The following is a 71,910-nucleotide window of genomic DNA, read 5'->3' as shown; positions in this document are numbered from 1 at the left end:
GCTGGTAGCTGAAGAGCTATGGTTCCCTGCCCCTAAAGGTTTTGTGGCATCTGTGTAGCTCGGTTAACCCTATGGTGACTGAATTTATAGCTTTTGCTTTTCATATAGGCCAGACAGAATACAAGTTCAAGTACAGGAAACTAGGGTGACACTAGCTCAGAGAGGCACGCATCCTGGTGAGTGCATCTCAGACACCCTCAGTGCAGCACTGCAAAGCTTCTACCACACCCATGTGCTCCTTCCCCCATCACACGAGCCAGTATGCCTTGGCCTCCTGTGACCAGACAGGCTCATAGTTGTATATCTGTCACCTGATCTGAGGCATGATCTTCCCACAGGGCCACCTCATTACATGACTTTGTACACAGATGCCTTGTGTTGGGAATTTAAAGGGTTGGAGGCAGGGCTGAAAGAAAGACCAGATCCAAGCCGTGTGAGCTGGTGGCCCACCAGTATGGTCCACTGACAACAACAATGGATGCAACTCTGCCCTCTCCATTGCTGTGGGACAAGAAGCTAAGCTTATAGAAAGGTGGGGGTATACAAATGATAAAGGGAAGAGACAAGAGAGGGGCTGGACAACATTCTCTCGTGTCCTCATTTTACCCAGAGATAAAGCTTTTGAGACCTTCTGACACAACAGTAGGCCATTTTCAAAGGAGTAGGAGGATTCTGGACTGTAGTTTCTGGAAGACCACGTAGCAGTGTTTCTGCAACTGATTTTCTGAGGAGTTGTTTGTGGGAAATTAAAAAAGAAACAAACCCACGGTAATTGTTCAAATTGGACCAAAATTGCACACAAATCAGAAATCTTGCTTTTGAGCCTTCGTGGCTGTCTTCTGGCTCTTCTACTGAGATGAAAATGCCAGCTGGCAGCAGATGGATGGTGGTGTCTGAGATGTTGTTTACTGGAGATAGAAATATTTTAGGGAGAGGTGACAGGCAAGGCAGAACTTTGCTTCATCATACTGAGCTGCTGGTGTAATGTCGTTGGAGGGCATCATTTCGTTTTGCAAAGTGGCATCTCTAAACAGAGCTGTCTTCTTCTGTTTAGCAGAGCCCCCCGAAAGGGATGAATTCTGTCTATAAATCCCTGTTTCTTTCACTATTGAGGAAGATGTAATGGTATACACTCCAATTTGTCCATATTTGGGACTTTAATCATTTCACAGTGTTTTTAAATCATGAGGCAAATCAGAGAAGGCAGTAAAGCAGTATGGTAAAATGTATTTCATCAAAATAACAAAAATGTCGAAATAACCAAAAATAAAATGGAATTTGACAAGTGGGAGGAGAAAACAGCTGTGTCAGCTGACACTTTGCTGCATAAACAATTTAACGCAATTATAAATTCGCATCTGGTCACACTGTAGCATAGATAAAAAGGTTTTTCACATGCACTCTTCCTCTGCTTTCATCGGAAGTCCTCTTGAATCACAGGCTGCTTCGGTAATTTGGTAACATATGGTAAGCTGTGTTTATGGAGCGACGTGCAGATGTTTCAGCCCAAGCCTCCGCAGATGCTCTTCTCATCTGGACCGCTGGGGCCAGGCAGGTGCCGTCAAACCACATGGCCAGAGGCGCAGGGTCCAGGCTGTGCCTTATGCTTTATGCTTGCTGCAATGAGGAAAACAACAGCTTGTCTTCTTAGTACCCCCCTTGTGTCTCTTCCAAAACGCACACCATTGCTGCTCAGGTTTAACCCATACCTGTGATCTTTGCCAGATTTAACCAGTTTTGCACCCCATCGCTCACATGCTTCATGAAGTTTGAGGACAAAGAAAAAAGACCTTTCCCAGCTGTATTAGGCAGCAGGTGATGCGTGAATGTGGCCTGTCCGTATGCTATGAGGATAACTAAGTACTGTTTTTGTGGAGCTGCTGTCCTGGGTCTTCTGCCCCCCGGTTCCCGTGCGCGCGGGGTGGGCCAGCACACACCCTGGGGCTGCAGAGGCGGCTTCCGACGTGCTGGGGGCTGCTCGCTGCTTCTTCAAGTCCCCAGACCCTTCATAAGCTGAAAACCTTTGGCTCAGGGGCCACTTCTTACTATAGGCTACTCAGTAGTGGGTTTTTTTGTGTGGTTTAAATGTTGACTTGCTTTGCCACACACACACGCTGTAACCTGCATGAGACACAGCGGAGTTTGTATAGGTGCACTGTGTAGGGAAATTCATAAGGAAGGGCTTTAGACAGAGTTTGCCTTTAACGTGTGGAAATAGTACAATGTAATTACTTAAAACACATTGCTTAAGTAATTAGAGAGCGTGTATGCATTGAAATGTAGTTTGCATTAAACCTTCAAGCTTTTCAAAGCATGTATAGTTTACATAGCTATATGTTAATCCACAGACAATCTATAGTTCTGAATATTCTCATAGCAACCACAGATCAACAAATGATTTCCCTGGGCTATTTAGGCATACCACTGCTATTAGGTCCTCTGATTTTTAATTACAAGGAAATAGCTCTAAACATCTTGAGGTAATTAAAATGATAATATCTTCTGTAGGATGCATTTGTTAAAGTAACAGCAATTCCCCTACATGACTTTATTACTCAAAAATATAACTGCAACTTCATTAGACAAATAAGATTATCCAAGTTTTTTTTCATAAACATAAAATGTAAAATATGCTTGCAGTTCTGCTGCAATTCTTGAATGTAATAAGAGAATTCCCTCTCCCACATTTTACAGTGTAACTCTTGGGATAATGATCTTATTAACCTTCATTATAATTCTAATTAATATACCATATCACAAATAGTTTCTTATTATCTCTTTCCCATTCATAATACTTTCATAAGCAGTTGATTACTCTGGTGATGTTATGACTTCGTGTTAAAAAAATATACACACACACCTAGCTTTACACATTCATTTCTGGCTGAATTCTGACAAAAAGAAGTAACAACCAGAGGGAAAACTGCTTGACTAAGCCTGCTTAAAAATTGTTTATTTTTGCATCTGAGCTCACATGCATGGATTGAGTTTTGTAAATAAGTGTGTGTGTGTGTGTGTGTGTATGAAATCTGTACCTTTAAAATGAAAATGTTGCAACATGTTGCAATGAACCACTGGATTTTAGACGTTTTTAGAGAATAATATTATTCCAGGTGTTGCCTAGATACATATGGAAGCAAAAAGTAACTGAACAAAAATTGCAACAGATGTAATTACTTAAAGTAGTGGTTTAAGGAGAGACTTCCACTGTGGATGAAAACTTAGGGTCAGTCAGTCTGGCCCTTATGTCCAAGCTATCTCTAAATTTTAAAACTCCTTTGAGTTTTCTGCAAAAACGATTGACTTCCCTCTCTCCTATACAGTAAAACTTGCTCATAAAAATATGTGCCCATTATTTCCTTTTCTCTGTCCTTGGCAAGTGTACCTCTGTCCTTATCATTTCCGTGCCAAATACAAGAGATTATTTGCACTTTCTCTTAGCACAGGACCTTGGCACTGCCCCTTGCTTTCTGTGTCTTTCTACTGTCGTCTATATTAGATTAAGTGTAAGTTCTTGCTCTTTACTCTCAAGATTCATCATAGCCTAATCCTAGTTTTGAAATCTTTCATTCACTGATAAGATGTTTACTCCAGCCTCCATGATGCCATCCTTGATGCCAAGTGCTGATTTTCTCATAAACTTCCTTTCCAAATTAGGAAGCTCTCAGAAAATTTCCAGATAAGTTTCCCATTAGCGTCTTTTACATCTCACCATTAAACTCCCTGACACCATGTTTATAAAAAATTTGGCTAAAAATGGCAGTGAGAACATTGAGATTGCTGCACATAGTACAATCCAGTACTGACATATTAATTTTTTCATAGTGCATTATTTCTTGTCTTCTATTTAAATTGCAAGATTTTGGAGATATATTTGTGAGAGCTTTGTACAGCACTCTGGATGGTGGGACCCTGGTCTGTGATTTCAACTCTCATGAATTACCGTAAGCTCTCTTCCTCTCTCCACCAAGAAGATACAAAAACCTGTGATAAAAAAATACTAGATGTCCAGAATAGCAGCCATGTTTGCCTGTTCCAGTATTTTAATTACAATTTAACATTGAATCTGTATTCAAGAAAATGTCAGATTTAAGGACTAACACAGATATAATTAATCTTGTCTTGAAGAACAGCATTTGACCAGATGACATCTTGAGTCACCTCAGCTCTTATGATGTAGGACTATCTGTGACTAAGTACCTATGGGACCTTTTAATTGTTTCTCTTGAACTACTGTTGCATCCCCAAATGGGAATTTGAATACATATGAGAGAATCATTCTGGTAATTCAGAGGTAACATGATGGTTCTGAGAAGTGGTAAGACACACCTCACTACTAATGATGATGCTACCATGTTCCTCCCAAATAGAACAAACCATAATCGATCGTGTTGCAAATTGAACATCTAAGGAATGTACCATTCTGTAGAAGTTTTTGCTCTCTAACCTCATTTGAAGCAAAACACAGCATGACTCTTTCAACTCTGAACTTTCTTAGGTCAAAATGAAAAAAAAAAAAAAGAAAAGTTTTTTGGTTTTTTTTTTAAATATATCAAATCCTGTCTTGTGAGATTAGCTGGTGAATCAAGTTTTGGATAACATTATTATGGGAGAAGTCAAGCAAACAGAAAGATGACTCAAACAGTTTAGTGTCAGGACTATTTCTTAACACAGAGGAAAATCATCCACTGGTTGCATATGGAATCCTCCCACAATGAACAGGAAGCCTGGCAACAGAAATAAAACTGAAAATGCTCCAACTTTGGCTGTGGAACTGGCCTCACAGCTGAAGTATCATGGGGAGACACCAGAAAAACGGACACTGGGGAGGAGAAACCATAACATAGCTAAGTAATGCTGTGCCTATTCCCTTGTTTGTCAAAACAGACAACCTGGTAGATAGAAAGGTAAAATTTTCCTTAATTCTCCTTCCCTGTCAAAAAAGCCCAAATGAAACCCAAAACAAAAAGTGAGCAACAAACATAGAAGGAAATTCCCTGAACACATGCTCTCACTATAACCACGATGGACTATGCAGGCTAAGAGTGCATTTCTCCTGCTCAAGTAGAATACAGCAGGACAGCACGGCACCACCTCCAACATATCATCTGGTGACTGTCGTGGGGCCACCCTGGAACAGAGCCCACCAGTGAGACCAAAGAGTGGCTCTGACTGGATCCGTGCTGATGGGTTGTGCCTTGGATGAACAACGCTCAGTGCAACTGACTGCTGTGAAAAAATATACAGTTTTCATCTGCCGTAGAGCATAACTCAGCCATGCGAGTATTTGTGTGTTGAGCGAAGAACTGGGCTGTTGCTTGCTCAATGTCTTAGGCACGTGTGTGTTTCTTCCTTTTTATGATCTTGCAACGATTGGATGGTGGTACCCTTCCTCAGGAGGGAAAGGTAGCTTTTCTACAGAAATACTTTGTGAAAATTGTGCTCCCACTGCCCTGCGCTTCTGGCTGTGGGGTTTATCCACAGCTTTGGACTAGAACAGGATATGCAGTTTCTATGGAGCTGGAAGACATTCTTTTAATAAAAATTTGTAAAGAGATCAAAACAAGCACAGAAACCAAATTCCACCCTATATGTGTCAAAAATAAATTTACAACTGGGAATACTCCCCGGGAGATATGTTTTTCCTGGCTCCTCCATCACACTAGTGAAATACAGGCAGTGCTCAGTTCTGGACTTCGCAAACACTCATCATTGATAAACTAGATGGAAAAAAACGAGTGTTTGTGTGGGCTTAAAAAAAATCATTATTTAATGACACTCAGAAGAGAAGCACTTTTTTGGAGGGCAGTTCAAATGGCAGCAGCTGTTCTGAAAAGGAGATTTAAAGGATCTTGGTACAGCATATAACAAAACCGTAGAGCGTTGTTTCGTCGCCCCAAATAACATGTGTATATGCACACACTTTCCTTCAAAGTAAACCATCTCCTTAAATCCCTCCCTAGTGATTGGACACAAATTAGATTTGTTTTGACATTCAACATTTTGTTCCACTTTTGGACACGCTGATAATACTGTAATCGCATCGTATTTTAAGCTCCTCTTTGACATGCTAAACATAGCGTTCGTCCAGTTTCCTGTTGTACCACACTTTTCTCCAGCTTTGAAGTCCATATTGCTGCTCTTTTTTGTACCCTTGGCTGGTTTGTGCCCCGAGGAAGCAGTAGTCTGGCACCTGGTTTCTGCGAGCAGAGACAGAATTACTCGTAGAAATTTCACTTTCCACAACACAGTTTCTATTTTCCAGGCAGGCTGGCATTTTTATGGCTCTAACTTTGGATGTGGCTTTTTTAAAACTAGGGCTGGACAAGAAACAATTCTCTGATCACGTCAAGGTTGTAAGGATCTCACGTTTTCTTACTCTTCCTGTGACACTCCTGTAACCTTTGAAAAAATTGTGAAGCACATCCTTCTCTCCAAATACATCAATGCAGGTCAGTTGTTGAGGAGAGCAATCAGTCAGGGCAGAGAGGAAAGCATTCACCTCGTCTCAGCTCTGCCTGACCTAGAATGACAAAAATCTTCATCGCTATACTTCTGAAGGAGCTCTTGCATACTCAGATCAACAAAATCAGGCTGGTTTAAACTTATTAAGCATTTCAGACTATGCTGTATGTCAAGTCTGTTTTCACCTTTATTTACCAGTCCACCAATTCTGCACATTTCAGTAAAAGAGATTTTACAATTACTTCCAGCTCGCTGAGGAAAAAAATAAGCAGTGGCAGGTCTAGGATTATCCTTAATAATATCCCTAAAGCACACACAATGATTTCTCCACTGATGGCTTTCTGAGACCTTGTCAGTCAGGAAGCTCCTAGTCCAATTAAAGTGTGTTTTACTGACAGAATGCTGATTTTTTTACTCATAGTGTCACGTAGCGCTAACTATGGTGTCTTAGAAGTGTATGTGTACATTGCATGTGACATATATTCAAAAAACAGAATCTGAGAATACCTGGGAAGTCCTCCAAGGATGAAATCAGGTTTGTCTGACAAAGTCTATTTTCTATAAAATTTCTGATCGATATTTATTGTATTACTATACGCTAATTATTTTATTAGTTGAATCCTCCTTCAGATTTTCCATTATTTTACTTGTGATAGAATTATGTTCACCACTTTTTTGTCCTTTTAAGCTATTGGTATAATATTCAGCAAACACTAATCTGGTGGAATTTCTTTGATACTCTTAAGTATAGCAGAAATGAGTATGAGTAGGCCACTCAAGTCTTCCTAGTCAAGCCTTCACAATCTTTTGTTGCCAGTTATATGGGTCTGCTGATTTTAAAGTGTTTACCATAGTACGTGTTGCTTAACATCCTCCTGGGTTACTAAGGGACTGGAAAATATTTCATCACATCCCCGTGATAAGAGCATGTATATACAGTGCAGAACTACTTCTTGAGTACTTTATTTGCCTCATTATAAACCATTTTATCATCACAGCTCGTGTTTTTGCTATAGGGAATGATGTCTGTCTATAGATTCCTGGTTTGATTCTTACATTTTACAAAAATAATGTATTACACTGTTAAAAGCGGTTTTGTTCCGAGGCAGTGGTTTTCCATTGCTAATGTGCATGCTGCCCCAAAAGACCTCGTGGAGGTGGTAGGGCCAGTGTGCAGTATGTGCTATATGGCGTATTGGCAGTAGAGTTGCTTTTCTCTGGATGCTTTAGAAGGTGTCCTGGCCCATGGGTCACCTGTTGAAAGCACGAGGCATGTCTCTATCACAGTCACAGGTCCGACCAAACTAGAGCTCCATGTTGGTCCTCCCACGGGCTATTTTCCACCTCCTGGTTATCTCTCTGTGGCAAGAAATTGCCCTTCTAAACAAAATTGTCATTATGAATTGAGGTGTTATCTCTATCAAAGAACTTACAAATTTAAAAAATTTCTTTGCATAAAAGGAAGAATAACAACGGACATTTTATGATTTGGAAAGAATGAGTTTTAGCAAAGCTACGAGTACAGAGAAGATGACAAGCAGGTGAAATGAGTTGGGGAGGGCACTCCGCAGGAGGAGGGAAGAACATGGGCAGGTGAGGGGGGCTACTGCCCACTGACACTGGGTCTTTGGAGTCTTCTGCAAATCTCAGCAGATGCTGGATACTAAAGTTGACCATAGTTCCCAAACAAAAATGTAAAAAAATGTGTAAATTTTCTTCAGAAAATCCACTGGGAATTGTTCTAGCCACACACTTGCTATTCTTTGACAAACACAGTGACGAAAATCCTGATGGCAATTGCATCTATTCAAGACAGATTCATGCTGTGGGAATGCTGAACAAATGCAACCAAACCACAGAAATTTGGGAAAGAAAAAGTCAAGGTAGCCAGCAGAACTGTTGCTCTCAGCAAAAACTACATTCATCTCTGTTTCTGCCTCTGAAAGCAAACCATGTGAAATGCTCGGCTTGTATTTGATAAACCTGTGACTTGACTTGCTTGGAGAAGAGTGAAGCTTTATGCTTCTGTTCCCACTGACAGTTTTGTGGGCAGCCCGCTGCGATCACAGCTGACCTTCCCGTGGCTGGATCTGGCTGTCTCAGCTTATACTATCACATGGATGTCTCATGCAGCAAGCTCCCCTTTGCTTATGGTGCTCTTTAGGCCAGTGAACCGAGCTAAAATATTTGGAGTCTTACTCTGATCTCAGGCTAATGAGAACTGGGAATAACAAAACATTGCCAAGGCCCGTGGAGGTACAGTGCTACAGGAGGAAGCCCAGGCCTCCGTGATGTCCATATGGTTGCATCTGAGAGGGAGACTGGTCATGCTGCTAGCATGTGCTACTATTAAATCACCACTCAGGTTTGAAAACACATTAAGTCAGTAAAGAAAATACATGCATAAAGGCAAACAGAAGAGAAACTTGCTACTCTGCAGAATGCATGATAAATCATTCATTACAGTGGGAAAGAGGCTTTCAGACAGAAATGGCAGCATATCAGTCTACTTATCTTTGCAGAAAAGAAGCACCTCTGGGAAACTTGTATCCACAGAACTACCGCTGTAAAGATGGTAGGGCTTCCATCTGGCTCCCTAAGCCTTTCTCCTGACACCATCGCTCCTACAAAAGATGATGTTAAATATTCAGGTATTTATCTTGCCACGTCAGCAAGGGAGATGCGTGCATTCAGTGTCCTAACGCACATGAACAATTTGGGTTTTTTTCTGATAGAAAAGAGCTTTTTTGCTTTAACTGAGTCACATCAGCAGAAATATCACATCACAGAGGAAACCAGTTTGAAATACCCTTGGCAGGTAGGCAGTTTGACAAAGTCACAAAGAAGAAAAATGCCAGTATCCAGGAGACAAGCCATCATGGGCACGGGGGAAGCAGTTGGCTAGGGCTCTTTCAGGCCTACTTGGATTCAACTTTCTGGTGACAGATTTAGCTGCCTTCATGTGGCAGCTTGAAAGGACAAATTCCCATGGCCAAATTGTTTTGGACTGAAGCTGTTTGACAGCTTTTGACCCAGCTCCCCAACCAAGTTAAAATGACATATCCAAGTTTATTTGGCGTTTGAACTGGGGGGGAATGACTTTTCTGTTCTGCCAGAGGCCTCTTTTATTTAATGTCCTGTAACGAGGAACAAACTGCATATAATAATGACATCTTGTGGTAGTTGTTGAATTATTGCCCTATGATTTAGTAGAGAATTGGATGCCAAATTTCATGACATCTTTCTCTCTCCATGCTGCAACTCTGCAAGTTCACATTTACAATTTCTGCTGCTCTGAGAAGCTGGATGTAGAAGACCTCTAGAACCTTTGGCTTATTGTTGACTTCAGAGGAAAAGGATATTTTGCTCCTCTCATTATGCAGGTGTGGCTTAACATACAGGTCAGAACTTCATAGTGGTAACTGATTAAAGAATGGTTATCCAGGTATTTATACAGAAAATATTAGAGTTTTGATAATTATTGAGTGCAGAGTGGCTCTGGCCCATAGAATGAGCCTGCCTTTTTTGTGCCATGGCTTTGTACTAGTTGTGAGAGTAAATGGAGGTGGCTTTTGCTGGCAGCATATAAAGCCCAACAGCTGCTGAGCACCTGGCACTGAGCTTGCAAACAGTCTTGGTGAGCAGCCACCATCGCCCCAAGGCTGGGGTATGGAGATGTGGGGTGTTATAAAGAGTAAATCCCCAAGGCCTCACAGTACCCCTGCTTTGATTTTACTTATTTCAGCTTTGGTGCTTGGGTGACAACTCCTGCCATGAACTGTGTGGGTATCCAAGGATGCCATGAAGCTCTAAGCTTGGTGCAAGCTGTGTGATAGTTCGTATCAGTGTCCATAATTGTGACATTTTACTGACTATCCCATTTTGCCTGCCCGTAATCAGGTTCTGGCTGATGCACTCTCTGCAGTGCTTGCTCTAGTCAAAGTCAGAAGCTTTTCAGAACAAACAGCGCACTTTCCTGCCAGTTTGTACAGTCCTTATCAGCACAGAGTGACTCAGCTTTTATCAGGGAGTTTGGATGTTGACTAAATAGCCATAATAAATAAGATTAGCAGGAACAACTTAGGGATATATTTCTACAGAGGTGTCTGTTTTTATTGTCATGTGTTTGGTGGGTATCTATCTTTGGGACTCACCAGGTCTTCAGTTCTGTTCTACTGTGACACAGCTGACTTCTCAGGGTTTTTTTGGATGAAGGTGGCTTAAGCTACATGCCAAACACCTTTGTTTTTTCTTCTAGCTACAAAGGCCTCATAAATAGACTTACAGTCTATATGCAAGATTTATGAACAGCTCTGCTTCCCGGCTGCGAGGAAGGAGGCAGGGAAAGACCACATCACTTAGGAAGAGCTCAGGTGATGGTGAAATTACATGTGTGTAGGACAGTGAAATAATGCTGCCGATCAACTGACAGTACAGAACGTGGAGTGGCAGATCAACGCTACTGGTGTCTCCATTTTATGTAGCAGGGCATCTCTTCCCCATGTGCCCCTTTTACTGTCAGAGATCCTGGTGTTCACACTGGATATCGGGAATAACATGCTCTGCCTCCTTCCTTCATGTCTGCACAAATGCAAGCAGTACAGACTTGCTGGATTCCCTAGAGATACAGAAAACAGATCAAGATAATCATGAGACTCCATGATTCCATACTATCTAATGATAGGTATTTAGCTGTATTGATCTATTTTTTTTCCATGGGATGATGCCACCTATTGGACATCATTAAAAGAGGCAAAACAGTTCAAAGAAAACAAATACTTTTTACTGGTTGTTTTTTTTCAGCAAAGAAGGCTCAACTTTTGACTGTTTTGTACAGTTCAATAGCTAGCCAAAGAGCTTCTATTGGGACATCCTGAATTATGGTACCTCATTAGAAAAGAAGAAAGAATAGAGGCAGAAAAAACACAGGCACCACTCACTATCTCTGGCAAGGAAAATGAAGTTCAGAAAATAAAATACAGGTAAGGTTTAACAAGATAGTTTTTATCCATTTTTCCAATGGGACTATAAACAACATTTTTGTTCGTTTGCTTGTTGGTTTTTTTTTTTTTTTTTACTGAAGTGTCTTGAGGGTGAGCATCTTTAATTGACCTTGAACTTGTGGTGGTAGAATTACTAATATTTAAGATGTAGAGGTTTGGCTACCAAGTTATCTTTACTGAAAGCACATTCCTTTTGACTAAAAGCTAACAGCCTGTGATTGTTTCCAGCTTCCCACTTCTGAGCTAAGGTAACACAGGTTGTGCCACTACTACAGGCTCCACGAAGAGCCATCTCTTCATATAGTCATATTATTTACTGTTTGATTCCGTAGAACTGTGGCAGTTAGCAACCTGCCTAAGGAGTCCATGCCTCCAGGGATGGATACCTGGCTTTGTTAACACTGAAATGATTGCTTTTCCTCACCTCTTTCTTTCTTTTTTCTGAAATGGTATATAGGTTGGTTCTTTGCCATCAGTTGGCTGAGAATAGGGGAGCAGAGGGGGAGATGCTCTCCGAATGTTCTCTCACTATGATCATAGTTAATAAAGCTTCTGTCTGGCCCGTACTAAGTTGTACTTGCGTTATTACACACTTGGGAGTCCCCAGATTCCCTGACAAACTGCCCTGAAAAATACGAACAAAAACTTGAAAAAAAAATCTTGTTAGTAAATAAATGTACCTTGAGGTACTCTGAGAAATTTTTTTAATGTTGGGCTTTCAATACATTCTCCAGCCACGAAATGTTTCCTGATCTGTGTCAGATTTAGGTGGAATCAAAGAAGCCTCTACAGAACTCCTTGGTCACATTGTGGCAGTCTGTAAAGACTTACAAACTTTCATATATTGACACTGCAACAATAGATGAAATTATAAAACCCCACAAGGACAAGGGTCTGATTCTGCTCAAGTAGAATTCAACATTCCAGTACTGAAATTGCATTTATTTAATAGCCCAAGCCATACGTCATCCCTGATTAGCCATCAATAATACTCAATTTTTTAACTTACAAAATCATCTCTTTGGCTTGACAGGATTGCTCAAAACAGTAAGGGCAACAGGAATTAGGTTTTAACAGTACTTCAGTACATAGATACAATAAAGGAAAAAAATAATCTTCTTCACAGCATATCTAAAACATAAAATATTCTGAATTTTCAGCTTTGTTACGTGTCTCTTTCATTTGTGAATAAAAATATTTGATAGTACAGCTGAAAGAGAAATATCCTAATATGTTCAATAATGCCTACCACTGTCGTATGTACTTATAAGACCACATTTACAATAATTCGAGTATATTCTGACTTAAAACACAGATGCAGTTTCTATGTCTGTCAATGTATCCCAGGCTTGATACTGGTTTTGCAGTACTGAAAACGTTATAACCAACTAAGAACATATATAAGACTTACAAGTTTACATTACCATAATTTTTTTTCAAAAAGATGTATAAATGAGTTGTTTTCAATTAATTTTATCTACAGAGTTATACACAATTCAAACACAGATTATCTAAAATCCCAATCCTCTCCTGCATTGAAAGAGTGATCAAGTAGTTTAACACAGAGGCATACGAAGTATATCAGAACAGCTTCACAGACTTCAAAGGGGCTGTTGGAAACGATTCCCATCCCTTAATACAGGTTTATCACTGTTGGTGTTCTTGATGTCTTTTTTCTTTTTTCTTCAAAATCTCCTTTATTTTGCTTTTGTTCAGCTTATTCATAATCCCTGGTGGGAAACGTTTTTTAATTATTTAACTTCTGTAATATGACAGTAAAGTCAAGAGACTGATTGGAACATTTCTTGCATAGAAACTTTGCAAAGCAGTGATCATAATGAATCTTCATTTTTTTGTACTTAATTGAGTAAATATGAATAGTGTCCAGATGTGTTGCTCTTGCTCCTGTCATTATTTTGTTAACAGTCCCTGAGACCAAGCTGGACTTGATTTCAAAGTTATTTCAAAACTTGGCACTTCTCTATGAAAATCTCTTTCATTTTCAGTGTTTGACATATGGTCTCATTTCCTCCTGATGTTTGAAATATGGTATCCATCTCAGGCCCATCCAGCCTCTTAGAAGTTGTTTGGTTTACAATCTTGACCTCAGCCTGCCTATAACAGGTTTATTAATACAAAATTCTGCCCACCATGAAGGTCTGTTCAGAGCTTTCCTGCCTTGAAGGATCTCTGCCCACATATTTTTATATAACTGCAAAATAATAATAAAAAAGGATTAATTCATACAGAAAATAAACCAAAGAAAACTTCTGCAAGATAAATTATCTAACTTATTAGTTGAAATGAGATTGTGATTGAATTTCTAGAGAACAAATGTGAATAATTAAGTACAGACAAGAACAAACACAAAGATAAAGCACAAAATTTCAAAGTACTGTAAACATCAGGTATCTGTGTAAATCATTTAGATCATCCTTGGCGTAAGAGCAGGAAACCAGTAACCTGTATAATTTCTTGTCTTCAACTTGACCTGAGTTGTGTTATCAAAGGTAGAAATTTGGAAACAAGGTTATATTAAGCTAATCTTTGCTCTGTCCAAACCTGAAAACTGTGTCTGAAAGCACTCGTGCATGTCTGTTTTTACCTTTATTTCAACACATTTCTGGAAAGTATCATAACTTCTCTCCCAGATGTGAACTGTTCGATCTGAGCATAAGAAATTCCTCTCTCATAAGCAGAATGTTAATTCATTATCTTCATTAATTTGCAATTTTATGTGGAACGGTTAGAAAAAGTACAGGGGAAGTAAATTCGGCAAAAGTATAATTTTAGCAATATTTGGCAGTTCATAATTAACTGAAGCTTAAAACTTTAATTAATGTTCTAGAAAGATGAGGAAAGGAAGGCCGTATTTTCAGCAGTAAGTTGGAGTACAGTATAATACAATATTAAGGTAGTATAAAAGCAGTCAGTTATGTAAAGTGAAAAGCCTTTCGTCTACATCAAAAGATGGCTTGGCCCTGTATATTTGTGATGATTTAAATAAATATTGAAATACAATATATTTAATATTGAATATATTTTTACCTTGATCACATGGGCTAGTGTTAACTTTTTATTCCATTCCAAGTTTGATTTAATATTGTCTAACAATTTTTAATTAATCTTGAAATAAATGTGGCGATAATTTCACATACTTAAGCTGAGACTGTGAAAGCTTCTACGGGGAAATGATGTCAACACCATCAAAGTTTCTTTTAAAGACAATCTGAATTCTTATTTAGTGCTTAAAGCTGCCCATAACAAATTTGGAAACTTTTCTTCCACTCCGATTAAGATCTATGGCTTGTGGTGCAAGGCACTCCACTGCAGTACAACACAGGTTATCCTGAATTAAATTCATTTTCCTGTTATGCTTGGATAATCTATTCTTTACCATACTGTAATTTTTACCAAAATGTTTGCATTGGTTTTTAGAAGTTGCAAAGATAGCAATGAATAGAGAATTAAATACAGACAGCCAGGAGACAAGGAGCTTTATTAAGTATTTTCTTTGAGTGAGGGATTGGCAGCCTTTTTCAAATTTCAGTTGAAAATATTTACACAAGTTGAAAACCACAGACTTAGAGGCAGTTCAGAAAACCTTTCTGAATCCTGCAGAACATGGGTTGGATATCACTCCTTGAAATTATTTTCTCAATATGACTCAATGAATGTACAGAAACCTTACCAAATATTTAGTACATGAGGAAGTCAGTAGTGTTGAGAGTCCTATCTGCATGTCTCACATATTATATTCCTAACATTAATCTCTAATATTAATCTCTAATATTAATAAGCCTCTGTGGCTTCTGTAGTTGTGTGAGCTAAGAGCTAGCCAAAGAGGAGCTAGCCAAATCCATTACATGACAGCTTTATCAACTGCTGATAAGAAATCTCCAGCTACCTGCTAGAAAGGGGTAGTATTCTAGGAACAGATCACTGGGTACTTGCACCATATCTTATATTCCTGTCTATAGCATCTGCTCACAGCTTCTGTTAGAGACAGAATAATGGGTGAAAATGGGCTTTTGGCCAATACAGATATTCTTAACATTCTTACAGATGATGTTCCTTCTCTTACAGTTCCCTTTGGAGCTTCCCTCCCACGACCTCTTTCATTAAATTAATCCTCAAAAATCTACAGAAACGGAAACAAAGTTTCCAGTGATGATTATAGTCCTCTTGTTGAGATGGCTGGATATGTAGAGCTAGCCCTTCCTCCTTTATGTGTAGAGACTGTGTTACCAAAGTAATCATTCTGTTAGGTCAGCGTCTTGTTAGAAACATCTGGACTGCCTTCTGTATTGCTTGATCACCATGGGAACGATGGACAACTTTAGACACGAAGACACAGACAGAGAATATTGAAAAGCATTGAGGACACTTGACTCAGCAATCCTGTCAAACTTCCTGGCAGTCTCCCCAGGCTCTAGTGATTCTCTACAGGGTCTATCCACACTAGACCAAACCAGTGTACTGTGACACTAGTCTCTACATAATAGTTATCCCACAGCTTGGCCCTGCTGAGTAGGGTTGGCTAGTAAGCAAGAATTTTGGTTTGCTGAGACTTTGGAATGAAATACAGCTCTTTAAATATGTCGGGGAAAAAAAAAGCAGAGAGGGACCATGACCTAGTATAGCCAAATCCATGGTGCACCCACATCCTGAATCCTGCTTGTAGGTCTGGTTACGACACCTCAGAAAGGACGTGGCAGAACCAGGAAAGATATAGAGAAGAAAAACAAGGCCTGTCAGAGGAATGAAAAGGCCCCCACAGATAGTAAATGTATAAGGACTGGGACTAGGAAGTATTTTTTCACAATACTCATAATTAAATTATGGAAATTATGGTGTCATGGAAGCGAAAAGACAGCTGAATTTGAAAACGGATGGGAAAAATGACTGGAGGATAGATACATCTGTGGCTATTAAACAGAATGATATAAATACAACCTATGGCATGAGGTATCTCTTAAACCACCAACTGCCAACAATTGAGACACCAGGGAAAGAACACCTTCATATTTCATCTGTTTCATTCAGTGTTCTCCTTGGCCACTGTCAGTTACAGAGTATTCTGTGAACTGGATCCAGTATGGCCATTTTTATGCTCTTGATTCAACTCTTGCTTTGTGTAATTTAGACCATACAAAAATATATCTCTCAGCCTTAACAAGGATGGCTTACATATTCATTAAAGCAAGGAGAAGTGCTAACAAAACAGCATGCTTCAAGTCTGTATTAAGATTACTCAGATCCCTTGAGTAATGCTGTACCTTGCACTGGTTAGTACAAAATACTCTGTCATATCCTAGAATTCCCAGTGAATAAACAGAATTCTTAAAGAATTGTGCCGTTTTTGATATAATTTTTAACTGGAACAAGTTTTAAATTTTCCTTTCTCTTATTAAAAGAAAAATTTTATGAAGAATTAAAAGAAAGAAGTAATTTCTACACCATTTATATGCACATCACACAAACTGGGTGAATATCAATAAAGGCAGCAGAAGTCCTAGGCAGAGAAGAAAACCACCTTACTATCTCTTCAAGGTATTAAGCTATATAGTAAAGACATGTTACTCCTTAAGGAATCTTAGGAGATGGTATAATTTATTTTTTTTTATTCAGCAGCACAGATGCCCACAAGAGCAAACTAGGGCAATTCTGTATGAGTTTCGCATTGAAGTGTATCTCCAGCAAATGCAAAATGTCATTTTCTGCTGACATCAATTTGTCTGGTACTTTCCACTGATCAAGTGTCTTCCTTTGCTTTTGTAGCTGTGAAGTGTCTTGAATATGTTGTGGCAATTTACAGGCAATACCCTTCTTAATGATTAAACTTAAAAATTTTAAAATGGATTTCCTTACCTCTCCATTAGCTTTACCAATGGGAGAGTTGAGAATGAAGTCAGGAGGAGCAAAGACATCAACCAGGGCAACTGCATCATCTTTCAACTGTTTAAAAACAAAAGACATACATTTGGCAACTTCTGCAGTTTTCTATGGCTACCTGTGAACTACAGAGCAGCATAAAGATTATTTTCATAAAGTACCAGCTATTGGTAACTTAAAAGATATCCACAATAAGGAGTCTAGATTTATTCTGCCTTTTTCCTCCCAGGGTAACTGCCAAAACAGACTGTATTTTAAATGTTTTCCTCCTTTGCTTATGGGTTTTAAAACACATTTTAACCAAGATGGTACTGTTTACACACATAAAAACACATATTGTTTAACTTTAAAAACATAATATCCAGATTCTTCTTTGAAATTTTGCTTACCTGCAAAAAATATAATCCAGTTTGAAAAGCTTTTGTGTTGAGAAAAAAAATTAATGAGCTAACACAATAATGAAATAAATAGAACTGGACTGCAGTATTACACTGGCTTTCCAATTAAGATTGCAAGGCCACAAATGATAGAGTGTTATTTTGTAACATATATTGTTTTTCATTTTTTTGGTAAATAAACTAGGACTAGATTCACAGTCAATGAGTTACTAAACTTTACAGAAAGTTATTCAGAAACTATTAATGCAATATCCTGCTAATTTACCCCTTGAAGTACAGAATAACTGATATATCTCTTTTTTTAGTATTTCTGTGCTATATTATTATTTAATCACAACAAACAATATTGAAGGCTTACCCGGTAGCAGAGCTCCAGAATAGCATCCTGAATAAGTCTACCAGCTTGTTCACCTGAAGCATAGCCACCTGCAAATACATTCACAAAGAAGCTTATACCAGTTAAGATTATACTGATACAATCCTTTTATGAAGAAATTTAGCAGTTCAGTATTCAAGAGACTAAATAGATGCTCCTGTGTAATTGGATTGACTGTCTTTCATGAATGAATTGACTGCAAAACCGTTAATCTAAGACATTTGGAGCCTTCTGCATTAACAAGCCACACTGCAGCATCTTGCTGCCTATCCCCCATCCTTTCCCCCAAGCACTGGTCCACAGCAAAACTTGTGAGCCCTCCATCATCTCTGAGCTAAGAGAGTCTTTTGGGTTAATTTGTCGCTCCACATTCCTGCTCCTGAAAATTTTGTCCAGAATGATTGTTATATATTACACAGGCAATAAGAAAATGCTCTAATCTAAATCCTAATTAGGATTCCCTCCCCCTGCCAAGTTATGACTTTTATAAAGTGACATGCACAGTATATTCAGGGAGCTGATCTCACCTTGGTAGAGCACAGCCAGGTGTTTACTCAAAGACCAGAGTCCATACAGAGCACTGAGATTCTTAAGCACTGGCTGCAGAGTAGATGGTATGCTGGGATCGTGAGTGTAGTCATGATACCTTTGTAAGACTGTTTGTTCAATAAAAGCAATGGCTAACGATCGACAGTAGTACACCTTAGGAAAAAGAAAAGAAGGACACTGAGTAACAAAATACTCAGGAGGAACCGATCCTCAGCTGGCGCAAAATGGCATTGCTCTGTGAAGTTAGTGGAGATTTGTTGATTTAGATCTGCTGATCTAGCTTGAGATTAAAGAAAGTCTAAGAAGAAAATCTAGGAGAAAACTCTTTCTACAATGTCTTTGCAAAGGTTAGTCATGAAATGCCTCTTAGAAATAAGATCCTAATTGTCCACTGTGTTCCAGTTTGGGTACTCTCTTATACCAATCCAAAGGGAGCGCAGATTGCATGCCTGTTACCAGTGTAATTTGGCAATTGCACCCAGACTGTACGGGATCAAGTAGCTACATCAGAGATAAGACCACGCAAAACCAGGTCTGCTGACTTTAGGATCATTAATAAACCCATATAACTCTAATAAGATAAAGGCAGGTTTACATTTATTTAATATTATTCAGTTTTATAAAGAGGATAAAATCTTCAAAGTGGTTCAGTAACCTACTGAAAACAAAAAATCTGATCATGTTAGCATGAGTGGATTCTGTTTGTGGATTGCAATAGATTGCAATAGATTGCAATATGTTTTGAAAGAATTATCCAACTAATCCTTGCCAACTATCTGATCAGAAAGGCAAGTCACCAGTTACTGTTAATACAGAGTATAAAACCTTAAGTGATTGTACTCAAACAGGAACACTTGTCTACTTTTATATACGTCACCTTTGCTGTATCATGGCATATGTCCTACCATGAAATAGACTGCTGACTGAAAACATTCTAGTTGGTGAACAGAAGGAGAATATGAAACCATTGCTGCTGTGGCTGATTTGCTGCAATGTTGTAAACTGGTGTCTGTTTTTAGCCCAATTGTTCAAGGTGTTTTTTTTTCATTTAGAATTAGTTGATTAGTTTTCCTTTTTTTCTTTTAAATACCTGGATCATGCTTGCATTTAAATCCACTGTGGCATTTTAAAAAGGCATATTCCAAAGATCACTGTCTCTCTCTTGATAGCTGTTCAGTGGCATACTTACGTCCAAGCTCAGATACAAGTATGAACTGCAAAATACACATCTATTCTCTGCAGGTTTAGGGAGTCCTTACTAGATGGTTTAGTCCCCTTACTAGATGGACTTTTTCAGATATGAATGTCAATTCCCTAGTCAGAATGAAATAAATCTTAACATCGCAAATGAAGCATTAATTCCCTGTTCTTCTCCCCTGTAATTCTATGTCCTTCTTTACCTTTGCTTGCACTTCTGTATTGTTTCTATCAAGCTATCCCCAAACCAAAATAACCTAGGGATAGGCTAGGAATCTCTTCCAGATCTCCCATAGCAAGAACAAATATTATATATTAGTCAGCCACTGGGCTGACAGAAAAGTGCTTCTTCACGCCCAGAAAGTTTTAAATCAAATATGTTCACATCTTTAAAGCACAGCTTGTAAATCATTTTCAGATGTTTTTGAGGCGTGCCATTTAAAATAAAAAAAATCCCGCTGTCCTAAAGATGAATTGTAGGGAGAAAAGAAAACTTAATGACCTAATGTATATCAATGCCTATCTCAAAAGCAGTTGTGTGCCTAAGTATCTTTAAATTTTAGCACATTTGACCACAAAAGAGAAGAGAGCCTTCATACTTCTGAGCAAACCATTTTCTCTAACACACTGGCCCCGGCACCAGCCTCCCAAGAGCTGGCCAACTGACAGGCAATCAGACTTGAATTTCTGGCAATTCCCATTCTGAATTTGACCCTGAAGAGTTTCTCTAATAAGCTGCTTCCAGGGTAAAAACAGGAAAGATTTCCTCCACTCTACCAGTGGTTTCACACAGACCATCCCCTGTTGAAGCTAGGCTGGCTCTTTCTAGGTGCAGAGCTGAATACTCCCTCCTGATGTTCTTTAATGAGCTTTGCAGATAAGGTGAATGACACTGGCCATCTTCAGGGAACAGACCCCTCTCCTCAGTGACAAATGACAAGTATTCTTTCCTTGGATGCAAGCCAGTTTTTCTCATGGAGGTAACGGAAGAATTTGGGAAGCTTGGGGATATACACTGAAATTTGGAGTTAAGCCATTCCTAGCTGTTGAAACTCTCTGGTGAGAGAGTGGATCTGCTATATGTAGATTGTCAATGTTTCCTTTTCAGGTTCCAATGCTGTCAGTCTGGTATCTTTCATGAGTACTTTGCACTATAGAAATTAGAGATGGAAAAGACCTATTAGGTCATCTAGTTTACCTACCCGCCAGAGCAAGATTCTTTCCTACAGTATGTATTTGGCTACAAGAGCAGATGGAGATGTAATAATCAGATGCTGCAGTAGATTTAATAGTAGTAGATTTAGTCTTCAGAAGTTGTGCTATCAAAATTACAGACGTCACCCAGCACGTGCCTGCAACTTTTCTGAAGGGAAATGTATCCTGGAAGACTTCTGCTGATGGTAACTGTCCTCCTGCTATCATGTTCAATACAATGCACGTGGACAGGTATTACATTTTATTAGTTATTTGACTTGCTGCTTTATGCTTGAGGTAATTGTACTTCATGACACAAGAGGATAAAACTAGCAGGATCTGACAAACTTGGATGAAAATAAGTAAATAAAATAAGAAAGCTGAATAAGTATTACCTGACAGTTGTTTTTCGCCTCAAAATCACTTCGCCCAGACTGCTTCTCCTTGCTCAGCTTTAGGTCACTTTCTCGGAGCAGGTAGCAAACCAGCCATTTATATGCTGCTAAAGGAACTTTGAAAAAGAGAAAACCCAAATTCTTAACATTCACATTTATAACGCAAGAAGTCAAATGCAGATTCTACTGCAGTCTCAGTTTTTGTTACCCGAGATGAAAAGTGAAAGTGTTAATTAATCAATCCATTAACAAGACACTTTGCCCATTACTGTAGATGCAATAAATAACACCTGGGTAAGACAGTCAGATTGTAACTGTACAGTGAAGACATACCATGCCTGACCACACACTGGTTCAAACAGACCCCAAGATAAAAGACAAGGTATAACCACAGCTCAATTTAGACTTCTGACTCAATCAAATTTTTTTAGCTTGATATTTTCTTCCCATATGAAGACTTAGGTCTGCAAGGTACTCAGTCTCTTCTGAGAATACAAGAACAGAAGACAGTCCACTTTTTGTGGAAGCACATAACTTCTAACATCGCAAAGGTGGCTGAAAGTAATCGCATTTGAATGACCTGCTTTGTACATAAGCGTGTTATATTTTTAGGGCAACCTGGAACTATTAAGGAAAAAAGTACTTCAGCATAAAGTCCTTGTATGAACCCTGCTTGCTTGTATTTTAACTTAAGATTTAATGTAGAATATTATTTAGGCAATTGTGAGTGTTCACATGCTGCCTAAAGTTAGGCACCTAAATTAACAGTCCAGTTTCTAACAGAATGGAACAATAAACAGATTCAGACATTTTTAAAACTATGGCCTGGTTCAGTAGGTGTTACAAGAGAGCAGAGAACATGTGCTTAGGTATCAGTTTGTGCTCTGCTGGATTTCACAAGTTGGAGACATACAACAAAGAAGAAAGCAAGCAGTTGTTTTGAACCAGTCTTTTTCTCATAAGCCTTTGTATTTTGCAGTTATTCAGAATTACCCCATAGCTATTATGATACTATCTCACTTGGTACCATGCATCACTATCCGAAGTTCAGCTTTTTTGCAATTATTTGAGCACTGAAGTGGTTAGTGAATTTCAGGAATCAACTCGATTGCCCCTTATATATTAAGACTGGAGTTTCTTCCCCCAGTATGTTCTCAGTTTCACAGATTCACTTTTGCTCAATGCCCTGTCACCATCTCATTATATGCTCATTTCTTTGTTAATTTTTGCCTCCAAGGGCCAATCTGGGCTCACAGTGATAGAAAAGTGGGAATGGCATCTCATGTCATACTTGATTTGGTTATAGCAGAGTAAGCCAGGAAAACTGCATGGAATTTTCTTTCTCCAGTACTCATTTTTCTCTATGCAACCAAAAGCAACTGTCTAAAGCAGACACACTTAAAGCCTTTTTAATGTATTTCTAAATCCCTTGTATGGTTTTCTAAAATAAGATATTTAGTGATATAAGGTAGTGGCAATCAATGCCCGTTACAACAGTTTCACTTGAAAACAATAATACAATGACAAAAAAACTAGATCACAAGTGATATTTTAGAGGAAGAAAAATGAAAAGAAAAAAAAAAATCTGATGCTATCCTCTGTTCCAGAATTGAGGCTGGGGACAATAGGACATATTTTGAAATGCAAACTATGTTCTTAGTAAATTGAAATGCATATGATACAAAGAAAGCCAGCAAATAGTAACATGACAAATATCTAATACGTAGCAGAAGTTGAATCTCAAATCTCTGGATCCTTTCCTCTGGAAAGGAATTTAAGATTCCAGAATCAGTTTAACAACAGCAGAAGGCTACCTGAGGAGTCCATGCAATCTTCAACACTAATGGCTGTGAATTTCCAGCCAAGGATATGATGGTAGTCTTGCAAAACATTTATTGTTCCAAAAGGGGATTCAAAAGGAGCTTTATCTGAAATACCAAAGAAAATAAAAATTATTTATGAGAGAAGAAATCAGGCTCTTTGGAACTAAAAGCCTATTACAAAGCCATGCATACACTTGATAGGCCAGATGCAATTAGGCCATAATATTTATTTTATTATGGCCTAGTCCAGCCAAATGGGGACTGGGAGACAAGTGCTGAAAAACCTGACACCACTGCCTATGAGCCCCGTAAGATTCAACTTCTACTGCTGAGTTTTCCAGTTCTGTAAGATGCTAGAAAATTGAAACAAAATCTAGAGAACTACAAAATGTACTCATGGATATTGCTACCAAGTTAGGTGATATGAATTTTTTTAAGTACAATGAGCAGAGGGTACCCAGACTTACAACGACTTTAGCTGTAGTTCTGTTGAACTAAACTGCACTTCTCAGGGAGTAAGATACTACTTAACTTGATTAGAGATGGCAAAACATCTAGCTAGCTTCTGCAAGACTTACGAGAAAGAATATTTCTTGCAGCAAATATCTGTGTGTCGTGAATGTATCATATGATGGAGTCTGTAGCACATTATTTATGCTCTACAAAATGATTAAATGACTGTCAATTGCTTTCAGTATGAAATTACCTCCTAATGCCATTAGCTACACACTGTTGGGTCCAGCATAGGATTCCACAATGAAAACTTACCTCTTATGCTATTCATCCAGCTCATTAAGTAGTTGCTGGTTTGCTGAAGCAGGACGTTGTTATCTCCCTCATATGTGCAGTTTGGATCATTGTCATTTCGGATTTCACCCAGACGATTAACTTAAAAAGAACAAGTACACAATTTAATATATTGCATTAATATTTAATATATTAGCTTTGTGGAAGCTAGGAGGGATTAAATAATTATTCTGTGACAAACTGCAAGAGTTCTCTGTTCCTGTATATGTAGGTATTGTTACCAACAGATAAGCTTGAAAGCTCACTGTTTAGCTTGTGAAAATGAATATACCGGAAAGATTTTAGAAAAGTGTGGCATTCATCTTACAAGGGGAATTTTCATCTATAAAGTCCGCGTCTTTATTTTTGGAACTGAGACTGAATCACATGTTGCTAAAATTCGGACACCATGACACAACAACAGTCAAAGAACACATCAACATAACCATTCTCTTTCTGATCAGTGTATGCAGTAGTCTGTAACTTACTGGCAAGGTAACCATGTCCTCCACAAGCTTCTCGGCACTCCTGGGCTGCCTGCTGAGCAGTCCAAGAAGACAGTGGTTTGCTGGCAGCAGATAAGGCATGAATCTCGTGTTCCAAATCAGCCTTTGTGAAAAACAAGTTACAAGTGAGTAATATCTTTTACACAAAGTAAGTTTGTGACCAGTTAAAGCCATAGCTATGTGTACTGCTTTATAATGAAGAAAAGAGTAACTGGCAATACATACATAAAATTTTCTGAGATTTGTGTAAGGGCAGAGCATATTTTTTGCTGCCACAGAAAAACCCTGTCACAACTGAAAAACCTTGAGCACTAACTTTCTTATATGGGACAGCAATAATTTGTGCCAGGTAATGGACACACGGGTACATTTTAGCTCAGAGGTGCCAGCTGATATGGCATGGCATGGGATAGTTCAGCGCTTGCAATCCAGATAATCACAGTAGCCTGCATTTACACTAACTCTGTTGGCCCTTCTTTGAAAATGTGTTTGGAATTCCAGTTTCTGGAGATAGTGGGTTGATACTACCAAAGCTTGTTTAAGAGTAACTCCCTGGTTGGTTTTGTTTGTTTCTTTGTTTGTTTTTTAAGATCTCCTGTAGAACAAAAGGAATTCATAAGGATTACATTCTTAACATTGTCAATAATCAGACTTTTTTCTATCACGATTTCTTTTTTTCTGATAGCCACTGTTTTGCCTAAGATTAGTGACTGCACTGGAGATCTCCAGAGATAAAATATCAGATTAAAATAATCAAACACATTCTTCTGTAGTTTGTGCAAAGAGGAGAAATTAGAATATCCAGCCATTAGTACACAAATCTTTCACGAGCTTTACTTTAGCTGAAAAAAGCGTGAGTGTTTAAGTGAGATCTGAGCAATACATAGCCAGTGTGTAGGCCCTAACAATTAATATTGTCAAAATTTTTAAAAATAAATAACATTTATATGCTATAAAACCCCCATACTGAATTTATTTTGACTGAGAATCAGTCCTTGCACAGAGACAGATAGATCAAACTATTTCCTCTGTAACGGGGTGACTTCCAATGGTCTCATTGTGGATGAAAAATTCAGCATTAAGACTCAAAAGTCTTAACTTTTTTTCCAAAAATATTTATCCTAATTCATGAAAATGAATTGCAAAATCAAGCCAGACTAACAGACTCTGTGCAGGAATTAAGAATAGTATCATTTCAGAAAGCCTTTGATATATGCCCCCTGCAGTATCATTTACAACAGTTATAAGCTGAATTTGCATTATCATCATATATTTACGATAAACAATTCTGCAAGGGGGCATAACCTTAAATCCCTGTCATGGTTTAACCCCAGTCAGCAACTAAGCACCACACAGCTGCTTGCTCACCCTCCCTGCCCCCGGTGGGACTGGGGAGAGATTCAGCAAAAAAAGTAAAACCTGTGGGATGAGATAAAAACAGTTTAATAGGACAGCAGAGGAAGAGAAAATAATTAATAATAATAATAAGGATGATGATAAAAGAATACACAAAATAAGTGGTGCACAATGCAATTGCTCACCACCCACTGACGGATGCCCAGCCCATCCCCAAGCAGAGATCGCTGCCCCCCCGCCAACTCCCCCCAGTTTCTATACTGAGCATGACAGCATATGGTATGGAACAGCCCTTTGGCCAGTTTGGGTCAGCTGTCCTGGCTGTGCCCCCTCCCAGCATCTCGCTGGCAGGGCATGGGAAGCTGAGAAGTCCTTGACCAGTGTAAGCACTACTCAGCAACAACTAAAACATCAGTGTGTTATCAACATTATTCTCATCCTAAATCCAAAACACAGCACTGTACCAGCTACTAGGAAGAAAATTAACTCTATCCCAGCTGAAACCAGGACAATCCCACAGAAATCAATAAAACTTCAACCACTTCATCAAAACTAATTTGGATGCTTTTCTGAATGCAACTTTAATCATTACTTTGTATGTCCCATATTTCTGAGACCTTGCTCTAGCATTCTTAATTGTAAGATGGCCTAAGACTTCTAAGTAGGTCCTTCATTTAACAATTTCCAGTTCACTATAGTAAGAACTCAGTGAAGAAGAAATGTGTAAATATCTCACCTGTCTCTGACTCCTTTGCTTTGTCAATAAGCCTGCATAAAATTCTACAAAGTTCTCAAACAGGGATTTGGAGAAATAATCTAAGGCATAAGTGGCAGCCAGATAAGGAAGAAGACGCCATTGCTAGAATAAAAATTAAATAGATTTGATCGCATATTGATGTATATTTTTACAGTTATATACATGTAACTACCATAATATTGAACCAACCCATTCGTTTTTACTTTGTTCAAATTGGAAAACTGTTTGACGGAGAAGAGAACTTAACGATAACCATCTATAAACATGACTATAAACATCTATAAACAAGTGTAACTACTCTATACAAAAGTTACAGTTGCGTTATTCTAGTTCATGCATTTTATGAATTTGTGATAAACATTCTGTTAAACCAGTGCAAAAGTTCACTGAAGCTCTGGGGACCAATGACATATTTTTGCCCTGTGTTTATACAATGTCTGGCATGCCAGGACCAGTGATGATTCATGTGTTTCTTCAGTACCAACATGACAGAGGTTGTAACTGCTTCACTTGCTTGTTCGTTGCTGAAGGTACATTAGTGCTGGTTGCATTCTGTGAAAAAAAAACAGGGCTGGGAAGCAGAGAAAAAAGCATCTTTGCTGCTACATGCAACTCAGAGCGCATGAAGGAAAAGCGAAACTGCTGGAGGAAGCTTTTGTGGTGCAGCAAGAAGGGAATGAGAGGTTCAGCAAGTAGAGCCCACAGAACAAGCCAAAACTGAGAAAAATTGAGAGACTTGAAGAATAGTTGGATGCAGACCCTGGCTTATTCAGAAGAGGTGGAAAGAAGGCAGCTTTTGCCTGTTTGTAGAAACCCATGAAATCTTTCAAAGTTGCAAGACTAAGTGCAAACCTGGAAAAAGCACCCTCTTTGCAAGGACAAACTGGGCAGGTTTATTTTCAGCATGTCTTATATATTAACCTTTCTCATTCAGCAGATCCGAGTTTTCTCTATTTCCCAGTCATCCTACATACTCTTGTTCTATTTTTTCAGAGCAAAACGTGTTTTTCATCTTCATAATCTGCAGAAAAACATTGGTTATATTCCTCTCAAAACTAGTGCTAGCTTGAGACTTCACCACAATGAATGTCATTGATTTCTATACTTTTAAAGCATAAAGGCTAAAAAAGAGAAAATTAGCATAGCAGCAAAAGAGGCATTGACATTTCTAAACAAATACTAGTTTCTACATCTGCAGGACTTTCACGTGTGCATAGAAGACAGTCTTTCTCTGAAAAGGCTACTATTTCAGAAGACAAATGTGTCTAGGTACTTCAGAGAAACATTAATATTTTGGGTTTTGCTCTTCCAAGAACTTATGTCAAAAGCCTGATCATGCCAGGAGCAGGTCCTGAGTTGGAATGAACCCCCACAGCTGCACTAGAATGACACTTCAGATGACACAGACACCTTCAATTTCACTAACTTCCGTGTCACTATTTTGATCTGCAGTAGTTCTGAATCTGAGTTTCATTATATAAAAGTCTGTAGATGTGAATTCCAAAGTATTTACCTGTGTTTGGTACTCAAGAACAGGTATTTCTTCATCATCAGTTGGTCCAAACTGACGGCGAGCTGCTGAGAAGCGAATGGCTATTGATAAGGCAAGCTTTAAATTGGCCATGGAAACTGCTGTGATCACAATTCTGCCAGTGGACAAGGATCCCAGAGCTGCTCTAAAATGCTCTTTAACATCCTGAATGAATAAAAGACACAGACTGAATGGCGAGGCTAACATTTCATCTACATCCCCCATGAAGATACAACTCTGGTAGCATGATCAGAAGCCCAGAGGACTGGCCGACTTTGTTCCTTGACACATTCAGATAAGGCATGCAGGCCAGACTCAAAGTAGTTTCTCTAAACTACTTTGGGATCAGTGGGGTAGCACAAAGAGGAAGAAGTCAGTAAAATCAGTAAGGTGAGTTGAGACATCTCTGAAAGGCAATTAAAAAAACCAGCATTCTGACTATCTCATGTGAAACTGTCAACAGCCTTATTGAAGTCCAGGTATCTAGTGCTTCCCAACATGAGAGGCTCATTCTCTCTCTCTTAGCTTACTTATACCTTTGTATATTTAACGAACTGTATTAATGAAACAAAACCTTGATTCATACCTTGACTGAACTTGAGTACCTCCCCTCAGCTGTGACATCTCCAGCTATATTCAGTATGTTTTCTTTAGGTATCCTGACATTGTGGAACATTGCAAATCTGTTTAAACAAATACACAAGCAATGTAAAATCTACCTCAACATAGTCTGAGGTGTCTACATTACAGAAAAAAGGTCACAACAAAGACACGATTGCACAATGATCTCAGGCATATCAGTGAACTGAAAACAGTGCCTCTCAAGACAGGTGGGTAATTTTAGGAGAGTATGCCTGGGAGAACAAAGGCTTTCAGACTCAGGGCAGCAGAGGAAATTCAAGATGAGAAATTATTTGTTGTAACTCTTCAGTTTGTTTTTTTTTTTAAAAGATGATGCTTACAAAACCAAAACAAACACCTCACTGAGTCTAGAAGACCATTTCAGCAGCTTCGTCAGTGAAGAAGTAAACAACTGCTGGAAGGATGAGCAATGTATTCTGTTTGAGGGGAGGGACAGGTAAAGTTACTTATTAGAGACCTTATACAGAGGCAGTTTGACAGACACTTTCACTGACAGCCCAGGAACCTGAACTGAATTCTCAGTCTGCATGAGTTTAGGTAAGTTACTTAGCTTGATATCTCAGCTGTCGAACAGCTTAGGAAGATGAACAACGTCCTTCTCCTGCTTAAAACCTGACTGGGCCATTCTGACTCCTAACAATTCCCTGCCACAAACGATTCTGCTGAACCACGTGCTTTACTGAAGTGTTGTTCAGTCCAGTCTGGAGACTGCTTTGGAATACAGACATTATATATATTTTATGAGTCTAAAATATAGATCTGTGAGGATCATTCCTGTTACTGCAATACAAATGAGGACATAGCTGAAATAGTGCCCTGAGAAGGAACTGAATGGAGAATTTTCCTTTGTTTGAAGTCAAACTAGGATTTCTGTTCCCTGGAATGCGGCATCTTAAAAAGGAAGAGCAAGATAACCTCTTCCAAACTGCGGCATCCTAGCAGCAATAAAGAAGGAAGTTGTTAGAATAGGCAGAATGTCCTGAGTATTCATATTCTTCGGGAAGAAAGCGTATGAACTGTTTCACCCAAATGGGCAATACAATTTGGAAAAATAGCAGTAATATCAGCTCCACTCATGAATATCTCAGTATCTAATAGCACTTGAAAAGCTGTACTTGTAATCAAAGCAAATTCCTTTTTCCTGCCAATACAGGCTGATCTATTTAATAAGGCTCACGAGAGCCAGGTCTTTCACATTAATAAATTACATAAGGGCTGCATTGCTGCATGTGCTTTAAAATTACGAGTTGTTTCCAAGGAAACATATCTGCATACTGCATTTATTCAGCCTTAGAGATACACACTATTTTCGGACTTAGCCACAGAGAAAAGCATGCTATCCTAACCAAGAACCAGCTGCTTACTGGCCTTAACGATGCTAGAAAGTGCTTTATTAAGTGCCAGTTTCAGTGAGACAGCACCACTTTGTAACAGAAGCAAATTCAGAATTTCCAAAAATCTGACTTCCATCTTTGTTAATATTTTTTTTGTATCACTGAAAATAAAAAATCTCATTCAAAAAAGATCTTTTGGTTAAATGCACATTCTCTGCTCCCTATATCCCAAATAAAATCCATCACAACTAAAACTGTATAGCAACTCCAATATTTTTAAGCAACAGTATGCATGTTAGACAGAACTTGAGCTTTTTAACTGTTATTACTCATTACTTTAATTACAGGAGATTGTGTGTGGCAAGGTTTAGGTCCCTAGTTTAGCACTCTCTTTTCCTCGTTACTGTACATCCACAGAACTACAAGAAGATGCTTCCTCCTAGGAGCTTACAATCCAAGTATAAAGCAAGAAGCTACAAATGTGTTCAAACAAATGGTGAGGCAGACACTAACTACTGAAGAATACTTTCTTGATATGATATGGGCCAGTCACAGCGTGTTGGCAGCTAAGCATTGGCATTTTTCATAAGCCATTAGAGCAACTGAGAATTTTAAGGAGGAATCAGAGTGATGAAAGTAAGGGAGCTTCATGGATGTTTACAAAGGATCCCTCCCAAGTAGGAAAAGATGCATGGAAGAAAGCAATGAAATATTATTTTAAAAAGCTATTGGATGTGTGATAAAAACTGGAATCATAAGCCAGACTAAAGGAAGAGCTGACCTAACAGAGAGATGATACAAACTTTGGGGCACAGATTAGGAAGAAATTTCAAAGGGCTCCAGCTCTTGGGCCTTCTCTTTGCAAATACATATTTGGAGCATGTTAAGTCCTGTGTGTGATGAATGGTAAGATTCGTGGTAGTAAGGACAATGAACAAGATGGCAAATTGTCCTTTTGTGTTTTACACTGTAGTGATTAGTTGAATTTATTCAGCAAAGCTGTGCAATTGTAGAAAATTATTTATATTGATACGTGCTTGAAACTCTAGAGTTCTTAAAAAGCAAATTCAAATCTACTAATATATAAATCTATATACTAATAATACTTTTAGGAAATTCAAGCCTACTAATATTGAACATGTGGCAGATGTGTGCCAAACAAAACAGCTCCCAAAATGACCTAAACACTTTTACCCACTTTCACTTTTTGTGATACAATCCCAAACAGTTAAATTTAGAGGAAATCTTTTGTTGGAAAGAGTGAAAAATCTTGTAGAAAGTTTTATTATAATCTGTCTGACATAAATACAATGTAGCTAATTCTGTACCACATAAAAGATTACCTAGAATTATTTTCATTAAAACCCACATGTATATCCTTCTTATAATAACTTTTTTTCACAGCTAGTGAACCAGAATACTAAATTCCAATCATTATATAACAATCTATTTTCTTACAATCAAAATTAGTTCAAATCACAGTTTTTGAAAGTTTAGATTTTTCCCTTGATATTTTCCATTACAGATACACTTTTTCCTTCTTCTTCTGTAAACTGTTATCAAAATAAACACATATAAGATGGCAAAATCTTTAAGAAGCAAAAGAGAGAGACAGAACCAGCAATTAAAAATCACACAGAAAATTCCCATGCGTAAAGAAATAAGATATATTGCCTGTAAGCACCAGTGTTGAAAATAAAAGCAGAACCTTACAGGACCTGGGAGTTAGGCGACCTTGTGAGATCATTGCTAACTGCTGTTACACTCCTTCTCCAAGAACTTTGCTATTTGAAATTGTTAGATGTACTGGCCAATTTGAACTTGATATTGGAACATATTAAAAATAAATAGCAAGATTTAATGAAGTCAACGATCACATTTCTAATGGTTATTAGCCTAGAAAGCATAGTGAATAGACATGGACCACATCTGTCAACGCACTTAGGGGAAAAATCTCCTTAAAGAATTGAAGAAATATCTTACAATAATGGAACTGGATATACAGTCATGGGGATATCATGTACCAGCAAGTTTGGAAAATGGCTAAATTTCACATGGTGATGACAAGACCATAGGTTTGAAAGGTACCCTACTTAGGGCCTCTTCTGCATAGCAAATAGTGTGACTGAGATTAAGATCTCTCAGCAAGAAAGACAGATAGCTGTCACTTTAAATATACATCACAGGGCTCTATAGCAATGTGCAATTTTGCATCATGTAGCCCACAGGTAAAAAAAAATGTATCACATAGATTTCTACCTAGATTAGCTGAGCAGAGCGAAGTGCTATTCCAATAGTAGCATTCTTGATTGGGTTCTTTGTCCAGTAGTTTAGGGAACATTTCAAGCAAAGTTAATCTTACTGACTTTAAATCATGCAATAGCAATTCATCTGGTGTGCAGTAACGCTGATAAAAAAGGAGCAGCTGGAAAAGCTACGAGCTCCTGTTGCCAGTACTGAATTAATAAGCTGTTACCTATAGTACAAATAGCTCAAACATGCTTTGGTGAATTTCAGACTCACTAAAATGCCTTTCCTGCCAGCTTTTGTTATTGACTACGTTAGAGATGGTGCAGTGACAGTTCCTCCAATCCTTTCAGCCAGAAACAGAAAGCAGGTGAATGGTATTGGAAGGCTGTGAGTCAAGTGATCTCACGGCTGTTTATGGGATACAGTAAACCTTGGGAAGAATAACACTTCAGAGGTTTGGTGAAAAATTTGCAGAAGGAAAGAAAACAGCCACATATTCCAGACTGAAACTCACAGAAAGGTTAGAGTTGAGAAGAGTTACAGAGAAGCTGGGGAAAACTGCAAGGCAGTATTTTAGCTCTAGTTTCTACAATCAAGGCTCTAATCTAAGAATGCAGCTCTGTAACAGCAATGCTCAATAGCAATGATAAAATAACACAGCATTTTGTATGCTTCCTAAACCTATCTTAATGGACTTCACGGACACACAAAGACCCTACTCACCCTAAAGTTCTTATAGTCTAAGTGGCAGTCTTGCAAGGAGTACTGGATGTGCAGACTCCTGCAGCTGTCGAGAGCTGAAAGAGCTCTGCTAAGGAAGAAAAAAGGTTGTTTGAAGTTCACTGCAGATGCGAGACTGTATTTCCGTGGGTGATAAAACAAATACGTGACCAGATCTGAATCTACCTTTCCCCATTAGCACCATCAAGTGCCTGTCAGTGTGAACTGGCTATGGCTGCAGTTTTGAGGTACACGAGTGACAAAAATGAGGGTACAAGGCAGCACTCTTCAGCAGTGTGACTATGTCTTAGCAATGTGCACAACACTGTCTGTACCCATATACTGCCTAACCTTCACTGTAGAAACTAAGTGGAGAAGGTGACACAGGGAAATATCAATGATTCCACTGCAAAAGGCACTGTTTTGACTTAAATTGCAAATATGCAAGACGTGTCTTGCAAAATATTTGGTTTAACTGTGAAAGTGGCACTGTTCGCAAGGACTGAAGTATTGATGTTACTCTATTCAGATATGTAAGAACAGGTACAGGCATTTTTAAGATTTATTTTTATTTTATAGGTGCTTCATTACTGTTGCAATTGTTTGTGACTCTGGTCAGAGGCTGCAAGACAATAAAAACATTAAACAAGCATAAGCTTGTTTATTTGAGAAGCAGGACTGACTTCTACACTTGCTTTCTTATTCACATCCCCATATTGTCCCTTTCCCTGTACTGGAACAGCGCTTCTGTGGCCTTGCAGTGAACCAGACCTGACAAACTATCTGGTTGAAGACAGCCAAATTTGGGGGTTTTTTTGTTGGATTAGTTTTCAGGAAGTTCCAGTTCCCTAGCTGAGTCCCCTACACAGCTACATAAATGTTTGCCCCAGCACAAAGAAAAAGACAGTGTGGGAGTAGAAGCAAACAACCAAAGAAGCTGAGTATGGAAATTATCTTCCCTGAACTACTGCTTCAGATTGTAAGATGAAGCTCCAAAGGCTTCAACCATGTATTACAGCTCCTATCTTCCTCATGAAATAACTGCAATCATTGCAAAATTCAAATAAGAGTTAAGAGGATAAATACTAGGAGACAAAAACGCTTTGAAGGACTAGACTTTCATTTGTTCTACCCTTAAACTAGCAGTAGCAGAATCTTAATGTATTATTGGCACTGACACTGAAATAGTAACAAAGAAAAAAAATACGAATTAACCATTTAAAAGTAAAAGCTTGGCTGATGTGTCATGTATGCCACCTTTGCCAATATACAAGGAATTGTAGTGAGGGCTTTCAGAACCTGCACCCTCTTTCCAGGAGGGATTCTTTTACACCACTTATTGCTTTTCTGCCTACTAAATCCCCTTTAATCATTTCCTCTTGGGTGTTTTGTTTTGTTTTCAGTATCCAGAAAACTGACTCTCGCCTCAGCGATTGCTAGAGAACATGCTGAATGTCTTAGCATGCTGTATGTGTGGAGAGATTGATTGCATTTTAATTGTACATGCAAGGTTGTTAAACAGCTAATAAAACCCCTCAGTTTTCCAAAGCCCATCATTATAATCAGATAGAGCTAACAATTCTTCTTCCCCTAGAAAGATCCTTTTCTCCCCTACAAACAATTCAGTCAAAATAAACAGCTTTCTGTCTGGCAGTGGTTTGCTATATCTTTGATAGCTTCATTACACTAGTTCTTCCCTTATAGGTTTTGTCTGCTCAACAAACTGCATTCATGTTATCAGTGGATACAGCTGAACGAGCTCAGAGCATGTTTTACAAAGATAGGCATGTTAAGCGCTACTTTAGAAACACAATTATAACTGATTTTCAAACTCTTCCCCATGCAGATGCAGTTAGGCATCATTTCTGTTTCTGGAGTGGCGAGAGCAGCAATTTGCTGCTAGTTACAACTGGACATGAAATTGGTTCACCACCAATTCAGTGGCAATCATTTACTGACGTGCACTGCAGTAATGGGTAATTTTGGTAAGGTTACATTAGCCAGGGTAGACAAAAAAAAAAAAAAAAAACCAAAAACAAACCCAAACAAAGGGAAGAAACAGAAATGCACATCAGCACTTACCCAAGCCTTTGCTTTACGTCCCTGCTCTTATGCCTGCCATGCATTTTATTGAAAAGCTCCTGGATCCCAAATACCCAGAGTTTTTTTCAGTGGTTGTTTTTTTCCTCGGCTACTTCCATTTTGGGACATCAGTGAACAGCACATTTCAAAGACTGCCAGCGCACTAGCAACAGGTGTACATTTTTATATTATAAAAATAAAGACTGAAGCACTTGCATCCCCTGGTGGCAGTCTGATTTATTTTTGGTAACAAAACATAAAACCAATCTAAACTCTCCATAAGAAAAATCTGAGTTCTATTTTTAACCATTTATGTATTGATTATACAAATTGTTGTAAATGACAGAGAGAAAGAAAAATATTTTAAAATATTTTAAAGGGATTTTGTCTTTTTTGTCAGGGTAGGTGAAGTTACAAAGCCTTACAAAACCCATGTGATTTTTGGACATTCCAATTATGAAGCTATGAGAATTATTTGGAAAGACAGACTTAGAAAGTGCAGGCTAGTCAGTTGGATTTACACTGCAAAAATTCCCACATTACTTCTGAAATTCTTTCTCTTACTGAAAACATTACACTTTGTGTTAGCAGGAAACCAGCCTTCAGCCAAACTACGCAAGAGATTGATTGTTTTCCAAAGCCAGAAGGGACAACTACAATCACCTACTCTGTTCTCTTACATAGCATAAATCAATGGCATTTTCCAAGGAAGCTCTGGAATTTCTTCCCCATGTCCTACATAAGTGTTCTGGAGCTTAACCCTCTGTACCCATATTGAAAATTAGTAGCATAAACTTCTTGAAGTGCAGAAACAAAATCTGACACCTCTGCCAGAGATGTCAGGCTCTGATCTTCACTCTGACCATTGATCCTGAGTTTAACTATGTGGAAATACATCTGATTTACTGAGTGTCTATGGTAGTTGAACCAGACTTCACACATACATTCAAAAAACTGGCAAAGCATGCAGTAGAGACTAACATTTGTCGTCATAGCATAATGGAATGTCTTCTCATCACCACATACAACAGGCTTCTATAGTGCACAAGAACTGCAGGCTGTGCTTTCTCTGGGATAAGCTAGGATATAAGATTACTAAACTGCTTAGGAGAACACCGTGACAAGGCAGTGTCTGGTGGCCCAGGATGAAATGTCTCCCTGTGAATCTTAGCATTTTGCAGATCATGCAACCATTGGCCCATCTTCTAGAGAGGCACAGCTTGTCCTCTCTGCAAACAAATGCAGAGCTATGAAGCTACTACCTCTCCAGTCCCCATCCAGGCCTTCATGTACCTCTGAGAAGCAATGTGTACAAGTCCTGACATTTTTGACAGCTCAGTGTGAGCAGGAAGGTTGCAAACCAAAAATGAGTTTTCTAGTTCTTGTGAACAATGTTGGCATCTAGCCTCAGACCTCTCCAAAGAAAATAGCTGAGGTAGATCAGGAACACAGGCTCCTACAGTTTTCAGCTGAGTGAAGGGTATCTATTGGTAGCCTTGGGCTCCCTCGTCCCTCTATCTTAATCTGCAAGTGCTGTCTTAGACTTAAGCTTTCTAGTGCAGGGATTGTCTTAATCTGCTTAAGAGATCTAGATCCATGATTGGGGCTCCTCAGGCACTGCTGTTAGCAGAAAATAATATTTCTTTAAAGTAGAATATGCAAAGTAAACCGAAAGATTAGAATGCCCTATGCCCTATGATTGCTTTAAATGACATGTGATGTCATTACTAAGATAAGAGATTTCATCTGACATTAAGATAGGAAGTTATTGATATCTCTTATTCACAGTGTATTATGTGGATTATCATTTCAGATTATTCAGTTATTATCGATATTTTAAGAAATGCTCTATTTTTTCCCAGTAGATCAAAGGATAAAAGGAATTTAAAATTATGTGCATTTTGATGTTACATGACAAGCACACTCTTCTCCTTCCTCATGTTGTGCATAAAACTATGCTGCAAATTAAGAACAAACAGCAGAATTTGACTTTTTCTACAGAAATATGAAGCCGAATTACATTTACTCAGGCCCATGTTGCTGCGCCACCTGGTGGCTACTAGTTTGTAATGCAGATGCAGGCAAAAATGCACCCCAAAACGCAAACCCCCTTCTCCTCCTGGCCTTTTCTCATATTTTTCCTGTATAAAACTTCATTTTCTGTATGTTTTTTTTTTTTCCTTATTTCGTCTGTGTCTTCAGGAAACAGAGCATCAATGAGAATGATCTACATAAACATAAAAGTCAGTGCTGTTTTTGCCACTCCAGGCTATTTGGGACATCAGGAGGAGGCTGGTACAGACAGAGACATACAACCTTCTGGAAAGCCAGTCAAAGCCATTACATTTGAAAGCAGGATACCTTAGGATGTCTATAGTTTGTTCACTGGAATGGCATGTTATGAAGGACAATACATATATCTGTAATGAACTGAACCAACAGAAAGAGGTAAATTTGAGGCATAAAGAAGTGACCCCCCCGCCCCCCTTAATATTTTAGGTCTCTGTCTTTACACTGAGCTGTGTAACTAATCCAGGGGTTTAAATCATAATTTTTACATAGTGGCTCTTTTAATGCAAAAATCTACCTCAATTTCCTCACTGTTTCTCCTCCCCATTAGACACCTTTAGAGACACAGTAAGACCACTGAAGTCCGTGACTCAGAAATGGAGTGCAGGTACTTTTTTATTTCAACTGTACACACAGAATACAGAAAAAAAATAACTAACCTTCTCCTTCTCTTCTGCAGTGAATGGGATTAGTCCAGAAATCCCATGGTTTAAATAAGATACTTAGTTTTTCTACTAGGTCTCATTAATCTTACATCTTTACTAACAATAAACCTTGTCTGTAGACCTCCATTAGCCTTCCTGTGGGCTGGAAATCGACAGACAAAATAATAGGGGCTTGCACCCAGATGGGTGGAGAGGATGATTAAATTCTTTACTCAGAACTTAATGGATTTTTGAGTTTTTTTCATTACTATTGTTGCAGAGTCTATGACTGCAAGAACGCTTGGGGATATTCACAGAGTATCAGTGGCACTTCATATTCTAAAAACTGAGAGAAGCAGAAAGACTATTGTTATTCAGATAGAAAATACTGACATTCAAGATTTTTCAATCTGGGGTTTTTTTAGAAATACCAACAACTTAAAGACCCTAGTGAATACCTCAGAAGCAAAGACAGAACTGACACAGGAGGATATTTGCACCACTACAGTGTGATATAATCTAGAATGTTTCCTCTTTCACATGGATTGACTTACCCATTATCCAACCCATTCTGCCCAATTTTCTTTCCTATGTCACCTACCATCACACCTGGCATTGGTAAGAGAGTTTTTGTATCTCGAATCTGCATAGAAGTGGAATGAAACATTATTTCAGTTGTAGAACAATGAAAATTATTGGTTGAACTTTTCAAACAGTGAAAATATTCCCAACTTGTGTTCTGTTATTAATGCTAAAGAAAGCTCTCTTTTTTTTTTTCAAGAACATAATCCTGGATTTAACTTGTACTTATGTATCCTCTCATTCAGGACATAGATCCCTTAATGAAAATTACTTTGGCAATGACACTAATTACATCACTGTGTTAAATATGCCGTAACACTGACGACTGCTCTCATCAGACTAGCATTGAAACCTTCTTCAGCTGTACACAGACATAGTCGGAACCAATGGAACTTTTATGTAACTATCAGATTTGAGATATTTCCTGATTTTGTAATAAGTTCATAAATAAATAAACTATTTCATTTTACTATGTACAACTTCTCTACTGCATTGCCATATTTTCTGATGCCTTTTATCTTATAAACTGATCTCTGTGGTAGAAGCTTGCAGATTTCATGCAGATCAGCCTGCAGCATTGGCAGACATAAATCATCATAAGCCTCATCCAAGACTTTCAGGACTTCATATAGCATAGGATAGTTCTAACTATACAGGTAGTGTGATAACCTGGAGCCTTTTCAGCTCTTTTGTATTTTTCAGAATTTTTTGCAGAAAACTGACAGTATAAAACTGTCTGTACAATCATCACAAAATCGGTGAACCTTTTGAAAACAATACGCTTGTTACAATTGCAATAAATGTTAAAGAATCTGCTGGTCAGATATAAATAACAGCATAACAGAAAGTCTTTAATTTGAACCCACTCCTCCCAAAAAGAAAAAAAGATTAGCAATATTTCTACCCTACCTGTACAATAAAGGAATGTAATCCTTGGCACTGTCCATCAGGAGTATAGAGCTGGGCATACACAACTGCATGAGTGGCATGTTTCCCCATATTACCAACCCAGAACTTTGCAGCTTCAAAGTCAGGAGTATTGATGATAAATTCCTGTAGCCAGGAAAGAAAGGAGCAAATGATATAAATCATAAAAATCAACACACTGTTATTTTCTTTTTTTTCATGACCATGGTAATGCTTTGAAAACATCCATTAATTGCCAGGTTTTCATTCTGTACTCCACTACAACAGCTGAGTTCTCTCTACTGTGTTCAACTTTAGAGAGAATACATGTAGCTAGGAAAAAATCTAGAGCTGAAAAGGATCATTATTTCATTGTAAAGCCTGAAATTCAGCCTTTTAATTGCTCATTTAAGCCATTAAAAAAAGTAAAGCAAAGTGATGGACTCAGAAGCATTTCCTAGATCTTAGGTTAAGCTGTGCTATGAATCCATGCGAGAGACTCTGAGGGCTGTTTCAGCTGCAAGGGCTGAAACCTGTGCAGGGACCAACTCCTTCTTACGCAGTTTTGTATGGAAAGGAAGCCTGGTTGACAGCCTGAATGGCAGCACACTTCCCAGTTTGGACAACTGGGGGACCATGAGTAGTGGGAATTCTGAAGAATACATGTATCCTGAAATTCAGACACAGATTCAGCTTTCAGAATTTTAGATTCCAAATAGTGTGCTTTCTGCATGTAAAAGAAATCTGAACTCAAGAGTTTCATGATCTTAACAAAGATTTAGTCATTTCAGTCACTTTTACTGCAGTGCACTCATCACCAGCCTAAAACTCAATTTATTTAAATGGAACTTTTCATGCTGCCAATGTCACAAGGTTTTTTCTTTTTTTTTTTTTTTTTTTTCTGGAAAGGTATCTGATCATCCATGTTGCATAAACGCTCACTGAATTGCTTGTATACGAAAAAATGCAGACTGGAATGCTGTCCTACTGAAGAATATAAAATCTTACGTTTCAAATCTATGATTCTCATTTCTCATTCTTTTGAAGCCACTTCATGATGTGACATTGTTTGTTGACAGTAACAGCACCCAGTTCTGTGTATTACAGTGCAATAAAATGCCACAGTCTTTCGGGGAGTTGATGAGCCTACCTTCTTGGGACATTAAATAACACATTTTAAATTCAACTCGGCACAGACCAAGCATGTAAACAAAGAGGAAGTTCTATCAGCCTCCTCTCTTAACTTCTATTTTCTTCTCCCTTAATGTAAAACTACAATAAGTTCTATTCATTTACTGAAAAAAATGTTAGGACAATGAATTTATTTCTGCAGTAGTGCTGATTTCAGAAAACAAATTACTATTATTAGTAAGCACTATCCTAATGGAAAAAGCAGTTGATTGTTTTCTTCTTTGGGTCTCTTTGATAGTCTTGTTATCCCTGTTTTGTATTTCTTTTTCTCATCCTCAGGAAATAATCCTAATATTTGTATATAAATAGCCTTCATATTTAAAGACAATTTAATCTGCACGTCCAACTATTCCTTGAGACACAATAAAGGAGAAGGACGCTATCTTATTTTATATCACAACCAGAAGAGAAAGCAGAAAACAGAAATTGCTGGGTTTCTTGTAAATATTTATAACAATGTAAATATTTGACCTTTTTTTTTACATTTGGAGTTGGACTTGAGTCTTCCTTATTAATCAAAGAAATCCTGGAATCATTTTGTCCTGTTAGTAAATTACAGAGCTTAACAGTCTCAAACATTATTCCTGTGCATTAAGGACTAACCTGAGTGCTACGATCAAATGTGGCAGTAGTCCGTATGCCTCTGGTATTGGTTCCATGGCTGAGTTCAGTCAGAGCAAAACATCCAAAAATCTAAATAAGGAGATATATGGCACAGTTCAAGACCGCTTTATTACAGCAATTAAAACTGTAAGATTTTCAAATGATTGGAAATTCAGCTGTTGGAAAGTAACTTGCAATTGCAAGAAACCAATCAAATGTAACCCTAAGGCTAGGACATCATGCCTGCAGTAGAGTAACAGGTATTTTTTTCCTTTGCTGATGGCTGACTCATTCAGGCAGGTACAGATTATTACATCCACTGGCTAAGTTTTCAGCTGGGTTGAAAGAACTGTTGCGTGGTGAAAATCAGTAAGTCTGCTTGCATTACAAGCAGTTCTGGGAACTCGCAAAGTCAGGGGAAAACCAGAATGAGGCTGTTTCTTTTTAAAATGGCAAATAGCCTACATTATTGAAGGGGATAAATTTATATCAGATCAATATATGGATACACTTGGTTCTCAGCAGCATTTTGGAACACTGCCTGCTTGAAGCCACACTGAAATGTGCATGCTGCAACCCCTTACCCTAGACTGATTTGGCTTGTAGTACATACTCTTCAGTAACAAACCTTTGAAGAGCAACTGAGAATAAAAAAACCTAAAAACAAACAAACAAACAAAAGACAAACAAAACAAACAAAAAACTGAAGCTTCAGGCAAAATTATTCTGACAAATACATATCCTAAGACTTTTGCTTAGACTGAGAGTCAGTAAAAGAATTCATCCTGATCTTCAGCATGGGGTATCCAACCAGAACTATGTAGCAGTATATTGTTGTCTATGAGCAGACAGATAAACGCACAATTTCAGAAAATTAAATAAGCAAATAAGGCGAACGGTTGGCAAAAAAAAAAAAAAAGGTAAGAAGCGATAAAGAATAACAAAAGAAACATGAAGCTCAGTTTGGATGCGCTCAGCATATATATCTTGCAAAATCAAAGAGGATTGTAAGGATACTCTCAATTTAAAAGAGCACCTTAAGGATGCTCTTTGACTGGATGCAATCAAAGAGGATTGCTACGATGCTCTTAAATGACTGTGGATGGAGACTAAACCAGTATTGTATCATCTATATTGCCTTTTGGGAGAAGTCCCCAAGCTTTGTCTGCATGTTAACTTGGATAGTCTAAAACAGATCCAGGAAATGGCATAATAGCTAGCAGTGAGGATAGTCAGAGCTCAGTGCTTGAATCTGCTCCTTGATCATTTCTTTTGCTATTTAGAAGTATCTAGGTACGTAAAGAGATCAGAAATAACACAAAGGTGCAGGTGGTGCCACAGTTCTGATGGTGCCCATTTCTCACAGGTTGTCAAAAAAAAAGAAATTACCTCCATGCTATAAACTTGTTTCACAAAATCTGCAAACCTCTTAGAAGCACTCAAAATTGCACCTGCAAATACCTGTAAAAACAGAGAATTATGAACAAAATCAGTGACCCCATGATGGAAAGCACAAATTGCACATGTGTAATAACTTGTAATAGTGATGTCCATTAAAGAGACCACGGAAAGTAGGCTGCACAGTAAACTAGTACTTAGACTATAGCTGGAGGAGGCAAGTCAGGATTTGATCTTGTCAAGGCCCCTTTACAGAGGACTGAACTTTTCACAGCTCTAACCTGTTCAAGCCTTCATTGCAAACTCTTAAAAATGCTTAATGAGCTCACTTTCCACTTGTTCTTACTGATGTCCCCTTGAGTAAAGTAAAACTTCAAGACTCTTCTAGTTTGCTTTATTGCAAATGGGTTGGGAACTGAAGGTAGCTTCTTCAAGATCAGACAAGAACGCTGTTTTTAAAGCTACCTTCAGTTTTTCTAGATGGATATTCATATAACAAAACTGTAATTCCCAGACCCTCCCCTGCCATGTGAATAGTAATAATTAATTAATTTAACTAATATTATTTGAGCAGCTATGTCAAGTATTCTTTCTGAGAGACTCATCTAGGGAGCAACTGATGAACAGAACCCCGGCCACTGATATCAGTGAGAAACTTTACACTGGTTCCCATTCCTGCTGGATTCTGCCCTGAATCAAGACACTGGGGGTTAGGCAAGGAAGTTTCTGATACCTGTACCTGTAGCAAAGACATAGCCACCAAAGGGGGCCCAACAAACAAGTTCTTTGGCTGCTACTGCCCTAGAGAGGAGGCAGAGGACTGGACAAAAGAAGGTGGAACTGTAGGCATCAAGACACCTTTCTGTAGCTCTGTCTATACTGCTCCATCTTTACTTTCCAGGTGGGATTCCAGTGGAGGCAGGGCTTAATGACAAAGATCTACTAACTTCCTCCTACAGCTCTCTGATTCTTCTGAAGAGTTAAACCGAATTCCATTTTTGAAAACAAAGGACTGGGAAAAGACATAGCTTTAATAAAATAGGCAGAAAGCAATGGAATTATGGGATTACAAGTCACTTTTAAATTCAAATATACACCACTGTACCCTTTGAACTGTACTTACACCGCAATGTAAGAAATACTGGAGACATGGAGACCAATCGTACATTCCTATACAGACCACCATATTAAGTATCTTTAGTGGGTTCTCTAAGATCTCTTGCTGAGTAAGAAAATCATACTCAAAGAGCCTTTTACAGCGCAGGAATGTCAGCTCCTGATATTTCTCACGGCACAGATCTTCCCCAGGATGATGTGCAAAGAGAGGATCACTTTCCAGAGCAGAGAAAATTCTGTTCTTGAGGGGCAAAAACCAGACATGAGAATGTTAATCTAAAAGCATTAAAAAAACAAGTTAATGTTCTTCTAGCGTAATACTAGGCCTCAAACTACAATCGTTTGATAGAAGATGTAAATTTATAAACCCAAAACTCCAGAAAATTAAAAAATAGATTTAAATGGTCTGTCATTATATATACAGTTCATGCAGCTAAATTTTATGAAAGCTCCTTTGTCATGAAATAGTAAGTGTTGGACTGATTCACTCTGAGTGTAAGGAAGCAGTATAGTAAAACTTACTTGCTTTTTACAGCAGCTTCATTATTTCACTATATGAAGCTGCTGGCAGGATCTAAAGGGCAATGGCCTCAATCTGAGGATAAAGGTAAAACTCCAGGGGTTACATACAGTTAGAAATATGCCATAATGGTAAAGCCATTAAACTACCACAACTGCTCTGTTCTCAGAGGAAAGCAGAAATGTACTCCATTTAATGGAACCATCATATGCAGCAATTCAATATGGGGGTGTGCATCTTTTAATGTTTTAATTTAGATCTTTTTTTTTCAGTTAGATAATATACTATGGCATTTTTTTACCTCAGATGTCTGTGTCTTCAAGATATCCACATCTTCTTAATTGTCTTTCATGTAATTTAGAAAAAAAATGCAGTGCCTCAGGCAAAATCTTTTAAAAAGATTTTTAAAGTCCTTTCCTCCTCTCTGAAGAGAATGACACAGTAAGAAGGAAGAAAACCAGAAGATTTCCTGTGCTTTGCTTTGAAAGGTAGGGTCATTCCCTCTCTCCGTATGAACAACACTATGAAAAGTGTTCTCTCCGTATGAACTCCCTCAGACACAGAACACTTGTGTTTTTTCTATGCTCTTAAGTATATCGTCAGATGCAGAACAAGGCATTTTTGATTTCTCTGATCCACCTTTTAAGATTTTAATAATTATGGTGAACATTCAAGATTAGCTTAAATCCATGTAAAACTATACCACCTTCAAAAAAGCCAGTTTTTCTCCTCCTACATCTCCAAGTCATGCATTCCCACACCATCTCCTGTGCTGCCATTAATCTCTCTCTTTGGTGGGGACCAAATAATACTCTACAGAGTATTATTAAAGTAAATAGTTTCCCTTTGAAAATCACATACTTGCTTCTACTGATATCTCCAAAATTAAAACATGCTTACAATTCTTGCAAAGTTTACCTTAAGCCGGATGGTATCTTCACCATCTAGAAACACTGCCATCTCCTTCCAGTTGAAGGAAGCTTTCTTACGATATTTGCAAAGTGGTCCTTTAGGGAAATCTGGTAGCAAAGTATCCCATGAACTTTGGTTGCCAGTGGCTTCCTTCAGATTCAGTGTGGGTGCCATTGTTGGCTAAACTGCACCAAACAAGAAAAGATACATCATGAACTGAAGCACTGCAGATGTCTAATTTTTAATAATAAAAAGAAATCAAAAGGGTTGTTAATTAAATCAGAGACTTGTTCAAATGTATGAGTACAGCAGTGCAGAGCCAACTAAAAGCTTGCCCTCCCATTTTTCGAATTCAATTGGCTTGGTACAAGCTAAGAAAAATCCCCACCTTTGATCAAATGTAAATGAATTCCATGGTCTTTGTTATTAAAATATGAGCTAAACCTTTTAAAATAAGCAAAATATGAAAGAGGGACACCATTGGTTAATATTGCATAATAAGAAAGAGGGGATGAGATGAAAGATCCAGGCAAGAAAATAACGTCTTGAATAACATAATGTGAATAATTGTTACCTCGCTTCTAACTTAAATGCAAAATAATAAAATACTAAAGCACCCAAACATGCATACAAAGCCCTGTTCAAATGCAGGAGATGCCTGTATTATCTCCACGTTACTAGTTAACATTTAAACAGCTTTTAACTAAATGGAATGTTGGTTATATATTAATGTTTGTTTTTATATAACTGAAGTGATGAGCTGTTGTTTGTGCATAAACACGAGACACAAGACATCAGGGAAATGGTAAGAACTCTGCCCTTATCTTCCACTGGTTGAATATATGAAAGAGTGGGTAATAAAACCTTTACTTCATGTATCCCAATTGCAAGAAACAAATTTCTGCAAAATTCTGCATATATGCATCTCCTTTGCCTGATTTAATCTTGTCCAGAGCTGGACTAGCCCCCACAGATCCACTTGGCTATGTGAGCACTACACTACCTGGGTGTATCTGCCCACGCCATTAGGAGTATGGTGCAGAAATAAACAGGTGGCTTTACACAGGGGAAACATAAACACCTCCAGCCCTGTGTACTATTCCATTGCTTTGATATGGTGAATATTTAGAATCGTGAAACTAGAGCAACGTCAACATGCTGTCTATTGCTAACGCTGACTTGAACAGAACAGGTGACTGGGACAAGCAGGAGGCCCTGTCTGCAATGGGCCTGTAAAAGGTACAGATTAAACCTGCATAAATAACGTAAAATAAAACTATCACAGCAGTGACTTCTACAAAACACATAAAACTTCTTCTACGTTTCTTCTACACGTAAGATGCAGTTTTAGAAAACTGTAAGCACATAGGTACGCGCTTCTCTTAAGTGTCATATTCTCATACTCAAGAATAAATAAAATAATAAAAAGTATGAACTTTGCAACCACACTTAAACTTCACTTCTCCTTCTTTCTTCCTTAAAGTTTAAATTTTCATTTCTGTTATGTGGTGGCTGGTAACATTTTTAGCCTGTCTTCCCACTAAACATTTGTTTCTGAATACACTGTTTTCTGTGCTGAGTTGACCTCAGACTGCTCGGAGGGAAAAAAAAAAAAAAAAAAAAAAAGAAAAAAGGCTGTGCAATGTACTGATTTGTACTACAAAAAATGTACCGAGATTTGTGTGCTCGAAGCGCCGGGCAGCTGGGGGCCTGCCAGCTTGTCAGTCAGCGCTCCCGGGCATGAGTCCGCTTTCAGAACGGCGTTTCTACGCTGAGGTACCGCAGCCGCTGTCACAACGACACAGACCCTCCTCACGCAAAAACTATAAATACCGTAAAAATCCTCCAGCCTCCGGGAGTGGACGGCGCCCCGGGTTTCTCAGCCGCGGTACAGCACGGCAGCCGCCTCCCACCGCACGGCGGCTGCCCGGGGAGGGCTGCCCGGGGAGGGCTGCCCGGGGAGGGCTGCCCGGGGAGGGCTGCCCGGGGAGGGCTGCCCGGGGAGGGCTGCCCGGGGAGGGCTGCCCGCGGCCGCCTCGCTTAGGGGTTCAAAGCCGCGGCCCGGGGCGAAGGGACGCCGTACCTACCAGCGGCCGCCGCTGTCCCCGCCTCAGGAACTGACGAGGGCAGGCTGCGACGCGCCTCGCCTCCTCCTCCTCCCCCTGCGCGGCGGCGGGGCGGCCATGGGGCTGGTGGGGACGGCGGCTGTGCGGGATGGCGGCGCCGCGCTGCCTCACGGCTTCTGGGCAGCGGTGCGCGTCTGGCTGGAGAAGCCGCAGGTGGCTAACAGGCGGCTGTGCGGCGCCGCCATCGAGGCGGAGGGGACGGTGCCCCTCTGGGAGGGCGGGGAAGCATCTCCCCCCGTCGCCGCCGTGTGGGGAGGCGGGAGCGGCGGGGGGCAGGAGGGGCGAGCGGCGTCTGCCGGGGCTGCGGAGCTGGGCCGGCTCTGGAGCGAGGTGCGCGGCCAGCTGCCGGCGGGGCACGGGCACCTACCGCCGCCCCTCACGCCGTGGGGCGGGCCGGGCGGCCCCTCCGAGCTCCGCGCCGTGCTGAGGACGCTGCTGCCCCGGGGGCGGCCCGGCGGCCCGCCCGCCCCGCCGGCGAAGGAGCTGGCGGTCCAGGGTGAGTGGGAGCCCGGCCCCGAGGCGGTGAGGGCGGGCGGGATGCCGGGCCCCGGGCCCCAGCTCCTGCGCGGGGGGCGGCGGGAGCGCCCGGCGGTGCCGGAGGTTTGGGGGTGCTGCCTCTGTTGCAGCCTGTCCCGTCTGAGGCTGTCCTGCAAATGAGATAAATACCACTTTTTTTCCCGCTTATGGGAGCGCGGGTGGATTTTTGTCCTTACCGTGCGCTTAGGTTTTTATCTTATGTTTTGTTGTTCTTGTGCTAGGAAGTGTCAGCAGTTGAAATACAAATTACAGAGGTCAAACACCTGTAGCACTCTAGTTTAAACAACCCCTGCTTCAACCTTAGGAAAGCATAGTAGGGGAAGAGGTAATGTGTTATGTGTAAGGTACTGCTGAGATGGGAAAAGCACTTAGGGAAGCCAGGCACTCCGCTCCTGAGGAAGAGGTATAGAAAATGGCTCATCTTTTTGTCTTCCTTAAAAAGAAGAGGTGAGAAGGACTGTCATCATGCAAGCTTCTGTTGTGAGTAAGCGGCCAGTGCAAACCTAATTATGGGCTTGTAAGGAGTGACAGCAGCCTTTGAAAATGCCAAATTAATGAAAAAATAGGCAGCTGTGGCACCTGCCTGGCCAAGTTGAACTGTTTGTGTCAACTTTTTTTATTGCTTAGTGTTGCTTAAAAATGAAGCTCGACTTGGTTGGTTTGTTTGTTTGTTTTTTCTTTTTTACATTGTATGATGCTAATATGCTGCAGTAAATCCTACTAATATAAAGAAACCTATATGGGGTAGAGTTTCACACCTTTTTAAGATAAATTTTGAAAAAGTGTTCTTGTGGATTAAAGCCTAATAGCAATGTTTTGAAAAGAGTCAGAATTCCAGAAATAATTACATTCACAATTCAAAAAGACCTATAGTCATTTATGGGGGACAGGTGACTTAGGATGCTCTTGTGGCCTGTGATTGTGTTGTGGTTTGACCCCAGCCGGCAACTCAGCACCACACAGCTGCTCGCTCGCTCCCCCTCCCCCCTTTGGGATGGGGGAGAGAATCGGAAGAGTAAAAGTGAGAAAACTCAATTTATTTTTTAATATTGCACTGATTGTTTATCTAATACTGGGGTGATATTTAAGTCTCTTAATTTGGAATGTGCTTCCAAGGACTCCAGATTTAGCGTAGGGTAGGGGAAGGCAGCAGTTTTGTGCTAGAAAAATCTCATTATCTAGCTTTTACTTAATTAAAATAGTTAGGTTTAAAGAAAATGAATAGTCTTACTGGTCAGCCTTAGATATTTTGGAAACATCATGCAGCAGAATGTTAAATTTTGAGAATTCAAACAGTTCAGTAGTTTCAGATGTCAGGCACACTGAGAAATGGATCTGTTCTTAGCATTTTGGTTCTTCCTGTGTTGTCTTAGATCTTGCTTCATTCGTTTGCACTTAATGTAGTAAGGAGACAAAAGTTTACTTTGGTGCTAACCAGGATGGTTTGCACTGTGGAATAATATATCACTATTTACATATCTTTTCAGATGTTTACAATGGAACTGTGACCTTTCTGCCTTTGGAGGAAAACAGTGAAGGAAAATACCAGATTAAAAAGTGCAATACTTATCAAATTCAACTTACACACATAGAAGACGAGGAATGGTAAGTGCTGGGAGTGAGAGAGGAAGCAAACCCTGAATTATTGCAAGGATTACACCATGTTTTAGTATTGGTCTCTAGGCGATTTGGTTTGTGTAATTTCCTGCTTGATCAGTAAGTGACAGTAGTGGTGTGATTTTAGTGCATAGTGCTCAGTTAGAAATGAAACATCTACAATGCCCAAATCAACACAAAACAAATCTGTTTCAACTTTGAATGTATACATTGACTGTACACCTGTGTGGTCTAGAAAAAGCATGTGTATTCTGATCAGGAGGAAGTAGCTGTGCCTCTGAGAGAGGTCAGGTTCTGTGGGTGTTAGTAAGGTTGAGGGTCAAATTGGAATTTCTGTTTGGAACCTACTGAGCTTCAGTCATTGAAATGTAGACCATTCCAGCTTGGTCCTGAGCATCTGAGGGCATAGCTGTGATGAAATCTAAATGAAGTTAGAGATGATGAAATAATGAAATGTGCCAACTGATACGTTTTCTTTCTAAATTTTCCTGTTGTTTTGATGAATTTCATGAATTCACTTCTAGTTAGTCGTTGGATACATTGCTAAATCAGGTTGTTCATCATTTGCGAGTCCTCAGTCTTCGTGTTAAATGTAGCATGGACTCTCATATACAGTGTTTGAATTGGCAGATAATGAGCTGTCTAACAAAATTCAGGGGCGACTGTTCCATTATTCAGTGACTTCACTGGTTTTTTTTCCTTTTTGTATATTACGTATTTCCTCATTCCCCAGTCTACTACTTCTCCTCTGTTTGATCTGCTGATTTTTTTCCACTTAGTCATTCTTTTCTCTTTCTTTGAGGTAGCTGAAATAATGAAACACACTGTACTTATACAAAGTTTTTATTTTATTTTGAAAGGTCTGTGTCTATTGTAGCTCCATTTCCAGAAGATTGGTTTTCAGATGGAATTGCGTATCCCAAACTAGAATGGCTTGGAAATGAACTTTTATCCAAACTGGCTAAATGGTCTGTGGAGCAAAAGCCCAGTGAGTTTAAAAGTACGCTTTCGCTCATTTCTGTAGCAAAATACAGCAAAGTTTATCAAGACCTTAAAGAAAAATACAAAGAGATGGTAAAGGTAAGTTTGGCAATAAGTGAAGTAATAATATGCTTTTCTATAGTTGTTTTTGTTGCTGTTTGCTTAGTGAAACTGCTTCTTTCACTGAATTCTTTTTTTTTTTTTTTTTTTTAATAAAGAAGCAGTTTAATTGAAATGTATGTTTTATGGTTTGGTTGTTTGTTTTTTCTGTGTATGTGGGAAACAAGCCATTTAGTATTTGGAAGAACTTAACTGGAAAAGTAAGATTTGGAGCCAAATTCACTCTAAATATCTGGAGGAGTTAAATATTTTCCAGAATGTTTCCCTTCAAATAAGAAGGAAGCAGTAGGTCAGTGGGTGTAAATATTAAGTCATCCACACTAGAAGACATAAAGTATCACCTTCTCCAAAACCTGGAAGTCTGGAAACAGCACTGATTTGTAAGCCCATTAAATTTTCTATTACTCTTTTTAAATTTAGATGCAATATTAATATGTCTTAGTTAGAGGAGCAATGTTGTAGTATTGTTTTATGCTGGGAATCCTGAAAAACGGTAGCGATCATGTTAAGTGCTGTATGAAGCAATACATACACCAGACTCAAGCTACAAGCAAAAAAAATTGGTAAATGCTTTTGTAGAACACATTATGAAAATGTTGAAAGATTTTACTGTTGATCTTTCTGTACTAATAGAAAGATGTATATGAGAGGAAAATTGGACTTGTGGGTAAGCTAATGGTTCAGTCTTTAGCTCTGCAGTAGCCTTAGTGTAGTCTTGAGCTTTTTAATCTTTGTTTCGGTTCCTCATTTACAAAAAAGGAATAATACTTCCACTTCCTGTCGTCTTAATTAAAATTTTGATTCTTCATGTTCTGTTGTGCCAGGATAATTCTATGCCTGTTATGTTGTGAAAATAAATTTACAAATACTCACGTTACCAATGTTGCACATAACGGGAATAATAGAAGTGTTTTTCTTCTGAGGGAGTTAAGCAAAAGGATACATGCTCTATTACAGAAGAGATGCAGCAGTTTACTTGTTGTGAGCTGTACATACGGAGCCATAATGTTCTTGGAAACTTTATTGGTTGGATGACAGCAGACTTTCTTTATGCCATTATTCTTTTGCATGACTCACAAAATCAGACAGTCTTTATTTACATTCTTTGCGTATATTTTTAATAAGGTTAAAATGCAAAATTCATGAAGTGCAGAAACCTATTGAAGTGGATGACTATCCAGATAACTAACTGACCACTTTTTGCAGTAATTTCAGACAGTGCAGAAAATATTTTTTTTTCTCTATTTTTTTTCTGAAGGTGTGGCCTGAAGTGACAGATCCTGAGAAATTTGTTTATGAAGATGTTGCCATTGCCACTTACTTGCTGGTAGGGAACTGTTTTGCCTAATAATATTCTATAAGGTTCTACTTCCTAATAATAGAACCTCTATAAAGAAAATTCTTTAAAATAGAATGACCTGAAGTTATTACAGGCATACAAGGCAAAAGGAAGGGGGTAGGAGAAAGGGTGTGGGTTTTTTGCATTTTGGGTATTTTTTTTGTTGTTGTTTGCTGTCATTTAAGCAGAGAGACAAAGTTCTTATTACAATGTTTTCAAGCGTAACTTAAAGTGGAATTCATGTCTATAACTCTGTTCAAGTTGTGTTTGTATTCTGATCTTTGGTAGTACTCTCAACAGCATTTCAGGGATTTACATATAATAAGTGATTATAGAAGGTAAGCATTTTATAATAAATTGGAAAAAAAAAATGAATGTGACAAAGCAAAGGGAAAATCAGTTGATTTTCTTTTTTATACTGCCCTATGCCACAAAAATCAGCACAATAGCAATGAAAATTAAGTTTAGAGGGATACTAATACTTCTTTGTGAAGATATGATAAAGATTTGCAGTTCTGTGTCACAGGAAGTTTGACCTACACAGACAAGATGTATTTTTTTTTTTTTTAAGAGATAAAGCAAAAAGCACTGATGTAGCAGAAAAATAGTGATTAGACAGGATGATTTGCAGATCAGAAGCTGTTGATTTATACATATTTCTATGACTTGTGCTAACTGTAGATGCTAGGAATGCAGATAAATGCTTGGTGCAGTTTTATAAGGCACCTGCCTATTTAAGAACCTATGAAAATTCTGCCACCTGCAGTCACTGGAGACTTCAGGTTTTTAAACAGCATCAAAATTTGTCACTATGTAGGCACATCAATATTTTTTGACTGCTATCCAGAGTGCAGTTAAGAGCATGTCTACCTTGAAGTATAATGTAGATACCTCTTGCATCTTCTCTAAATCAGTATTTGTAAATAAGTTAGCTCATTTACAGAACTTGTTGAGGCCTAGTTTATTTTGATAATTGACTGTTTAAACTTAGTACCCTGGTTTCTTTTCCCATGAAGATTTTAAAAATTATCTGAGGAAGCCTGACTGACCTAGGCTACTCTCGAAATCGTGATTGTCAGATTGGTGTGACAGGACTTTTTACATTAGAGAAATGATCATGATGAAGCAGTCAGGTAGTTGGATTGTTGTAGGTCCCGTCCAACTGAACTATTCTATTTGATGATACTGGCTTGTGGAAAGAGCTATATAATAGACTTCTCTTTTACTGTTTTTACCACCATGATAATATGATCTGTTGAAAATTAGTTCCCATATGTTAGGAATTATAATAGTTGTAGCCACAGGAAAGTTCTGTAATGACACTCTTGAAAATGTTTTACAAATTTTTACGCACGAGTGTTAGTTTACAGTGATAGTGTTTTAGCTGACATAGCACTAATTTTCAAAAAGTTATTAGTTGTCTAATAACTGGCTTATATAAATGAAAGCTTAAAGTATGGTATTAATAACCTAACCTCCTTGCAAAATTTTCAGATATCTATATGATGGTTTATAATAACTCATTATTTAGAAGTATGTTAAATAGGTGGTTAAGAGAAGGTAGGTCCAGTGTTAAATTTTTATGGATTTACAGCATCTAGATTGATATGATGGGAGAAGGGGGCATCTGACCTCATTTTGCACTGCTGTCATATTAAGGTCACCTCTGTCTAGGCACATGCCCAAAGGAGCAGCTGTTCAGTTTGCATCATGAGAAACTCAGCAGGTGATTGAGGATAGGTGTGATCTGTGTAGGAGGTGATTAGGGATTTCTGGGATACAGCCTGCAGTGCAAAAGTGCAATGATTTGTACATTTCAAAATGTAAACACAGCCTGATAATCTCATGGGTTATCTGTGGCTTCTTACCCTCTAGCAAAACTGACAAATTAACAAGCAGCAATGTTACAAATATTAATTTTCGTGGTTAAATACTCTTGATGATTTTTGCTAGTCATAGGAAAAAAATGTGTGCAGAGTTGGTAAATGTGTGCTCTGTAGCTTCTCATTGAAGTAAGGAGAGTTTGATGGCGATAGAAAGAGACTAATCCATGCCTTGTAGACAAGCATCCAATTATTAACTAATTATGAATTTCATAACTATGTAAAAGTAACTACTTATGTACAGAGCAGGGACTAGAATTGGGCTAAAAGCTTTGGGGTCCCTTTAGCTAATGTAGAATTTGGGGCAGCTGACTGTTGCTAGGTAAGTTACACTTTGTTCATTAGAAAGTGATGTTACATGTACCAATATATAGCCAACGGATTACAAAGAGCATTTTGGTTTTTATTTTCGGCTCTGCCACCAATTCTTTCTTTAATACAGTGGATATAAATGCTTCCGTGGTGTTACTTCCAGAGACACTGTTGAAGTTTACTTGCTACTTTCCTTGCTTCCTCTGTTCATCTCTTGCACCCTTTGTTTTAGCAGCTTATTTTACATTTATGTTCAAGGCTATAGAACCCTGGGTTAGAGTGATTAATGTCAACTTCCAGTGACTTAGAAGGGAGTGGAGGATGAGCTTAGCACTTAGAAAATTATTGATATTTTGCAGCGTAATTCCTGCCCCTCTCTATAAACAGTTTTAGTGTTTTCTGGTTTTGGCGGTTTTTTTCCACCTCTAAAGTTATTTTCTCTGTGAGTACAGGGGATGTCTTCTGTCACATCTGGATTCTCTCTCAGCTTTCATGTCCAATAACCTTTGCTGCTTTCTTACAGGGAAGCTTGAGAGCAGAAGTCTAAAATGTTTTCTTTTCTTGTCTTAGATTCTTTGGGAAGAAGAGAGAAAGGAAAAAGCATTGACCAAAAAACAGTCATTTGTAGATCTTGGATGTGGAAATGGTCTACTGGTTCATATTCTGAACAATGAAGGGGTAAATAGAGTGCTTTTAAAAATAATAATTAAAAATAGAGATAGTCAATATTCCTGTTACACCTTTCTTTTATCTGGCATGCAAATAGCCAAAATTCAGGTAATTCATGTAACTAAAATAGCATTTTGTCACTCTAGTTACCAGGAAGAAATGCTAGCAGACCTTTAGAAACCTTTCACGTAACTATTTTTATTAGTGCAATCCATTTCACTTCAAGGCTATTTTTCTGAGGTAGGAAAGTAAGAGGGAAAAGAAGAAGTAATGGTGTAGTTTAGCTATGCTGTAGACAAAGCAAAAAGGAATAGGGAATCTTAACATAGAGATTATCTCTCAAGAGCCTTTAAATGAGATGTTTTTCATGAACTTAATTTTATCAAAGATGAATTCTACTTGTCATGTCCTGAAAACATTTTTCTAGATCTTCAAAAATAATCCTGGGACTTGCTGATTATAAAAATGCCTAACGATTTACTGTTCTTTTGGGAGTGAAAATGTGGCAACAGCAAAAGTCAATTTCTTGAGGCATAGTTTCTGAAACAACAACAAAAAAAGGTCAGTGAGATTGAACAAAACCCAGTGAAGCTGAGTCTGTCTGTTTCAGAAAATTGTATTTTCCACTTTTGGGAGAACATGGTAAAATTTGTAGAGGAAATTAATAGTATCCTATTAGATCAATAGATGTCACTGGGAGAAAAAAACCTCCCAAGTTCTCCTTAACACAAGCTCTCTATCCTTGTATGGCCCAAAAAAATTGATCTAATACAAGATGCTATTTTCCCTGTAGATGTTTCTTTTCGTACATCATTAGGTCATCACTGCTGTAGTACTGACAGATACTGTTGACTGTCAAAAAATCATGTGTGCAAGAGTTTTGAGACTTCTTTAGGAATTAATTTTTGGCTAGTTCTGCACAGGGTTCTTGAATTTCAAATGGTATTACTTATGCATTCTTTATTTCTTGCTTTAGTTTCAAGTCCTATTCCCTCTTCCCATCATTTCACATGGGGAGAAGCATGTTTGGACTCTTAACAGCCTAATTGACTTCAGTAGTTGAAAGGTGGTTCTCCCAGCAAGGACTGTTCAGAATAGCACTCTTCTCTGAGCCCTGTGGGTGCTACAGGAATGATGGCCTCATGAAGGGTTTTGATATTTTAAAAACGAACAAAATCCAATATTCTGCTTTTACTTTTGTAGAGATCCAGATTTTCAAGAGCAGTTTCAATAGGTGTGCCCAGGTAAAATGTCAAACCAGATATATTCTTAATGTTTCCTAGTCTTTCCCTTCATATTTAGAAGGGAAAGAAGGGATTAAAAGTATTCAACTTCTGCCTGAAATGGTGAAGCTGTGTTTCATTATGTGTCTAAATTTTAGTATGAATGAAATAATCATTGTTAATATGTATGTTTAGTAAGCCTGTTTGACAACTTCTGCTGAAAGTAGTCCTTAAAAATGATACTTTTTATTCAAATTTTTCAGCATTCAGGTAGAGGAATTGATGTGAGGAGAAGAAAAATATGGGACATGTATGGACCAGAAACTCATTTAGAGGTATTATGCAAATGTATGTCAGTCTTACTGATTTGTAATTTTATTCATTTGTTTGTTGCTTCAGGTTGTGTTGATGCAAATGTAATCCAACAATCGGGTTACAGACAGTTGTCTAAAGTGATCTGTGGGTTTGGTGTGATGCCACCCATATGTCTTGTGGGACTATAAAGTGTAAAGGAGATTATTAGAGCAATGCTGTATCACACCCTTGCATATTGCAACTTATTTTTCATCTGAGAAGACTAGTATGACTTCCTACTTGTACGTACAGGCATGCACACCATGAAACAATCTGAGTTTACTGGAAGATCAATATTAAGCAGCTTTGTTTGCACCACTGTACCTCACAACTTTGGATACTAATATCTTTTATGAGTAGTTTATTCTTGAAAGTGATTCTGACCTTCTAGTGCTATGTGCTGTTTTGGGGACAAATTTTTTTGTTGAACCTCAAAGGAGCCAATCATCTGCTGTACTGACCAGTAATTATTGCAATTATTTTTGTAATTGCGATTTTTATCGCAATTACAAACCAGTAATTATTGCAATTACTTACCGGTAAGTAATTGCAATAATAGCCTTCAAAAAAAATCAACAGGAAAATGAGTCTGAAAGCGGGACTATATTTTAAGTTCCACGTTAGCATTTTTATGAGAACAGGAACAATTTGAGCACAGGAACATTCACTTTAACTCCAGCTGTTCTTGGGCTGGTACTTGTTAGTGTGGTACTGATGAACTGTTGCCCTTTGGAGGTGAGGTGTTCCTGGTTTCTTGTTCTCTAGACTCCTAAAATTTCTCACTCTGTTCTCTCAAAAATTGTCAGCTTCCAATATATTAAAATAATTTTCCACCTGTAGTTATTCTCTTGTAGTTTTGTTTAAAAGTTAATTCAACATATCTTTGGATGCTAACAACTTACATTAAATCAACAAAGGAGCAGCAGTTTTCACAGATGAGAGGTGGAGCTTTCACGGTCTCGTCCAGCCTTTTCTTTGCCACCCTGCCATTTTGGGTAGAGATTGCCAAAACTGCCAGATTCCTTTGCTGCAGTCTGCAACCAGATCTTACTGAAAAGCTTCAAGGAAACAATCCAAAACATCAAGCTGTGGTGCTCCTTTGTTCCCGTTGTACTATATTAAGTCAATTTTTATCATACCAAACAGCATCTTCTCTTTTCCTTCATGTTATATATACACCTTTTTTCTGCCCTTGTTTCTGTGTTGTGGAAATATTTGTATTTTGTATATTCGTTTCTTATTAAGGTCTGGCTGTTTACAGTTTCTCAGATTTCTTGACTCATAGGGAAACTTCTGAGCATCAGCTGTCTCTCTGCAGCATGAGAGAACAGAATAGAAAAGGATGGGTTTTATTTGTCTTTTTTAAAAGGAAAAAAAAAAGAATTCACAGAGAACACTTGAAAAAGCCAGACAGAAACAATAAAAATATCCAAAATGTGCATATGAGGAAAGTACTAATTTACGTGGGAAGGAGTTGTATAATGGACAGGAAGGGTGAAATGATTTTGCAAGGCTCCTGTAGCCACAGGAGCCATAGAAGGAGAAAGCACCTGCTCACAGCCTTTTGTGACCCTCGAGGCTAATTTTGTTTTGATCTTTACTTGAAGCATGAGTTGCAGGATGAATGTTGCCATCTGTGACATTCAGTGCCAATACTAACAATATAAATGAATGTAATAGGTGGCATTCTGCATCGCTAAACTGCTGTCAGACATGGTGAATACAAATTGGATGATGGGTGACTGTCAAAATGTGGAGTATGGCACTGGTAATTTGTGCTATGCCTAAATTGAATGATCAAAACTGAAAAACACTTATCAAACACTTAGTTTAACATCTGTTAACCTGTCAAAAAGAAATTTGTTACATAACTAAAAATGGTCAGAGATGTAGTGTTTATAGTGAACAATAATACACTATACTGATAGTTAAAACACTTAACAGTGCTTTCAGAAGAGGGGAATTGGGATGTGATAGAGCTAGTCTGAGATTTCTGAAATTCCCTATTAAGTGTTGTTTTTAAATTCCTGTACAGATACTACTTTGCGTATACATGTGAATTTTGACCTCATAAAACATGAATTTTGTATATAAAATGAGAATATGGGCATCATTTTCAGGGCTTCTCCTAAAGGTCTGTGGAGATTCAAATTTAAAACTTTTTTCAAATCTGACCAATAATTATTTTGAGATTCATACATCCTCTTTATAGAAAAGTATGTATATGTACTTCCGCAGTATCAACATCTTTAAGTACTTTCTTTGCTGAACTTAGTTCTGGGTAAGAAAACATGTGTGTGAGAAAGACAAACATTAAGGGCACTCTAGAACTTCTAAATTTAACCCGTGTGAAAAATTCATCCTGTTTGGTGGTTGGTTTTGGTTTTTTGTTTGGTTTTTGGTTGTGTTGTTTTTGGGTTTTTTTTGTGTTGTGTTTTTTCTTTTTTTCTTTTTTTTTTAAATATCAAAATAAGGTATTCTTGAGACTAATAACTATTCTGTAAGTCAATATTGTGGTGGGAAGACTTCTGTGCTGATGTCTCCTCAATCCATATATATTGAATTTCCACGAGGCAAAATGCTATTCTAAAGGCCAACGAAGAAGCCTTCTTTCTCTAACGTATTGTTTCCTATTTTTGCTCCTGATTTTGCATGTATCATACAGTAGTCTTGAAACAAGTTAGAAGGGGGTGGAATGGCAACATAGACAAGATGGAAAGTGTTAGGCTGGATTAGGTTTATTATACGTGAATGATGGGGTGTGAAAAGTGGTGTTCTATATATTAGGATTTGATTTGGGAAGAGTCTGTGAAAGAAGATAGTAGTGAAGCTGTGCTCTGATTAATTGCTGTGTGAGTCCTAGGACTGTAAGACATAGCAAATTAAGTGTCTTTCTGAAAAATTGAGTCCAGACATACATGTGACAGAAAGAGAATGGCAAGAAATCATAATCCAATGTGTGATATTTGTGTACAAATATTTAGGGTGCTAGATATCCTAATCAGAATTGTTATTCCACTCTTTGTCTGACCAGTGTTTTGTGGGTAGCTGTTGCTAAATTACTTATTGGCAGCTGTAAAAAAACTACTGCCTGGCAAAAGTGCAGATTGAGGAAAACGTTGGTGTCTGTTCTCATTCACCTTGTATTTGTTGGCTTGTACGATTTTATATTGTTGCTTAGTACTTTAAATGCATTTTATTTGTTAATAAAGAAACCTGTAATAAAATGCACTTAATATATTATTTGGTTTTTTTAGGAATCTACAATCATGCCAGGTGACAGTCATCTTTTTCCAGATACTGACTGGCTCATAGGAAACCATTCAGATGAATTAACACCATGGATACCTGTAATTGCAGCTAGGTATTTGCAGAGGGAGGGGAGTGGGAGGAAAGGAATTAAAAACCCAAACATAATTACCTATGCGTGCTTGGTGAAAACTGTCACTTTTGCAGCCACACCTGCTGTCCTTGCAGGACTTGCTGCTTTTGATGCCAATTGATTATTTTTACAAAATGTTTCTCTTCCTGTGGAGAAGCACAGATGTAATATTTACTTTCTCCTAGAATTCAGTACAGCATTTTGCTTTTGGAGTTCAAAAACCAGAACTGATTTTTATTCTTTAGCTGTGAATCTGTTGCTTTGGTTTTTTTTGTAAATAAAATTGCTGTGGTTCTGCCTTCCCTTGAACCGTTGTGCTCTTCACAGCCAGCTGCAATAGTTTAATATCTAGAGATTTAGTCCTGCAAACCAAGTTGGCACAGTAATTTGCTATAGCAAATACTTTGTAAACAGTATTTTTGATTATGCTAAGAGATGTACTGAAAGAGGAACGTATAAATATTATTTCTTGAAGCTCTGTCACTTAATAAAAATTTCCATTATTGCTTGTATATGGATTATTTGTTAAATTTGTGCGTTCTCTGAAATAACTTTCCATTCAGCAGCTTGTTATCCTTTTTTGTAGGTCTTCCTATTCGTGTTGCTACTTCGTGCTGCCATGTTGCTTCTTTGATTTCCATGGAAAATACAGCCGAAGACAAAGCAAGAAAACCCAGTACAGAGAATATCTCGATTTTGTTGCCCAAGTGGGATTTGCATGCGGCTTTCATGTGGAAGAAGATTGCCTTAGAATTCCATCAACAAAAAGGGTAATTTTGGACTGTAGGGCTTTTGTCCTTTTTTTTTTTTTTTTTTTAAAGCTGCTAGCTGTCTGAAGCATATGGATGTTTGTTCATTATTATTGTGGTAAGCTCAGACTATAGTCAGTTGCATTACTTGAGACAATATGCTCTGAATAGAGACTAAAAATACTCATTGTTTTCTTGGGTAATCTGCTCTTAATGTCATAGGTACAATCCTAACGTCAAGAAGGAATGGAAGGTTTTATGGTTATTTCTTATGCTACCCTATAGGATGGAAAACTTATAAAACTAATTTTTTGCCTTAGTTTTTCCAGCTGCTTATGTTGCTTATTTGTACTTAATTTTGCTGTTTTTCATGTCCCATGAAATTCAAAGCTAGATGTTCCCAGAGTAGGAAGAGGTGTCCAGCTTTAATTTTGTAAATAATCTGACTGTGAGGTGCAATTTTTTTGTTTTGTGCTTCTATGGTGTGATGGATTATGGTTTGATTACTGGATTTCTTCTGTGGCACCAATATTTGAAAACTAAAATTAAAAATCCCTCAGATGTTAATGAGCATTCAGTTTGAATGGATATCTCCTATAGGTAGATTTCAAAGCCTGCATAAGACATGTGCAGTTTGGGGGGCTGTGTATGGGACTCTATAAATAGTGTTTTTCCTGTTTCTACTAAAATAGGTGTGCCTTATTGGAAAAAATAGAACCTATCCACCTACAAAATGTGCTCTAATTGACAAGCAGATAACACAGTATATTAAGAATCGTCAGACCTGTGCTGTGGTCATGTGTGACAGAAGAGTCGGATTTGATCGTAAGGATCACTCTGATGGTGTATGCAAAGAAGCAGGCTCAGAACTTCCTGAAAATGAGACTGATACTGCTGGTATGATTTGGATGCCTGAATTTCAGCCCAGAGAAAAAGTAGAACAAATCAGAAATTGTGCTTCCCTCCCTCGGGATTTTGTAGATGACGTGGTTCTTAACGTGGCAAACCTGCTGTTAAATGCAACCCCCCAAAAATCATGTTCTAATACGCATGGTGGAAATATGAATACCTGGAATCAAGGAGGTGAGATTGTCTTTCTTTTATAATATCTTTTGCTGGTAGAGGATGTCTTTTCCAATGAATTTACATGTTTGTAAATTTAGTAAGTGAAATATATTTTAGGAAATACCAAGAGCAGTACAGTAGCAATCAAAGGCTCCCTCCCTCCCCCATGTTTTATTACACACTGGGATGCAAAGAAGGCATATAAGAATATTTTGAAATTGGTGTGGAGTTTTTTCCCCTCTACACTTAAATACTAGGATGGAATCAATTTTTATTAAAAAAAAAAAAAAAACCCAGAACAACAAAACAACAAAAACAAAACAACAAAAAAAACCCCAAACAAAACCAAAAACAACCCCAGAACTCCTTCCCATTTACAAAAACAGAACACTCTACATCTTCTTGGGGAGAATATTAAGTTTCTTTTTGGATAGTGAGACAGTAATTAGATATAATTCTGTAAGGAGCGCTGTGAAGTGCCATTTGGTTACAACACGATTAGGAATTTTTAGTTTAGTCTTAAGAAGAAAAAGAATAGAAGTTGCTGTTAATTTTGTAAGCATTCAGTTAATTTTTGCTGCTACCGGCTTTCCATTTTCCTCTGTCCATTTTTATTATTTACTCACTGTAGTTTGTCAGATGTTGCTGTTACAGGAGATCCTTTGAGTCAGTCTCTCTTCTCTAACTGCATGCATGTAAACAGGGCTTCTTGCACTAAGGGCTATATGCTACTGTAAAAAAAAGCAGGGAAAATAAAAAATGTGTCTTACTGTGGAAATTCTGACTTGAGTCCTGCAGAATGAAAGCTGCTATTTTACAGACAATATAAAATAAATATCATGCATGATATTGGGAGTACAAAGTTGTTCCAGTACTGGTAGATAATTCATAAATTCTGCTCATAATAGTTAATCTATATAAAAGTTAAATTTTCTTGGTATTTTTTATATATACATTTTTAATAGCTACACCATTATTTATTGCAGAAAGCCTTTCCTTGAAAGAAGTAGCAGAACACTTAAGTAAAGACACTTTAAAAAGGCTAAAGAGGGAATATGGAGGCCTGCAGACACTACTAAAGAACAATCATCAAGTATTTGAAGGTAAAGAAGGGGTTTTGTGTTTTTGTTTTGTTTTTCTTTAATCATCTATTTTATCTCCTCTATATGCAGTTAAACACAACTGAAAAATTACTGTGGTGGCGGTTTTTAACTGCTTTTTATACCTTTGTGGAAAACTGACTATTCTTTATGTGCCCATTGCTCCAAGATACTGTTAGTAAAACTCTTTTGAATGAGATTGGTAAGGTATCTGTCAGCAAAGAGTTGTTCTAGACTGACTGTATCTGAAAAGACAACCCTTTGGTTAAAGTGGCTAATTTAATGCTATCGTTTGACTTGGAGAATTTTTATTTTTCTATAACGTATTGATGATTTTGAGGCCGTCAAACACAGAGCAAGTTCACTAAAGCATTTAATAGATACTTAGTCTGGTCTTACCAAGACCAACAGTGTAAATGCCAACACAAAAAGAAACTAGTCTCCATAAGAACCTGTAACTGTGAGGCTTGATGAGTTTATATAGCCTGTGGTAGCATGACAGAAAGAACTCGGTAGCAATTTTCTGTGATTGTCTGGGTTTGTTGATAGCTGTCTTTTGCCTTTTTTTTTTTTTTTTTCCTGTTGTAATGTGGTGGTCGTGTGTTTTGGTTGGTTTGGGTTTTTTTTTGTCAGTGTGGAGTTTTGCAAAAGTAAGGTCTAGTTTTGCAGTAATACAAGATCTTCAAGGTTTTTAGAAGTATTTAAAGCTACGTCAAATTTGGAAGCGTGTGAACTTCTTGTGTCCCAACAATTTACATCAGCTGTAAAATGCTGATCAACTAATCCATTGCAAATCATCCTGAGTATGCAACCTAGTTGCTGCCAGTGGTTAACTGAGCCAAGTTTAGCATCCACTAAGGATTTCTGTACACTTGACAATTGTAAAACGTGAAGCCATACTGAAATCCTTCTGAATTCCTATCCACTGAAAAGAGTTGGTCACATTGCATTCATTATGTGTCTGAATTTGATTCCCTGTCATTAGGGATAGGTGGAATAGATCCACAACCTGTTACATGGAATGAATGTTTTAATTTGGCATGGATGCTGTCTGCACATTACTTCTGAAGAAAGACTAGGATTAAGACTAAATATTTCTCAGTAATTTACATCATATGGGAAGTCCCTGGAGCTTCAGTAGAGACCGTTTGATTCTTCTCTTCAGTAGCACATTACCATAACAAGGGACTTTTACCAGCGGGTGGCCTGGAAGGACATTGCTCACACCAAAGAGGACAGAGAAGAACATGGCTACAGCTCTTTTGTCATCTTTACTCCAGTGTTTTTCTTTTAAAGGCATGGAAAATGGATGTGTGGGTGCACACACATAAAAAAAGGGGGGCTTAGAGTAACTGATCTGTGTCAGTTTCTTTTGATCAGGCATCTTGTCCGATACAGGACTGATTTTTCTAGGAAAAAAATGCTTGATCATAAATAGCACTATATCTCCTTGTTTTTCTTCATCTTTTGAGAGAGATTTTAAAGTTCTGCTGAACCCACTTCTAGATTGGCTTTGTATGAGTTCAGATCTATTTGTGTATCACAAGGAAGCCTGGAGGGATGAATTCATCCAGGCCTGAATGTGTGATATTAAGCTTTCACTGGAGTCATTACCTTTTGAATAGTGATTATCAGAAAGCAGAATGGTATCAGTTAACTGCCAAGCTACAAGTGTGTGATACAGAAGGTATGATTGAAGCAGGATATGAAAATAGCATGGCAACTTAGAAGTGGCAGATTCTTCCCTCATTTTCACTGTTGTTGTTCATCTACATTTTTTTCTTTCTTCCTAACTTCCTTTTATTCTGTTTTCTTTACATACTTAAGGAGCTGACAGAGGTTCACAAATGTGTGTGCAGTTTATGGTCCTAACACAGCAAAAGAATTTCAAAAGAAAAAAGTGCTGAATCTTTATTAAGCAGTGATAGTTCACTGTTGATTCATATGAAGAATTAGTCTTGTCATCTCTCTGCAGTGTATTTTTGGGTCAGTGAACCACTGTCTTTGCAAGAACATTTCTGTGTAGTGAAAGTAGTAGAAGACTCTTACTAGATTTTTGCTGGTAATCACGTTTTAAATGTGGAGTAATAAATTTTGAATCCAGGAAGAATTACAGTTCTTGAAGTTGAAACTTCTTTGTCAGGACTTGCAATCTAAATTCGGAGGATTTTAGTCTAAATGATCCTAACTGCTATATCTAAAACATAAAAACCAAACCTCTACAAAGATGATACAAAGGTGCCTCAAACAATTCAGCATCCCAGTAAAACATCTCACAGGGAAACCAATCAATTCTTCTTTAGACCATGTCTATATTATCGCAGTTTGTTGTGCACTTCTTTCTATTTCTGTACAAATGGCACATTTGGTTTTGCCTGAGTGATCCATTTGTAGAATATATATTTTATTCACAGAGTGTCACTATGCATTTTTTCCAGTACAATTCCCATGGCTGTCTATTAACAGCTGCATTTTTGTTTGTTTTTAAATCTTAGTTCTAAATGGGAGAGTTCATATTCGTGACTGGAGAAAAGAGAAACCACCAAGGAAAACTAAGCCTGAAGTGAAACGACGCCTTTCAGCTGAAGCATTTAAAACACGTCTCTGTTGGTTTTTCATTCATCATCCTGATGGTTGTTCTTTGCCTTCTGAATCTTGCCCGTATGCTCATGGGACTGAGGAGCTAAGGCAGTCTCAGATTATTAGAAAGAAAAAACATATACAGTAATAAAATGCTGCCACTTATGTTTAAGCTTGTGTACATAACTGAATCTGTGATTGACTTTGGGACTGCCTAGTGCATGAAGATCTGTACAATATGGAGGGTTTTTTCCCATTCCTATGCATCTTATTTTCCAGTTGGTTTACAAGTTCTGTATTTTTAATTCTTTAATTTTTTTATTAACATGGAAAAGGTATAGTAAAGTATACTTTTGGATTTTGTCATGGCTTGTCTAACATGCATTTGTATAAGTAGAAAACTTCAAAAACTTAATTTCCTAGGACACTCTTCATGATCCTTGATCAGATCAAACGTACATGATGCAGCATTTTCAAACCCTGAAAATTAGCTGTTTTTTTGCAAATTTTCCAGGAGGATTTATGGTTTCTTATGACTCACAGTGGCTCTTGGGAGTCAGAAACTGGAGTGATTTCACTCCTTCCTCACCTGACAGCTTCCTAGTCCTCCTTTCCTTCCTTTTCATACTGGTTCAAAATGAGTGTTGGTTTGAAGAATAGCCTTCTGGTAAATTATTGTGGAAGTCTTCACGTGTAGGTTTTTAGTGCTCTGTAGGCTATACTGTCCTCTCCCTCTCTTTTAAAGTAAGGAGTAACAGTAGAAAATGTATCTAATAATACTGGAATGGTAGGGTTTCTGCTTATCAGATAACAAGGGAATGTCTTAGCACCTTGAGCAGGTTATGATTTTCTTTGGTAGACTCTTATTTTCTTTAAAAGTTTAACTCCTAAAGTTAAACATGCATCCAAAGAAGGGCAACAAAGTTGGTCTAGAGCACAAGTCTTATGAGGGGCAGCTGAGGGAGCTGGGGTTGTTTAGTCTGGAGAAGAGGAGGCTGAGGGGAGACCTTATTGCTCTCTACAACTACTTGACAGGAGGTTGTAGCGAGGTGGGGGTTGGTCTCTTCTCCCAAGTAACAAGCGATAGGATGAGAGGAAACGGCCTTCAGTTGTGCCAGGGGAGGTTTATGATTGGATATTAGGAAAAAATTTCTTCACCGAAAGGGTAGTCAGGCACTGGCACAGGCTGCCCAGGGAAGTGGTTGAGTCTCTGTCCCTGGCGGTATTTAAAAGATGGGTAGATGTGGTGCTTGAGGACATGGTTTAGTGGTGGACTTGGCAGTGCTAGGCTAATGGTTGGACTTGATGATCGTAAAGGTCTTTTCCAACCTAAATGATTCTATGAACTTTGCAGAAATCCTAATTATTACTCAGTGACAGTCATTGAACTAGTGTCATCATTCATACCTGTCAGGTGCTAAGTACTTGTGAAGTTCAGTATCTGCTGTACAAGCTCTGAGACAAGGAGTTGTGTTGGTTCTGGCCTAGCTTGTATACTGATAGTGTGGAAACTGCTCTGATCTACTGAGGCAAGACTGTGATTCCAAATCCTACTGAAGAAAGGGTAAGATTTAAAAAAAAAAAGTTACTGAAGAAGAAATCTGGAGGTGAGATCGGTGACCTAGAAACTGATTGCAGGACAAAGAGGTCCAGGGGTAGGAGTGGCTAAGCCATGTGAGAACTCTGTGAGAGCTCAGGGAATCTGAAGAACAAAGGAAGGAAATAATTGAAGACAAAGCAGAGGAAAAATAAAAGATGACATTGGAAACACTTCTGAAAACAGTTCCAAAGCCACTTCTCCCACCTTAACATTAAGCCAAGAGGTTGCAGTCCGTTGCACGCAGAGGAAGCAGGGTGTAAATCTGTTGACAGGGTGGAAGCAAAGAACTGACTGAAGTGTTGTTTGTTCCCCCTTCTCCCTTTACATTTCTTTTCTGATCCTGGAAGAAGCACTTCTTGCTAGATAATGATGACCCTGATAACTGCAGCAGCACCTCCCTCGTCGATCACATACCACGTTGTCCAATATGTCGCATAGCACAGCTACCTGGCCTACCGCTAACAGGAGCTGTGGTGGGCTCTGAGTCTTTCCCCATGGCTCTGGTCTGCAGTGTCATATACCACATCCTGAATTTAGTGCTAATCAGTGCTGTGTTACAGTTGTTACAGAATTTACACATTTTAAAAGGAAGAGGGACCCTCAGGTGAATCAAATTCGAAGGGGCAAGTTGGATGTAGTTCAGTTTAGGTTATTGGACTAAGGAAAAGAATAGTATAAGCCAGGTAAACTGCAACTCCTATGAAGCAGGGCAGCGCAGTAATGGAATGCAGTTGATAGTGTAATTAATGTTGTAAGAACCTCAGAAAAATATTTTCTTTATTGAGGGGACAAGAGTTGAGAAAAGCCATGGAATTGTATAAACTTGCATGTAATCGAGTGATTATGTTGCCTTAGTTAGCCTTTGTTTGGCTACATGCAGAGTAAGAAGAGGTCCCCAAGATGCTTATTTACTGTGCTAAAGATACTGATATGTTTGATGAGGAGGAGGCCGCTGTAAAGTTAAGTTTGTGCTGTCTCCAGATGGAGATTGTTTCTAGATGGTGCAAAGACCAAAAAACAGACTTTCAATTTCCAGTCATTGGTGTCTTCCCTAGTGATTTGCCTTGGGGTAGGATGTGTTTGACTTGAAACAGGTGATTTCCTGAGTTTGAGTTTACCTGTGGAGCCCCTGAGATGGGCTTGCAGGGAGTTCGGGTTAAGAAGCTGGAAGAAGGTTGGTTGTATTTTGTTTTTGTTTGTTCCCCCCCCCCCCCTTCTTTCCAATAAATGGGGAATGAAATACCTGCTTGACTCATTGAATTCACAAATATACACATAAGACTAGTGAATTAGTCTTAAAATTACCTTTTTTATTATTTGTGCAATGCTACGACAACTAGCATAGCATATTATATTACTGTAGTACATTGCCTCCTTTGTATAGACTTTGTTTGTGAACTCGCCAGCACGCAGATCTGTCACAGATGCACGATAGGCATCCCCTTGCTGTCTGGCATCACTGCAGGTGGCAAGCCAGGCTGCAAATCTCCTGTAATTACAGAAACTTCCCTGTTGTTCGGAGAAGTGGTAAGAGAACATTTTTGCATCCAATTTCCATCCTTCTATAATTCTGCATTTAAATGTGAAGGTAACTGGTGAAAGCGTAAAATAGCTCTACTTTATCTAAATGCTGTGTCTTGTTGCTTTCTCTGTGATCCACAGTCTTAAAATGGCATTAATACAATATTCAGCTTTGGGAATGGATGAAGTACTATACAAAGTAAGAATCAGTTTCGCTCTTGATAAGAAAGCTCTTGCTCCATAAGGGATTCAAGCATAAAGTCTCAGTTGTTCAGGTGACACTGTAATTTTACTCCTTAGTTTATTAGCATCGCTACCCATTAGTTAATTTGGCTTTATTTGAAGCCTATTTTATAGAAGCAATATACTTGCTGTTGTAGATACCTCACAAGAGTGAGAATCTAAAGAGAAGTTAGATGTCAGATTGCAATCAGAAATGCTGGGATCTAGAGATTTTGTATTTCCATCTGTAGATGACCTACAGTTTCATTAAGTCTACAGAAATAACCTAAACTAAATAACAAAAAATTCTGTGTTTACGTTCTCCCTTAAACCTCAGTAAAGGACTGACTTTTAGTTTTTCATCAGATCCCTAAAACTGAAAAAAAAAAAAAAATCAAAAGACAATATTTTTACTTACGGAATATCTCTGTATAGCTTCAGAACAGTCTATTTTCTGGCACATTTCAAACCAGGAAAATTTTCTCTGTATGTATCATTTGGATTGTCTGTTTATCTATTTCTGATATTACTGTCACTACTTCATGTTCTAAATTATTAGCCCAGATTTAGAGCAATTCCTAGAGGAAATCTTACAGCTTGTCTGACAGCAAATATAGCCCTCTATGTATGCTTTGTAATAAAATCAGGATGCTTCTTACGGCTTTTGGGGCTTGTTTGTTCAGATTCAAAGTTTTAAATTATAATTAACTGTTTATCTTCGGTGATCTTAGCATGTTTTTATGAGTTGGAATCTAGCTTTAGCTGTATAAAGTAGGCAGGAGTGAGCAATCAGTAGCTTTGCTTAGGGCATCATAATGGCAAATATTTCAGAATCAAGAGAGATGAAATATAAAATGTGTAACAGTCCTGCCAAGTGACAGCTAAAACAAATATTGAGACAGGTGTCCACTACAGTGTCTAAACATTTGGCATCAGCTGAAATCAGACATGATGTTTTGTTATTGCTGGTAACTTCTGTTTATATAATGGAAAGAGTATTTTCTTACAAAAATTGCAATTAATTGGGAGGTCACGCAGAGTGTAATGCCGGCATGTTACCACAAGGAATGCCTTTCACCGACACCTTTTTCTGCTGTTGTATCATGCTGGACCTGTGAGTAGCACCTTGAGATTTTCCACCTGGGTGTTGGCGCATTTCGGCTGCAGAAGCCCATGGCAGCGGCACTGTATGTACTCGGCAATGGTTTTATGACTGGGCTTTGTGTGTTGTGGGTAGTTTTTAGTGAACACTGTTATTTGGACCTGCTGAGTTTATGCGGTTTGTTTGTATTATAACTTAATGTTCATGTTTATCAGGTAGAAATACATAACTGCTTTAGTGCTAATTTACCATCTTCTTATAAGCATTGCTTTAAGCCACTTCCAGCTGGGTGCTACTACAGTACTGCCAGATGAAATCTGCTTATCAATTGCAACCCAGCTCCTGTCTTCTCTCTACAATTTTATTATAACAGGTTTCAACAGCTCTAAATGGGTGAGTGCACCTTCCGATTCCTTTGTGGCAGGAGCATCATGGCAAATTTTTGTTCAGAGATGAGTGGATCCATCTGCATTAATTCCTCGGTGAGCCACCCTGCGCTTAGCACAAAGCTGTGTATCCAGCCCTTCCCAGGTATGTGGTGCCGTGCACGCTGACGGGGCAGGCGTTGGCTGCTGAAGCTGAGTGCACCTGCCATGGTTTGAAAACTCCGTCGTTCAAGCTGCCAGTCAGTCTTCTTGTCTGACAGCTAGCCAGACACTCTATAGAAAATCAGAACAATCTTTTCCCAGAAAGCCTGGCCTGAATTTTGAATACTTTGGTGATTGCTTCGCTGTAGTAGCAATAAGGAAACTGTCCTCACTTCTAGTTGATATTATGAGTGGGGTGTACACAGAGATACAACAGCTGTGAAATGAGAGTCTTTTTGCTTTGGATTGTAGGCTTTGTGTCAGTAGTTTTTAATCCAGTGAATATACACAGAACTGAGAGAGGAAGGGAAAAAGTGTTTGCCCTCTTCTCAGGTCCAAAATATTGAGAGAGGGGAGTTTTCAAGTTGCCTGTCTTTTGCCAGTACATCGTGCTTTTTTTGTTTTCTTCGAACGTGTAGCCTTCGTGGGGCAATGCTTTTACTCTGCAGCCCTGTGGTATCTTCACTGGCCTTTGGTGCATCACGAGGAAATCCATCCAGTACAGGCATTGCTATCCTTATCTCTGTTACACTATGGAACAGTATAAACATAATAATTTTGGTCTTTTTTCTTTTTGTCTTCTATTTTATTTAATGTTTGTTTTGTCAGATTGTTTCAGAGACTTTAAATCCCATAGAGAACACATTACCTGTTAGCAATGATCTGATAATGCTGTGAACATAAAAATTGACCCTTTCCTTTGAGTTTAGCCAAGCAGTCATATTCTTTCTTGGAATCTAAGCAGATAGCAAATGCTTTCAAGTGAGAGAAGTCATCTGTTTTTTAGAAAGCTTTAATGATCAGGTATTTTTGCCCTTTCTTTCATTGTTTTACTGGGATGTCTCATCATAGGTGCTGATCTCACTTTTAACAGTAAAAAAATGCAGAGAAACTTCATTAATGGCCTGTGGAAGTACCTCGGTGTGAGGGCAGAATCGCTTTGAGTCGGATGTTTTCATAATACGGAATGTATTGGTGCTGTGCTGCTTTCCAGCATGGCCAGCAGGTGGGGAAAGTGGAGAAGCTGCAGAGCAGCGCCAGCAGCCGCTGCCTGTCCCCGGCTCCAGCGAGTCCTGGGGCTGCCTCCCCAGTGCTGGGGAAAGCGGGCTGGTGGCCGCGTTGCTTTTCGTTAGACGTTGTAGGCAATGGGTTCTTGCATCATTCTTCCAGGGTATTCTTGTATTTTTCCGTTGAAAAGATAACCTGCATTTACTTCTATCTAGGATCTTCCTTCTGTATGAATATAACTGCCTAAGTGAAGTAACTGAAGTATATTAGAAGTAAGGGGTGTGATTTTGATAATTGCCCTGATTAGATGAAAGAAACTAGATTATTTCAAGTCATTCTTGGCAATCTGAAATGCAAATTATTATTAAGAAGCTGGGTATTTCAATAATTTTGCACCTTTTGTTTTGGTTTTTTCCCTCTGAAACGTTGCTTTCTTTTCTAAAAATGCTGTGGTGGTCTAGGTCTTGCAGCAGATGGGAAAAGGTAGTCAGTTTTTGCAAACTCTCCTCTTCTGGTAAGTTAGAAGGTCCTGAATTGTCCTGATACCTCCTGATAAGTAGAGAGAGATGTCACAATCTTTCCTTTTCAAAGAATTCTTGGCACCTCTGTACCTGTAGCGGCCAAAGCAACAA

General features: G+C 38.5%; 2 protein-coding genes across 6 annotated transcripts; one reads left to right on the top strand and one right to left on the bottom strand.

Moving 5' to 3' along the window:
- Nucleotides 1–12,389: 12,389 nt before the first annotated feature.
- ACOX3 (acyl-CoA oxidase 3, pristanoyl) lies at nucleotides 12,390–47,428 on the bottom strand. 4 transcript variants are annotated; one of them, XM_087737086.1, is made up of 18 exons: nucleotides 47,289–47,428; nucleotides 45,208–45,386; nucleotides 43,777–44,010; nucleotides 42,645–42,716; nucleotides 41,256–41,345; nucleotides 39,465–39,608; nucleotides 38,528–38,616; nucleotides 28,818–28,914; nucleotides 28,214–28,396; nucleotides 26,680–26,802; nucleotides 24,570–24,690; nucleotides 24,064–24,183; nucleotides 23,287–23,400; nucleotides 21,473–21,588; nucleotides 18,665–18,839; nucleotides 18,120–18,187; nucleotides 17,340–17,426; nucleotides 12,390–13,680 (listed from the first exon to the last, which is right to left on the bottom strand). In XM_087737086.1, the coding sequence occupies exons 2-18, from the start codon at nucleotides 45,373–45,375 to the stop codon at nucleotides 13,561–13,563; spliced, it is 2,121 nt and encodes a 706-aa protein (XP_087593212.1). In that variant the 5' UTR covers nucleotides 45,376–45,386; nucleotides 47,289–47,428; the 3' UTR covers nucleotides 12,390–13,560. The 4 variants fall into 4 exon arrangements, with proteins under 4 accessions (XP_087593212.1, XP_087593213.1, XP_087593211.1 ...); XM_087737087.1 differs by having other exon boundaries at nucleotides 47,285–47,373; XM_087737085.1 differs by lacking the exon at nucleotides 47,289–47,428 and adding an exon at nucleotides 46,874–47,259.
- On the top strand, nucleotides 47,309–69,151 carry TRMT44 (tRNA methyltransferase 44 homolog). 2 transcript variants are annotated; one of them, XM_087737089.1, is made up of 11 exons: nucleotides 47,309–47,823; nucleotides 49,352–49,469; nucleotides 50,342–50,561; nucleotides 51,841–51,909; nucleotides 54,687–54,794; nucleotides 56,272–56,343; nucleotides 59,620–59,726; nucleotides 60,331–60,514; nucleotides 61,186–61,576; nucleotides 62,545–62,661; nucleotides 65,154–69,151. In XM_087737089.1, exons 1-11 carry the CDS (start codon nucleotides 47,385–47,387, stop codon nucleotides 65,384–65,386), a joined length of 2,058 nt encoding a protein of 685 aa, XP_087593215.1. In that variant the 5' UTR covers nucleotides 47,309–47,384; the 3' UTR covers nucleotides 65,387–69,151. The 2 variants fall into 2 exon arrangements, with proteins under 2 accessions (XP_087593215.1, XP_087593217.1); XM_087737091.1 differs by lacking the exon at nucleotides 47,309–47,823 and adding an exon at nucleotides 47,876–48,311.
- Nucleotides 69,152–71,910: the final 2,759 nt, after the last annotated feature.

This window comes from Nipponia nippon, unplaced genomic scaffold, assembly GCF_047370975.1.
Source record: "Nipponia nippon isolate SJK-2023a ecotype South Korea unplaced genomic scaffold, ASM4737097v1 scaffold_6, whole genome shotgun sequence".
Taxonomy (NCBI): Eukaryota; Metazoa; Chordata; class Aves; order Pelecaniformes; family Threskiornithidae; genus Nipponia; species Nipponia nippon.
This window is presented reverse-complemented; position numbering and strand designations above follow the sequence as displayed.

What these genes read in the sequence shown, in the direction of transcription:
- ACOX3 (XM_087737086.1), bottom strand. Translation starts at nt 45,375, where the DNA reads ATGGCACCCACACTGAATCTGAAGGAAGCCACTGGCAACCAAAGTTCA. An exon ending in AGTATTTCTTACATTGCGGT is followed by an intron (nt 42,717 to 43,776) that starts GTAAGTACAGTT and finishes CTGTTTTTACAG; the next exon opens with GTATTTGCAGGTGCAATTTT. An exon ending in AGATTGCATGGACTCCTCAG is followed by an intron (nt 21,589 to 23,286) that starts GTAGCCTTCTGC and finishes TCTTTTTCAAAG; the next exon opens with TTCCTTTAGCAGCATATAAA.
- TRMT44 (XM_087737089.1), top strand. Translation starts at nt 47,385, where the DNA reads ATGGGGCTGGTGGGGACGGCGGCTGTGCGGGATGGCGGCGCCGCGCTG. An exon ending in GAATTCCATCAACAAAAAGG is followed by an intron (nt 60,515 to 61,185) that starts GTAATTTTGGAC and finishes CTACTAAAATAG; the next exon opens with GTGTGCCTTATTGGAAAAAA. An exon ending in CAATCATCAAGTATTTGAAG is followed by an intron (nt 62,662 to 65,153) that starts GTAAAGAAGGGG and finishes TTTAAATCTTAG; the next exon opens with TTCTAAATGGGAGAGTTCAT.